The 72089-nt window shown below is 41.5% G+C and overlaps 1 pseudogene; it reads right to left on the reverse strand.

Moving 5' to 3' along the window:
• Nucleotides 1-20289: 20289 nt before the first annotated feature.
• On the reverse strand, nucleotides 20290-30033 carry LOC149154403 (calcium-transporting ATPase, endoplasmic reticulum-type pseudogene; annotated as a pseudogene).
• Between the last annotated feature and the right edge of the window lie 42056 nt (nucleotides 30034-72089).

The raw sequence follows: 72089 nt of genomic DNA on the forward strand, positions 1-72089 counted from the left end.
AAATCCGATACAGGATCCGGGATTGGTAGTCCAAAAAATCCACGTGCAATTATGGAATCTGTGCTTGGAGATGAAAAGTTTGAAGCAGGATAGGGCGCCATGGCTAGAGGCGCGCGAAGAAGTGTGGTGCATAAAATGCAAAGGCCAGAGCCATGACAAAGACCGTTGTCCAGTATTCCTGAACTACTTGGCGGGAGGGGGGCTAATGCCATTGAGACCAGAGGCACAAGCAGGGCCAAGTGCGGCTCCCGCTCTATGGTGCATGATCTATCAAATAGAAGGAAAGCACATGACAGATAACTGTCAGTTGTTGCAGAAGTATAGATAGACCCCCCAACAACTGTTTTGTAATTTTTGTAGATCGGTGGGCCACGACGAGCGTACTTGTCGGAGCTATGAGTTAATGATGGATCAAACCCCAGCCTATCAAATGCAGATAGAAACGCAAGCCCTTGACTTAGAGGTGGGAATGGCATAGGGTGGATTTCAAGGGCGAGGTCGAGGACGAGGGGGAATGGGGCTAGGAAGGGGCCACAGACAGTTAATTTGTTACAATTGCAGAGGACTAGGGAACTACGCTCACGATTGTACCAACCCAACGAGAATATCTTGTTCGTACTGTTCTCAGTTTGATCATGAAATGGTAGATTGTCCTACGTTGATTGCACAGATGCGCGAGAAAGGGGTACTACAACCTACTTCGACTCAGAATATCCAAATTATGAGGTTTGAACCCCGCGAAGAAGACCCCAATGTGAACATGATGCTTAGAAGTGGCACGACCACAGGGGAGGATATGGGGAAGCAGCCCGAGGGAGTTGCGTGGGTTCATAGGATGCCTACAAAGGAACCTAAGTTTGTCTTAGGACATGCAAAGGAGACGTTTATGGAAGCTAAGAAGAGCTTCACAGAGGCTTCTACTTCAAGTAGTAAGGATCAACCAGAGCCAGGAATGGATCCTTCTATGCTTACTATATTTTTAGAGACATGCATGAAATTGTTGCATGATAATAAGGCAGTTAAAGGACTACAAGAGTTGATAACTAGGTGCACAGGGTCAGGTGAACCGCACGTAGTTTGGAAACTAGGAAAGCATACATTGCGCACCGGGAGGGAAATGAGATTAACGGCACAGATTTGTGAATATGAAATGGATCAGGTAATCCTAGACCTAGGTTCAGACGTGAATGTGTTACCAAAGTAGATGTGGGAATCCATGGGCAGGCCCGCATTGCAGTGGTCCCCTATTCAATTGTGAATGGCGAACCAACAGAAAATTTTGCCTATGGGGAGATTGCAAGGGGTAACAGTGGATATCGAAGGCGCGAGCATGCAGATAGGCATTGAAGTGATAGAGATTGTTGATGATAGCAATCCTTATCCCACGTTGCTAGGAATAGACTGGGCCACTGATGTGAATGGAGTCATCATGGGAGCACGATAGTTCCTATACTTCGGATTCAGATGAAGAAATAGAACGCTGGTAGAATCGGTTGCATGAATTAACAACGTTGAATTGCAACATGATGATTTGATCACTGTGGTGCATGATGACCGAAGCAAGGGAACTGCCAACATATGATGGGGCAATAGGAGTGAATGAGTTCTTAGACAAATTTGAAAGTGCAGTACCGGAACAGCAGCAATACAGTGTGCTAGAGTGGGCGTTGCATGCGACACCTACATGATGGTGGAATACACATCAGAAGACTATGGGGAACTGGCGCAAATGTAGAAGATAGATGTGCTTACTGTTTGGAAGTCTCCGGTGTCGAACGCGAGTTGGGAAGCCAGGACGAAGCAGTTTAGATGCCCACCTATATCGATGGGTGTAGACGTGTGTTGTGCAAGCACATCATGGACTAAGGATAAAAAATCGGAACCCGACACGATAGTAGAAAAAGCGACAAAAGTTCCACATTGGAGCCTTCACAAAGTTATGTGGAATCATGAAAAAAATTTACCAGACGGGACACACTGATTGGAACCTGTGCGTGCCAGTGGTCCGATGGGCCTATAGGGCCATGTGTAGGAACCTGGGTGCAGAAATGGTTCCAAAGACGATGAGCAGAGTCAAGGTCGTAGCTTTGCGAAAGAATCCTCACGCAATCGCTCCCATAATTGCGACAACACACAAGGACCAAAGTGAAGAAATTATGTAGCTGTGCGGGGACGAATATATGCAGATTCAAGAAGCCATTTAGCGAGGGAACCTTGAGCTTTGCAAACTTGAAGAAGATCAGGTACAACTGAAGCAGAAAAAGCATATTAATGGACGAGGATATCAAAAAACTGGAAGCCAAAATCTTGCAAGCATTACGTGTCGAAAAAAGGATAAGGCCACGTATTGGAAACCCTACCACCACATTAGAAGATTGTTGTCAGGAGCTTTTGGCTATACTACCATGGTTGCGACTACACCTTAACTAGCAAAGCAACCAAGGAAGCACTCCACATAAGGAAGAATGCGAGGCGCTGATTGGCACAAGGGTAACTAAGGAAGGCCTGTGAACTGAGCCGAAAGGTGACTTGAAGCCTCACACCAGTAGTGCAACCACCTGACTATCCATAGGAATCATAGTTATAGCACTCCAAGCAGTTGAAAGAGAGCGTGGGACTATAAAAGAGTCTGTATGGGAACTGCGCAACCTGGAAGTTGTGCATAGGATTAGTATCATGCATAGATCCCATTCACGCACAAGGGATTGTGCTACTGCATGGATAGGTTGGAAAGTGACCATTGGTGTCTCCGTTCATGACAAGATGTCCAATGTAAGACAACGAGGAGTGGACGGCGGGTAATTAAGACATGGAGTCAGAACTAGATTTGAAGCAATTTGCGCCAATATAGCATTAATGAGCCAAAAAAGGGGGGACCAGTCGAATTTGAATTCCGGAAGGCCTATAAATCCCAGATGGTCATCCATCGAACAACCCTTGGCATCTTGAGAATTTAGTTATTGCGTATGGACTTTATGGCTTTAGAGGCTTTGAAATAAAGTTCAGTATTTGAAGCATTACCGAAAGAGACGCAGGACCTTCTGAGCAGAGCAATGTCGACCACCAAGGAAGCCACACCGAGCCCTATGTCACCGGTGGGGGATGCACCAAAAATTCCAAAATCGCCCTAGACATTGAGGCCCAAAAAGGATCCACAGGCAGCAGGACCAGTCCATATGTCTTCGCGAAATTCGTGGTTTAGAAAAATGTCGATGGAAGAAAAGGGCAAAACAGTTAATATTGAGAGCAATGATGAGGAGGATCCTCAGACCTTTGTATAAGATATTGAACCAGATGAAGAGATGGAGGAATACATCCAGCCAGCACTCACCACAGCAAAGCTACCCAAGTATGTCATTCCGTGGAAAGGGAAGGTAAAAGTACCTAAAGATTTGGATGTCATTAAAATCACACTTTGTTGAAAAGTGTGCAACAAGAAATGCTTGTTGAGAGTGCAACAAGATGATGGAGCTTAGTGAAAAGAGTCGCCTTCACTAAGTGGGCCCGCAGGCTATTTTTGGCGCAAGTCTATTTTTAGACTATGTCTATTTTTAGACATATGGATCATGTCTATGGATGATTGATCAAGTTGGGAAAAATAGATGGACTTCTATTTTTGATGAAAGTGTGAGTGATCACAGTGTGAGTGATTATAGTGTGAGTGATCACAGTGTGAGTGATCAAAGTCAAAAATAGAAAAGTCAAATATTATTATCTCACAATAATATTTGGACTATAAACTTAATCTTATTCTCTTGGAGCACTTCAGTTTGAGCTACGGAAGTGGCACATGCAGCTGTCAGAAGGAAATTCGTTTTTCTTATGAGTCAGTTGAGTTGTTGCATGCATGACTTCAGTTAGAACTCAAGTGAGTTGAGTTTAGTGGACTGGAGGTACAGTTGATGGAGTTGTGTTCAGTTTAGCTTTGTTAAACTGGTTGTATTTAGTCTAACTGATCAATAGACTAAAGATGAGTTGGGTGAATTAGTTATTAATTAATTCACAAGTTATTAACTCATAATGCAACTATAGAATACATCAGTTAACTCAGTTGCATGTCAGTGCATGTTCAGTTCAGCAGGGACAGGTGTTAGAGGATCAGATTGCTATCAGTTGTGACTATAGCTGTGCATGATGATTTGCACAATCAAGGGATTGAGTATGCCAATGAGTTTGCTCACGTATCTTCATGATATTATAGCTGTTGCTCACGTCCACAAAGAGTGAGTGACTATTTTGCAGTGTAAAATCGAGTTTGGGAAGCTATTCTCATCAGTTCTCGAGCAGGTTTGAGCAGTGGAGGCAGGCAAGCAGCGGGAGAGATTTGGAGATCAAATCTGAGCTGTATTGTGTGTAACAGGTGGAGATACTTGTGAGAAGTATTATGCTTTGTACTGTTACATGATTCAATCAATATAATATACAGATAGTGTGGGGTTTTTAGCGAGATGCTTTCCCCAGGATACATACTATGTTTATGAGTTTGATTGATGCTTCTATGTGTGCCTGTGGATGTTTCTGCTTCTGTAATTTGATGATCAACGTAGAGGAGATTATGTATTATACATGTTCCACTTAAATTGTATGATCAGGATAATCTCTGTTGAATATGTGTCATATTATTCAAAATTTCTACATGGTATCAGAGCTAGATAATTGTAGAAAAAGTTTCTACATGGTATCGGAGCTGCTTGATTTGTAGAAGAGATTTTTACAGGATATCAAGCGAGGATTGATCATCAGATCTACTATTCAGGAAGTGTTTACATTCTATTTCTCTAGGCAGAGCCTGTAATCGGGCCAGGTAGCCTCTGGATTCATCCTTCCTTTGGAAGGTGAAATATCCGGTGAAAGCCTATACAGTCAATCTCTGTACGAGAAATATTTTGTACTCACGAATTCTAGATCGGAAGCAGTTGAGTTTTGTGCTGGTGGAATTCGAATTTAATTCCAAAGCAAGAGATAAAACTCAGAAACATTCAGTTCGAGAATGGAGATAGTATGCCCCAGTATCTCACGAGGTTCACTCAGTGTCGAGATGAGCTGGGAAGTGTGGGGGTTACTGTTGATGATGAGGATGGTGAGTCTAGGACTCCTTGACCTTCCTAAGAGTTGGCATAGCTACCAGGACTCGGTGAATGGAAGGGAGAAACTGCCAAATTGGGTACGACTATGGTTGGATTTGATGCAGGAGGAGATTAGACGGAGCACCAAAGACAGTTCTTCATCTATGCATGATGAGGAGAACTGTGCCTTAGCGAGTAAGGCAAAGAAGGGGAAGGAGAAGGTTGCTCTTTTCGAATCTTGTTCTTCCAGTGATGGGAAGAATGTTGACAAATCGAAGGTGAGATGCTTTCGTTGTCATGAGGAGGGTTCACGAGTCAAGAACCTGTATGCTCTTGAGGTTCAAGATGCATGCAAAGCCTTGAGAAGTGAGGCAATTGATGGAGACTTGGTGGTTGAGAGGGAGCGTATATTACCTCTCAACATGCAGAGCCAGAAGAAGTCTCAGACAATTGTGGAGGAGCCACGATTGGTGCAGCAGCTTCAGGAGGTTGTGGAGCAGCCACAACAAGGGAAGCTGAAAGGAGATCGAGTAGAGACATCTACTCATCCAGAGACCTCCAGTAGGGGGAAACTTCAAGCCAGGTGGGCTGAGGGATCGCATGCAGCCATACCTCCAGGTAGGAGGTGGGGTGATGTGGATTGATCATCCCAAGGAGGAGGGGCAAGATCCTTGAGGTACCCAACCTCTTGGATGAGACCTTGCTACGGGAGCCCCGATGTGTAGTAGCAGGAACTGACTGATTGGGTAGAGACAGATGCGGATGGAGCGGCAGAGAGAGCGACAGTGCAGGGAATCCCAGGACAGCGCATAGCTAGCAGGCTGTAGCAATGCGAGAGGCACAAGTGTTTTGCACAGTGTTAGGTGGCACAGAGAGGTGTGCAATGGTGCGAGATGCATGGAGATGTTGCAGTAGCGCAGATGTCAGAGAGGGAGCACTTGTCAGCAGCAGGTAGAGCTTCAGCATCAGAGGATGTTTCTATCCCAACAGGGAGGTCAGTTTGGAGGTGCAGTGCGGATGCAATGCTGGGAGATAGAACCAGCAGCAACACAGATGCAGTCAGAGATCAAGGTGACAGAGGCTAGAGCAGTCAGATACTGAAGAGCACAGAGATGCAGAGTTTCAGTTGACAGAGGCAATAGCAGTCAGAGACTTTGATGACAGAGCAAGTGGACCGGCCAAATGTGTTGCATGGAGAACATTCCAGAGTTACAGGATCGGGTTTGAGAGGAAGCCTTTCTTGTTGAGAGGGAGTGTTGAAAAGTGTGCAACAAGAAATGCTTGTTGAGAGTGCAACAAGATGATGGAGCTTAGTGAAAAGAGTCGCCTTCACTAAGTGGGCCCGCAGGCTATTTTTGGCGCAAGTCTATTTTTAGACATATGGATCATGTCTATGGATGATTGATCAAGTTGGGAAAAATAGATGGACTTCTATTTTTGATGAAAGTGTGAGTGATCACAGTGTGAGTGATTACAGTGTGAGTGATCACAGTGTGAGTGATCAAAGTCAAAAATAGAAAAGTCAAATATTATTATCTCACAATAATATTTGGACTATAAACTTAATCTTATTCTCTTGGAGCACTTCAGTTTGAGCTACGGAAGTGGCACATGCAGTTGTCAGAAGGAAATTCGTTTTTCTTATGAGTCAGTTGAGTTGTTGCATGCATGACTTCAGTTATAACTCAAGTGAGTTGAGTTTAGTGGACTGGAGGTACAGTTGATGGAGTTGTGTTCAGTTTAGCTTTGTTAAACTGGTTGTATTTAGTCTAACTGATCAATAGACTAAAGATGAGTTGGGTGAATTAGTTATTAATTAATTCACAAGTTATTAACTCATAATGCAACTATAGAATACATCAGTTAACTCAGTTGCATGTCAGTGCATGTTCAGTTCAGCAGGGACAGGTGTTAGAGGATCAGATTGCTATCAGTTGTGACTATAGCTGTGCATGATGATTTGCACAATCAAGGGATTGAGTATGCCAATGAGTTTGCTCACGTATCTTCATGATATTATAGCTGTTGCTCACGTCCACAAAGAGTGAGTGACTATTTTGCAGTGTAAAATCGAGTTTGGGAAGCTATTCTCATCAGTTCTCGAGCAGGTTTGAGCAGTGGAGGCAGGCAAGCAGCGGGAGAGATTTGGAGATCAAATCTGAGCTGTATTGTGTGTAACAGGTGGAGATACTTGTGAGAAGTATTATGCTTTGTATTGTTACATGATTCAATCAATATAATATACAGATAGTGTGGGGTTTTTAGCGAGATGCTTTCCCCGGGATACATACTGTGTTTATGAGTTTGATTGATGCTTCTATGTGTGCCTGTGGATGTTTCTGCTTCTGTAATTTGATGATCAACGTAGAGGAGATTATGTATTATACATGTTCCGCTTAAATTGTATGATCAGGATAATCTCTGTTGAATATGTGTCATATTATTCAAAATTTCTACACACTTAACAACTTGTTCCTCCCCATGAGAGTTCTGTTTGAAGGTTCGACTGTGGGCCACGTACCCGCTATGAAGTTTGAAGACTGGGACCTCGCGGATAGTGAGAATTTCATTTGGAAACTAGCTAGCTGATGGAACAAAGCATGGAGGGGGTAGTTACAACACTGCAGCCATTTCTGAGAGGAGGTGAGGCTACTCCACCTCCTATCGATTTCACACTTTCATCGGGCCCCAATCATGATATTTGTCATCAAGAAACTACTTTTCCTGGTGTACGATGGGTACTTGTGGCTAGAGGAGCCCATTCCCATCATGGTAGAGCTCATTCATAGGATTTCTCGACTTCCCTATACGGGAAGGGACCCCGTGGAAATAGCTGGCACAAGTGGAGACTTGGCGATTGCGAAGGCCATGAAAAAGAAATATAAGTTGGAGAAAAAGTAGAGGGGTTACATTATTACTAGTATTCAGGAAAGAGGGGTTAGCGTCACTACCCAATTGTTGGCAGGAAAGGTGATGATAAAATGTCGTGGCAATGAGGTAATACTAATGGTCATCGCGCTGGCCGAGCAATGCGCAAAAGGGGTACGGTTCAACTGGGCATAGTTCCTCTATGAGGAGTTCCTTACGAACTGCAGGGAGGCCCAAGAGAAGGGTAAGACCTTCCACTACGGATGGTTTCTCTTATCCATCCTGTTAGTTATAGGAGAATTTCCTGAGGATAGTCAGTTTCCTCCCCTTAACCATGACTGGCGAGAGGCAGCAAAATATGCGTCGCTATGGGCGATGAAGGATGCCACGCAAATCCGAGAAACCAAGATCTTCTAGGTACTGATGGAGGAAAGCGTATGACTGTGGATCAACAAAAAGGCCGCGCCTATCCACCTCCACATACGACAGTTTGAGGAGCTTTGCAGACTTTAAAGCAGATATGCACAATGTGTATATCAGGGCGCAAAAGGATCCGGAGCAGAAGTGGACCACAGTCCCCTTCATCGCAATAGATGACACTATTTTCGCAGTGCTCGACACATGGCCACTGGAATGGCGCGCACCAGATTTGGTGGTGCGCGATGAGACGAAGGTTCAAAGACAGAAGGCTATCGCCAAGCTGCTAGCATAATAGAAGTGGAACGAATAGCTGGCTAAAGAAGTACAGGCATCCCGGGAGGCAACGAAGGCCACCATGGAAAAGGCAGCAGTAGTAGGGGCCGCTATGACACAGGAAGAAAGAGGCCTGAACTTGACCACAGGGCATGGGACAGATGATACAATGGAAGGAAAAGACCAAAGCACCACCTCTACACAATTGAAATGACTGCGTGGGACAGAACGAACAGGGCCACAGAAGAAGACCAAGGCTTCCAAGTTGGATGGGGAGCTTATTACACTAATCGAGGGTGACCTATATGACATCGGCGACATAGTTCGCAAAGTCACCAGGGAGGCACTCCAGGAGGCAATGACAGAGTAGTAGAATGTGTTGGGGGCGTTGATGGTGCAACTCCAAGAACTTCAGGTGCTGGCCCCACAGCAGGGAACAGTAGTTGTCTATGGGGCTAAGGGTACATCAACAACCCAGCAATTGCTGCAGGTCAAAATGGCAAATACTGTTGCACTGAAAAAAGGAGCACTGACAATGGATAATACAGAGGATAGAGCTATGGTAGGCCAGCTCAAGGGACTTGGCCTAAACTTGGCTGCCCTTTCGCGAGAGATATTATACCAGTTGCACGATGAAGCGATGACAGAGCTCTGCGCTAGGAAAGGATGCCCAATACAAATTCTCAGTGAAGAATGAATCAACATCGAGCAGTTGAGCCTCCAACGCGATGAAGCGGTAGCACAGACTCAGTAGTTGGATCAAATCATTGAGGAATAATGTCACCGTGTCCCTGAGCTAGAGATCGCAGTAGACTTACCAGTAGGTATACGGATCCACAAACTAGCCAGTTGATTCCGCGAGGAAAAGGAGGAAGCAACAAGGATCCAGCTGGACCTCAACCTGTAGATTGTGGAGCTGAGGCTGAAGGCATAGCCCTCTACACCACCGGAAGTCAAAAAGTAGTGGCACCACGCCATTCAATCTAGGTTGGAAGTAATAGAGTGTGCCATACAGGATTGCACAGGCTTGTTAGATCAGTCACTCTTCACCCTCACTTCATTATAGGAAGACCCAATGCTAAAACAGTTAGAGACAAAAGCGCAGGAGTTGCAGTAGGCCTATGACAATGTCCGAGGGACCATGCATATGGTTGTACTTACTTAGCAACTAAGATGAGGGAGGCCCGGGCTCTAAAGGAACAAGTGGATGTCGCGCATCAGAAAGAAGCAGTGCTTAAAGAATGCATCCAACCTTGGCTCGAGGAAGAATTCACGGTCACCACCAAGATCAAGGGAAAGATGACATAGATGTAGGGCGTATATAAACTTAGGTAAGAAATGCACCTAACAACGAAGCGTTGGAGATACACACACAACAGGTATAGCGGATAGCGGATAGAGGAAGAATGTGTTACGGATGTAAGCGAAGCGCAGAGGTTGCTGGATGAATTTCACGCAAAGATCACCGCACCAGGCGAGTGACTCGAGATGAGTCATGATGATTGTGTTAGGGGCCTGTAGGGCAGCAGATCCCACTGTAGCAGATTTTTGGGGCTTGTAGCCTGAATTTTGGTCAAAAGTAATGTAAGACCCCACGAAATGTGGACGTGGAGTGCAAGAGTATAGGGTTGTCCGCCCTAAAATATTGCAATTTAATATAGAATGTGTCGGCCTACCCATGGTCTGCGGACCATTCGAATGTATAAATAGAGCGAGGCTCTTAGTGTAGAAGTGAGTTTTTCAGTCTTGATCTGAAGTAATATGGTTTTGGGATAAGGATTTCGTTCTGAGTCTATAAGTCTGAGTCTTGGGTTGTAGTAGTAAGGAGAGGCTCTGTAGCTGTGTGTGCAGAGGCCTGGTAGAGTCCTCAACTGTGTGTGTGGATCCCTGTAGCTGAGTACTAAGGGTGGAGTTGGGATTGTAACTGAACAGATGTTTAATAAAAGATAAGTGGATTCTGAGATATTGTGCATCTGCTCGTACATTTGTGTGTTTATGCTTCTATTATATTCTTATGCATCTCTTTACAATTTATGATTTTACGCATTTGTTATGAATGTTGAATGATTGATGAGAATATTAGGCCCACAAAATTAAGTTAATATCTATAATAATAACACGGTAAGGATAAAGGATCTAGATAGCACCTCTTCATGCTCTTTACAGAGCTATGCGAAGGTCAAACAGTTGCGCAGAGCAGTGCAAGTGCGCAGGATCGGTTTGCGAACCTCCTAGACATCATCAAGACATCCCTAGGGTGCAGAAACTTGGTTCCAGCACACTCCCATACTACCTTAGGTGAGACCTCAGTCCGCGCTCTACGGACTGTTACCGAAAGGGCCGGTAGTTTCAAGATTTGTTTGGCTAAATCACTTCTGAACTTGGGTCAGGCCCCAACAAGCCAACAACTACTAGTGGATTAACTGATCACATGCATGCCATATGGTTACAATAACTGCCAGCTCTGAGGGTTAGCTTGGCGGAGTGCTAAAAAATGGCGGTCATGCCAAAATTAACTTCAGTTAAGTGTAGTTAACCAAAATTAGTGGAGGATCTCTAGGAGAAACTGCCTAAAGGCACTCCAGGAGCATTTTTCGACCTAAGAGAGTGAAACAAGAGGCCAACTAGGCTAACTAAAGCCTTCTAAAGCCAATGGAATAGTCTATAAAAGCTAAAGAAGCCATATTCAAGGAGATTTTTATCCAAGGAGATTTTGGAGCTCAAGGCCACCAGGGGTTGGAAGCAGTTTTAGGAGCTACTAGTACTCATTCTCAGCAAACCAACAGCCATTCCTGATTGTGATGAGCCTTCTGAATCCATTTCAACGGTTTATAGAAGCATCTAGATACTTCCAAAGGCCGATATTCTATAGGGAATTTACAGGAAACCCAGTGCCAACCGCAGAGGAAGGCCTAGATCGGGGATGCAGTGCTCATTTTGAGCAAATGTGTTGGCTATGTGGGGCCTCACCTAGGTTCAGCAATGAGTTTAGCCAAGAAAATCTTGATACTACTGGCCCTTTTGACAATAGTCTATTGAGCGTGGACTGAATTCTCACCCGAAGTAGTATGGGAGGGTGCTAGAACCAGGTTTTTGCACCCTAGGGATGTCTTGATGAGGGTTTGGAGGTTCGCGATCCTAATCTATGCGTTGTGCTGCTCCACGCAGCTTCCTATTCTTCGTAACCCACGTGCACCTTTGTATTGTTCCGATCTAATCCGTTCCTTATTATTATATTAGTGCTTAGCTTAGTTTTTGTGGACCCAATATTCTTATTACTTGTTCAACATTCAGATTAGTGCACGTACTTGAAAACATTATAAATGCATAAAGAATAACCAAAACATAGAAATACAGATCTACAAGCAGATGCACAATATTCTGAGTCAATCTTATCTTTATTAATACTCAAGTTCAGTTACAAAGCCAACTGCGCCCTAAACACTCAGCTGCATGGGTCCGCACACTCAGTTACAGACTCTACTAGGCCTTTACGCACTCAGCTGCAGAGCCTCTACCTACCACTATGACCCAATACACTTCAGATTTCACTTATATCTTCTAACCATGCCTTTGCATCTATGTCATACTTCTCAAAACTAAGAATGAATTTACACTTAGAGCCTCGCTCTATTTATATAATCCCATGGTCCATGGACCATGGGTAGGCCGACATACCATACATTAAATTATATTATTTTAGGGAAGAAAACACTAGACTCTCATGCTCCGCGCTCGCATTTTGCGGGGTCTTTACATTACACTTTACCAAAATTCAGGCTTCAAGCCCCAAAAACCCTCTATGGGGGGATCTGCTACCCAACAGGCCCCCAACACAATCATCGTGACTTGTCTTTAGTCACTCTACTAGTGCGACGATCTTTGCACAAAATCCATGCAGCAAGTCTCGTGCAACTTGGGTGTCTGCAACACACTGTTTTGCTACCTGTTCTAATTGTTGCACACGTATCTCTGAACTTTCGTGAGTAGGGTCACATTCCTATCCAACTATATACAATTCCCACATCTTTGCCAGCTTCCCTTCAATGGTAGTCGTGACTGTGAACGCTTCATCAATCCATGGCTAGATGTGTGATTTAAGCAGAGCTTCTTTTTGGTGTGCAGCATCTATTCGGTCCTTCAGTGCCCTTGCATACTGTATTCAAGCGAGTCGTTGAGTAAGGGCAACCATCTGCATGGTGCCCCAGACATTTTCATACTCCTACTGCAACTCGCGCGCCTCTGTCTCTAGGCGTTGTAGGTTTGGGTCTTCCTGCAGGTGTGTAAGTATGGTTAGTGCTTGTTCCAACATCCCAGTGCACCCCTGTGTCGCCTGGCCAATTCATTCCAACCACATCTAGATAGAGCAGGCACGCTGCTCTCTGACTTCTAGGGGTGTGGAGGGCTACACCTTTAATCGCAACTGGACGATTTGCAGGTTCATCTCCAATGGAACCTTTGTCGTTTCCTCCTAGGCCTCGTGGACTCCGACCGCCAATCTATGGACCTGTTCTGCTGCTGGTAGCTCTGCCGGTATGGCTAACTCTAGAACGCTCCTACATGCATCCTCTATGTCCTACTCCAATCCGCTAGCCTCGGCCATCAACTCATCCCTCTGGATGCTGAGATGGTCCATGTTGATTTTTTGCTCATGCAGGACCTAGATCATTCAGCCTTCCTAAGCGAGGAGTTCGGCGATGACCCCATCCTACAGTTGGTACAGTATTTTGCGCAGTAGGGTAGCCAAGTTCAAACAGATGCCTTTCATGCTACTCATCACAGCCCAGTCATCCTTGCTCACTGTGGCTAACATGCCTTCGGGCAAGATGAAGGTGTTACCCATACGGTTGCGCAGCGGCTGTTTGGCCTCATTGGTTTCTACTGCGACATGCTGGGCCAGGGTTCCTGTTTCGGGGTTTTGTACCTATAAACCTTGTAGCTACGTGTTGAGTGCCCCCAAAATAGTGCTCTGCTCCATCCGCAATCCCTGGAGCACATCCTTCGTGACTTCCCGAATCGTTTTGCTGATATCCAATAAATCACATTCTATGAGCGTGATCAGGTCGATGGACATCTTTGTGGCTTTCCCTTTTTTCCCAGGGGTTGCTTTCTCTGGGTTGTGTGGCTGCTTGTGCTGTGTTGATGTCGTATTGGGATCTGCGCAGTCCTCCTCCCTGTCCACTTTCCTATTATGTTGCTCTGAGGACATTTCCTAGCCTTCCTTGACCTCTCTGGTGGGCGTGGTTGTGGTTTCTCTCGTATGTGCTTCTACTGCTACATCGGTCGCCTTCTACCATGTGGCTGCTTCTTGTTCTTGGCGTGTCCTCTCATCCAATTGTGCGAGGCACAACTTGGTGTCCTTCTTTCGTTGCTACACTACAATCTTCTCCATTTCTGCCAAGCCTGGGGCACGCAATCTTCACCTTAGATTTTTATTCTCTTCTTATTTTCATTTTTTTTCTTTTTTTTTTCTACCCTACCCTACTTGAAAAACAAAATTGTTCTCAAGTATAAGAATACTTCCAATGGAACCATGTGCACATCGAGATTAGAGACAAGATGATGTGAAGGCTTGAAATGCATGCTTTGATAGGTATCCAGATCTCAGAGACCAAATGATCTGACCTTGAAGGCATCAAACATAGCTGAGGAAGAGAGTACTGCTGCAACTTAGTGACTGTCTGAAACCATATCTCAATATAGCTCTGATATCCTTGGTTCTTTTGCTGATCTGGATCATGTTTCATGTCACCTTCTAACATGACTTTCTCATCTTCCTCTTTTTGCTGATCTTTCTCTTGAGTACATGGAGGATTTGATGGTAACCATGAGGGAACTCTCTTGATCTCTGATTCTGAACTCTTCTCTTCATCAAGTGCAGCCCATGGTTCTTTGATCTCCTCTTTTGAATCTTCTTTTTCCTTTGGTCCTTCAATGTTGTCAATATAATATCTGCTTTGCAACACTCTTCTTGAGTTATGGTGAAGATCGTTGAGCTCAAGAGGAGTCATTTGGACATGTTGTGCCTCAGCTTTGTAATTGGGTTGAGCTACTCCATTGTATGGTTTTGGAAATGGCGGTACAGGTAGCTGAGTGGGGGTGTATATTTGAGATGGGTGTGGATGGGGTTGTGGTTGGGTAGGAATTTGGGGTTGCCTTGGTGAAGCAGGAGGTGATGGTTGTGGATGAGCAGGTGGTGGAGGAAAATAAGCGGGAGGAGTGTTGTATTGGGGCCTCCACCCCTGATGAGGTGCATTCCACTGAGGCTTTGGCTGAGCATAAGAGTGAAACGAATGAGCAGCTGGTTGGGCATAATATGGATCTCTGAAGGAACAAGGAGGAGGTGTGAACCAGGAAGGATGAGCAGGGGGACCCCAAGAAGGCATGAAAGTGGCTTGATAGGGGTCATAATAGGTCTCGGATGCCCCTTGCAGTTCCTGCTGGTAAGATCTAGGTCCATGCGGCCTCCTTTGGTTCATATAATATAGTGATTCAGTGGCTCCTTTGGCTCTCTGATATGCAGCTTTAATTCTGGGTAAGGAAGGGCACTGATCTATAGGATGGTATTCTTCACAGACAAAACACACTTCTATGGAGTACAATGGACATTTGTTCCTAGGATGCTTTCTAGTGCACCTAGGACAAAAAATGGCCAAAGCCCTCTTGGCTTCTTCTTGCTTCTTTTGGATCCGCAAGGTATCCAGTTGCATGGCAAGAAACTGCCTCATATCACTCTTGAACTCTTCGATCTGATTTTCAAATTCGTCTTTCGACAAGGTGCTGCTCCCAAAATTTCTGCTTGTAGCCATTCGCTCCAGAGGAATGGTTTCTTCTTCTTCTTCCCTTGAGGTTCTTCAAATATGTCTTGTTGTCCACCTAAGGGTTCTTTAATCACAACCATCGAAGAAGAGAGAATGTTGGCTGTGTGAAGTAGTGGGGGTGTTGTGCAATCATTTTTCTAACTTATCTCTACTCCTACAAGGCATGAAATGAAATCTTTTTGGTTGATTTTTGCTTTTTTCTACTTCTACTTGCAAAACTGAAATAGATTGAACTGCAACTAACTATCTTGCGAAAATAAAAATGCAGAATTGAAATGAAAGCAGGAAAGGACTAATCTATTTTGCTCAAATGAAATTGCAGGAATGAAATGCTAGTCTACGCTTGCGGAATTGAAATGCTAATCTATGCTTGCATAAATGAAATTGTGGAATTGAAATCAGGGAAAATTTTAAGAACCCCCCCTAAATTTATAAATATAATAAATGGGCGAATCTCCATGGTATATAGAAAAAGTGGAAGGCGATTTTATCAATAATATAATATGTATATATAATTTTTTGGCGAATCTCTCACCAGGCATGGCGAATATTTTACTCAATTATAAAATCTTGTAAGATCTTGGCGAGTCTTTCACTAAATAATAAAACTTTGTAAAGTCCTAGTGAATCTTATCATAGGCTACATGCTCGTTTAATTCCCCCATTTAAATAGGCTACATTCCAAGTGAATACCATGGGTCAATACCATGTTCCATTTTGGTGAATACCATGGGTCAATACCATGTGCCATTTTTATTTTTATTAATTCTAATATTAGGGTTAATAATGGTTTTTTGCATGGTATTAATAACAATCTAGTCCATGGTATTTGTCCCATAGTATTTTGGCCATAGGTTTCACCTAAATATAACCCATTTTTTCATTCTTAGTAAATATAAGGTGACTTATGGAGTAAATATAATAAAATGTTTTATTTGTTTACCATACCTCTCGTTTATTTATATTTTTTATTAATTTACCATACCTCTTTTACAAATATGGTATTTGGCCCATAGGGTTCACTTAAATAAAACCTCTTTCTTGAGCCTTCATAAATAGAACGAGGGTTATGGACTAAATATAAAAAGAGATTTTATTTATTTACCATACATCTAGTTTATTTATATTTTTATTTGTTTACCATGCCTTTTGAGTAAGTATAAAAAGATGTTTTATTTATTTACCATACCTCCACTTTACTTATATTTTTATTTGTTTACACCCTTACATGTATATAAGGTGACTTATGGAGTAAATATAAAAAATGTTTTATTTATTTACCATACCTCTCATTTATTTATATTTTTATTAATTTACCATACCTCTTTTATAAATATGGTAGTTGGCCCATAGGATTCACTTAAATAAAACCTATTCTTGAAAATGGGCGAATGGATTCACTTAAATAAAACATGTTCTTGAAAATGGGTGAATGGAAGGTTGTAAGTCCTAATTTCAAGGGCTAAATTTACCTTTTTTACCCTCTCCCTTAAAATAAGGTGGGCTATTTGAGGTGATTTGTAAAAATGTACTATGATACAAAATATTCGCCCACTAAAAATTTAAAACCCCTTAATTTCGCCAAAGGGCGAACATTCACCCCTAAAATTATCCTTGATTGAAATGCTAATCTATGAAAGCGGGAAATGCTAATCTACTTTTGCAGAAACGAAATTGCATAATGGAAATGAAATAAACTACTTAGCAGAAGATTGTAGTAGAAAATAGAAGAAAAGCGGCAATCACCAATACTCTGACGCTTCCTCGGCAACGGCGCCAAAAAGATGGTGGGCTCCAGTATTGTAGCAATAATGCTAAAACTCCTGGAACTCCCTTCTTTAATTTTATCAACCCGGTAGTTCATAACAAACTTGGAAGCGACGGCGCTGTATGCACAAGTACTAGCTCTTGCCGCAGCTGTCACTTGGTCAGCTGGCACAAGTCCACTAGGAGCTTAAGCCAACTTCTATGAGCTCTTAGAAGAAGCTTTTTAATTGATGGATGAAAGCTAACTCGAAGGAAGCTAATCTAGTTGCAAAAAGAAACTGAAATCCAAAAAGAAACGCAAACCCTAGCAAACCCTAATTCTACCAGCTAGTCCTACTGACGCAAAGGAGAGCATGCAAACTACTGAAAGAGATGCCATTACTTTTGTGAAGGTAAAATACATGTATCTAGACTACCTCTATCTGAAGAAAACATCTTTTTGTATTTTTGATTAAGTTGTTGGAATTATCATGCATGTGCTTTTAACTATTTTTGACTGTGCAGAGGTGGATCAAGGAGGAGAAATGCTTGGAAGAGGTCGGGAAGGTTCAGAGAGGGTCTAAGGAGTCCCCAACACCCTTCCAGAGAGTTTCATAGTGTTTGGCTATCAAGAAACCTCATTCGTGAGCTTCTACAGGAAGTCTGCAGGGGTTCTACAGGATGTTTAGGATTTCTACAGGATGTTCTGTAATTTTTCTACAGGATGTTCAGAAATGGGGTTTTGAAGCATGGATGGAGGAAAAAAGGTGGAGGAATGAGTATGGAGGTGAAATAGGGGTGTAGGGGAGTTCAAGACTTGGAGAATGGAGTTGAGGAGTGGCGTAGATGGTGAGATCTGTTCAAGGAGGGATGAAACGATGTTGCACAAGAATATGAGAATCATGGCAAAGTAAGCGGATGAGGAAAATGTAAGGTAAGGGTTCTAAGTGAAGGGTGAAGCAGGTAGGTTGGATGGAGTATGGGCAGGTAAGGAAGGATAACAGGTACTCTGCAAGTGGTTTTTCAAACTAAACAAACAAACACTTATAAAACCTATGACCTAGTTACTTCACTCTAATCTGACCTAACAGCAAAAGGAAATGAACAGAAGTTTATTCGAAATGAAATACATGAAATAACTATGCAACTAAGCAATCATAAACTGAAGCATGCAATCAAAACTGATATCAAGTTCGACAACTAAAAATCCAACACTACTAATTGCATGGTGAAGCAAAAAGACAGTGTTTTTGTTGGCAACAAAGTCACATTGGTCCCAGCTCATGATTCCACTGAGGGGGAGGTGAGATCCAAAGTACTTGGTAGCCTTTTTCTGAATATATTTCCTGTGATTAACTAATCAAGTAAATCTGAACATGAAGAACCTTTTTAATCATCAAGAGCAACTTAAATAACAACACAACATTTAATTCTAAATAGCAGATTTTATTCTAAGAATGCAGCAAAGACACATGAAAGTAAACAAAGGAGGTATTGGGAGCTTGAGATGGGCCCAACCCCAAGAGCTATAGCCTCCTAAGAGAGATTTAGAGCTGGTGCAAAGCTGGATTCATCTTTATTGAGCAAGAAAAGAAATGTTACATTCCAAAAACTGTCCACAAGGAGAACTTGAAAATGTGCTGAAAGCAAAGCTAATCTACTGCCTAAAAATCGAAATACAAACTAGCTTACTTCTGCCTACAAAATGACTAACCATTGGCTACAAAATGACTAACCACTAGCTACAAAATGACTAACCACTAGCTAACCAAAATGAGGCCCTAAGCCTTCTTATTTATACAAATTGAGGACCCCAACAGTCGTCCTAAACTTTAGGGACTCGGCTGCCCAAGACTTGTAGTTAACAACAGTCCTACTTGACTTGCTTGGCTGCCCTTGTGCTGATTGATTTGGTGGCCCTTGAACTCCGAGCTGATGGTGGAGAATTCGAGGTAAGGGCCCATAAATTAAGGGAACACCTTCCTAAAAATACTCTCCACGAATTTGGCTGCCAAGTGCTCATTTCAACCATTGACTTTGTCTCCAAATTGACCAAAAAGTCTACACAAAGCACACATTAGACTTATTGGCATAATGACTAACCCAATTCACTCTATTAGCATAAATATAATCAAAAACATGCAATAAACTAATGAGAATGGTGGATTAAGTCGAATTAGTAGGTTGAATGAGCCCAAATAATTATCCATTTTTGGGGCTCATCATCACCCCCCTACTGAAAGTGTTGCTCATCCTCTGAGCAACAAATCTATCTCCTCATCTTTGATGACCTTGGTGGCCTCCCTGTCATGCCAAGCTTCTGAAGTGATGTCCTCTTCTCTGTCATGAAACCATGCTTCTTTGTTCTTCCCACTGCCTGTGCTCCTTTTCCTAGAGAAGTTTCATCTTTGGTATGATTGTGAAAGTATATTCAATCTGATGGTGGCAATGGTGGTGAAAGGAGATGAAATTAGTGGAGGATGGAAGAAAATAGTGGTTGCATGCCTCCTCATCAAACTTCAAGCTTCAAATCCCTCTCCATACTTGATTCTGGCCAGCCCAAAGGCTTCTACAGGATGTTTCTGGTAAAAATACAGAACTTCCTGTAGAAAGTCCTGTAGCTTCCTGTAGAAGGTTGAACCATGACCAGATTGTGTCCGAACCTTGAAAAAAAATGAGTGTTCATGGAGGGGATGGATGTGCTTAGGGTGGCTAGCACAGGTGCTGCCTCCCTAGCTAAAATCTCGGCCAATTTCTCCTTCTGCTGCCCTTTCTCTAAACTTCCTGTAGAAAGTCCCAAACAACGCAAAGCCTTTGAACTCATTTGATGAAACTTCCTCAAGAGTAATTCCCTTGATGCATCATCTAATTCAACAACTGATCCATCTGCAAGTTGTTGAAAAGCACTCCTTTCAAGCAAATTTTCCATGGCGCCCTTTACTAGCAGACGATTTTGTCCCATTGGTTCCATGACAATAACACCCATGGATTTTCGATCACAATCAAACTCCAATAAAGCCCGCCTCTTTGATCTTTGTATCCACCAATCACAATTGCCCAATTTCACTGTGCCACTGTTGAGAATGGCACTTGTATCACCTGCCATTGGGTCTGGAACTCCCATTTTTTTTAACCAATAACTTCAAGGCTGCCTCAGTGGGAATACCAGTGGCATGGAACTGGTGACCTTGACAAGATATCCCTGCATCATTACAAACTGCAGCAACTTCTGCCAGAGTTTCTAAATTTTCCCCCATATTATGTGCAAGCCAATCCAATATTTTTCCATCCTCAGGATTATATGTTGTTCCTTCAACAGTAAACTCTCTAAGTGAACCAGCACTGTGCCCCATGGCTATAAACTCACTGACATACATCTGATTGGTTGTAAGAGTACCTGTCTTATCAGAGCAAATCATTGTGGTGCAACCCAAAGTCTCCACGCTCGGTGACTTACGCACAATAGCATTCTTTTGTGCGATCTTACGAGTGCCAAGAGCCAAACATGTAGTAATCACAGCAGGAAATCCCTCTGGTATAGCAGCAACTGCCAAAGCAACAACAATCTTAAAGTAGTACGTACATTTCTCAAAGGAAAACCTGATATTTTTTGGCCACCCATCTATGACTTCCCATGAAAGAAAATATTTATAGTTCATGATCCAGACAAGAATACAAATGGCACCAATCACTGTTGTCAGTCTTTCACCAAATTCATCTAACTTTCTTTTCAAAGGGGTATCATGACATTCCATTGAAGCTTCCTGAATTTGTGCCTAAATTTTACCTATTTCTGTAAACATGCTAGTGCTCACAACTATGCATGTGCAGCAGCCATTGGTAACTATAGTTCCTGCAAACACCACACATTCTTTTGACTACAACTCACAGTCACACAAGGTGGCTGGATATGTTCTTTTGACCACAGGCATGCTCTCTCTGGTCAGGAAGCTCTGCTCCATCCTAAAGGTGGATGTCTTGAGGGACACAATTCTCATGTCTGCAGGAACCTTGTCTCCCACCTTCAGTTCCACTATATCTCCTGGAACAAGTTCTCTGGAGGGAAGATCTACAACATAATGTCCATCTCTCAAGACCTTTGCATGATCAGATTGCATTTCTTTGAGTGCTTCCAAAGCCTTCTCAGAATTATTCTCCTGCCATACTCCAACAATGGCATTGAGGATGATAATCAGGAGAATGACCAGGGGCTCTACATAGGCTGTTATGCCCTCCTTAGAAGACACATTATCTCGAAAGTAAGCGAGAAGAAATGAAATGACAGCTGCCAGGAGAAGTATTTTAACAACTGTATCATCAAATTGCTCCACTGCCAGCTTCCAAAAAGGTGTACCATTTTTCTTCTGGAGCTCATTCCATCCATATATTTGACGACGTTTTTCCACTTCATGAGAATTTAAACCATTCTCTAAGCTCACATCATATTCTTCTAAGCATTCTTCAACAATTTTTTGACCAAGCAAGGAATATCTTGTCCTCCATGGACTATGAAATAGATGATCAGATTCTAAATTCAAACAAATTGCTTCACCATTAATAGATCTATAATGCGTTTGAAAAACCCCAAAATCAATACTTTCAAGAACCCTGGTAACCTTGGACACGAGCTTTAACTACTTTTCTCATTTCAAGCTTGAATTTTGACAAAAATCTCGGGTTTTCCTTCTGCAGAGCTGTTTTCTGCGTTTCCTATAGACGACTTCCTATAGAAACGCCTGTAGAGTGCCCCTGCACCTCTAAGCGAGTCCGATACGCTAGAGAATTCTGAACCAGGCCACAAAGCTCAATGGAGGTCGATGGGTTAATCATTTTGTGGAATCAGAGGATGCATACTTCAGTTGAAAATGTTGCAAGTGCAAGTTAACAGCAGTCTGTGAGTTTCAGCTGAGCGTTCATTAATTGCTGCGTGATTTGTGGTGAAGGAGTGAGGTGGCCAGGTGTACGTGGCCACATGCAGACGGCAGTGCTATAATGAGCTGCATGTCCTCTTCTTGTCAATCAGTTGCACTGGAGTTAAAGCCTCTACCACTGTCTGTTTTTTTTTATTTTCAATTTTCACGTGAGTGACTTACCCATGCATGCTGCGTGATTTTTGCCTAGATGAGTGCAATCGGATATGGCTAGCTTCCTGGCTGAATCCCCCCATCTCATTCGTTCATGCATTGCTTAGATTAGATTCATGCAATAGAGGAACAAGGTTTAGTCACGTACCTGAAGTCAGATGGTTGTTGTGAGGTGCTTTTTGCTGCTGCATGCTCATATTCTGCTACTGCATGCCTGGATCCTTTGGTTGCATGAGGGCTTGGCTGATGATTTTTAGTTGTTTTCCTTGTGCAGGTGTCCTCTGGCTGGATGCATGCTGCAGGAGTTCATTTCCACGTTCAGATCTGCACCTTCAAGTTGCTGCTGCTGAATTTTCACAAGACCAGAACTTGTTTTCGCCATTGCTCCCAAATGATAGATCGGATCAATCTGAAAATTGCTGAGCATGTTCCTATCATCATGATGCACCTCCCATAGCAAAATTTCGATCAGAAGATGCACAGGTTTCGAGAAAAATGGAAAATGGTTGAAGATTTCAGAGATCAATTTCTCGGAAACCGTGCATCAGAATCGGCTGAAACTGCTTGGGTAGGTTACTATCACCCATATGCATATCCCCATGAAACAGGTTTTGAAACGGATGCATGGATATGGCGAAAATGCAAAAATGGCTGATGGTGATGGAGGCTGATTTCTTGGAAACCGTGCACCGGAATGGCCTGAAACCGCTCGAGCATGTTGCCACCATCCCTATACAATTCCCTGTAAAACGGTTTTTCAAATGGATGCATGGTTTTCAAGTTAAGGCAAAAACAAATTCTGTTCTAGGTATTTTTGCTTTAAGGCATTTTGCAGTTTTGTTGCATGGTATGAAAAATGAATTTGGGCTGTGATGCAGGTATGGAGATGATGGAGGAGGAGTTTTAAGATTGCAGGAGGACTTTTGAACCCTTGAGGAAGCTACCATGTTCGCCAAACCGCCTTTTTGAAATCCATTTCTAGCTTCCTATAATTTCTACAGGAACTTCCTGTAGAAGCACAATGAAGAAGCACAACGAGGTGGAAAAGATGATGGAAAAGGGTGAGGAATGGGAACATGGATGCTTGCAGGCATAACCAATGGATTCCAAGCTTTAGATCCCCTTCCAAAATCGAATCTGGCTCGCTTGAAGGTTCTATAGGATGTTTCCTGTAGAAATATAGAACTTCCTCTAGAAGGCACAAAAACTCCTTTGTCTTTGTTTTGAGTGATCCTCCTGACCTGCAATGTCATTGCTGCAACCTGAAATTATTCAATGGAAATTAGATTTATTTTTATTTTTCTTTTTCTCTTTTTTTTTTTTTGAAAAACAACTAGGGCGCCTCATGGAGGTTTTCACCCTAATTGCCTGCCCTGGGCACCTCCAAGGGAGGTTTTCACCCAGAGATCTTATTCTCTTTTCTCTTTTTTCCCAACCCATTGACCGCCTCATGGAGGTTTTCAATCAATGAGCCAATCTAAGGCGCCTCCGAGGAGGTTTTCACCCTAGATTTTTATTCTCTTCTTATTTTCATTTTTTTTCTTTCTTTTTTTTCTACCCTACCCTACTTGAAAAACAAAATTGTTCTCAAGTATAAGAATACTTCCAATGGAACCATGTGCACATCGAGATTAGAGACAAGATGATGTGAAGGCTCGAAATGCATGCTTTGATAGGTATCCAGATCTCAGAGACCAAATGATCTGACCTTGAAGCGATCAAACATAGCTGAGGAAGAGAGTACTGCTGCAACTTAGTGACTGTCTGAAACCATATCTCAATATAGCTCTGATATCCTTGGTTCTTTTGCTGATCTGGATCATGTTTCATGTCACCTTCTAACATGACTTTCTCATCTTCCTCTTTTTGCTGATCTTTCTCTTGAGTACATGGAGGATTTGATGGTAACCATGAGGGAACTCTCTTGATCTCTGATTCTGAACTCTTCTCTTCATCAAGTGCAGCCCATGGTTCTTTGATCTCCTCTTTTGAATCTTCTTTTGCCTTTGGTCCTTCAATGTTGTCAATATAATCTCTGCTTTGCAACACTCTTCTTGAGCTATGGTGAAGATCGTTGAGCTCAAGAGGAGTCATTTGGACATGTTGTGCCTCAGCTTTGTAATTGGGTTGAGCTACTCCATTGTATGGTTTTGGAAATGGCGGTACAGGTAGCTGAGTGGGGGTGTATATTTGAGATGGATGTGGATGGGGTTGTGGTTGGGTAGGAATTTGGGGTTGCCTTAGTGAAGCAGGAGGCGATGGTTGCGGATGAGCAGGTGGTGGAGGAAAATAAGCGGGAGGAGTGTTGTATTGGGGCCTCCACCCCTGATGAGGTGCATTCCACTGAGGCTTTGGCTGAGCATAAGAGTGAAACGAATGAGCAGCTGGTTGGGCATAATATGGATCTGTGAAGGAACAAGGAGGAGGTGTGAACCAGGAAGGATGAGTAGGGGGACCCCAAGAAGGCATGAAAGTGGCTTGATAGGGGTCATAATAGGTCTCAGATGCCCCTTGCAGTTCCTGCTGGTAAGATCTAGGTCCATGCGGCCTCCTTTGGTTCATATAATAGAGTGATTCAGTGGCTCCTTTGGCTCTCTGATATGCAGCTTTAATTCTGGGTAAGGAAGGGCACTGATCTGTAGGATGGTATTCTTCACAGACAAAACACACTTCTATGGAGTACAATGGACATTTGTTCCTAGGATGCTTTCTAGTGCACCTAGGACAAAAAATGGCCAAAGCCCTCTTGGCTTCTTCTTGCTTCTTTTGGACCCGCAAGGTATCCAGTTGCATGGCAAGAAACTGCCTCATATCACTCTTGAAATCTTCGATTTGATTTTCAAATTCGTCTTTGGACAAGGTGCTGCTCCCAACATTTCTGCTTGTAGCCATTCACTCCAGAGGAATGGTTTCTTCTTCTTCTTCCCTTGAGGTTCTTCAAATATGTCTTGCTGTCCACCTAAGGGTTCTTTAATCACAGCCATCGAAGAAGAGAGAATGTTGGTTGTGTGAAGTAGTGGGGGTGTTGTGCAATCATTTTTCTAACTTATCTCTACTCCTACAAGGCATGAAATGAAATCTTTTTGGTTGATTTTTGCTTTTTTCTACTTCTACTTGCAAAACTGAAATAGATTGAACTGCAACTAACTATCTTGCGAAAATGAAAATGCGGAATTGAAATGAAAGCAAGAAAGGACTAATCTATTTTGCTCAAATGAAATTGCAGGAATGAAATGCTAGTCTACGCTTGCGGAATTGAAATGCTAATCTACGCTTGCATAAATGAAATTGCGGAATTGAAATCAGGGAAAATTTTAAGAACCCCCCCTAAATTTATAAATATAATAAATGGGCGAATCTCCATGGTATATAGAAAAAGTGGAAGGCAATTTTATCAATAATATAATATGTATATATAATTTTTTGGCGAATCTCTCACCAGGCATGGCGAATATTTTACTCAATTATAAAATCTTGTAAGATCTTGGCGAGTCTTTCACTAAATAATAAAACTTTGTAAAGTCCTAGTGAATCTTAGCATAGGCTACATGCTCGTTTAATTCCCCCATTTAAATAGGCTACATTCCAAGTGAATACCATGGGTCAATACCATGTTCCATTTTGGTGAATACCATGGGTCAATACCATGTGCCATTTTTATTTTTATTAATTCTAATATTAGGGTTAATAATGGTTTTTTGCATGGTATTAATAACAATCTAGTCCATGGTATTTGTCCCATAGTATTTTGGCCATAGGTTTCACCTAAATATAACCCATTTTTTCATTCTTCGTAAATATAAGGTGACTTATGGAGTAAATATAAAAAAATGTTTTATTTGTTTACCATACCTCTCGTTTATTTATATTTTTTATTAATTTACCATACCTCTTTTACAAATATGGTATTTGGCCCATAGGATTCACTTAAATAAAACCTCTTTCTTGAGCCTTCATAAATAGAATGAGGGTTATGGACTAAATATAAAAAGAGGTTTTATTTATATACCATACATTTAGTTTATTTATATTTTTATTTATTTACCATGCCTTTTGAGTAAGTATATGTTTTATTTATTTACCATACCTCCACTTTACTTATATTTTTATTTGTTTACACCCTTACATGTATATAAGGTGACTTATGGAGTAAATATAAAAAATGTTTTATTTATTTACCATACCTCTCATTTATTTATATTTTTATTAATTTACCATACCTCTTTTATAAATATGGTATTTGGCCCATAGGATTCACTTAAATAAAACCTATTCTTGAAAATGGGCGAATGGATTCACTTAAATAAAACATGTTCTTGAAAATGGGCGAATGGAAGGTTGTAAGTCCTAATTTCAAGGGCTAAATTTACCTTTTTTACCCTCTCCCTTAAAATAAGGTGGGCTATTTGAGGTGATTTCTAAAAAAGTACTATGATACAAAATATTCGCCCACTAAAAATTTAAAACCCCTTAATTTCGCCAAAGGGCGAACATTCGCCCCTAAAATTATCCTTGATTGAAATGCTAATCTATGAAAGCGCGAAATGCTAATCTACTTTTGCAGAAACGAAATTGCATAATGGAAATGAAATAAATTACTTAGTAGAAGATTGTAGTAGAAAATAGAAGAAAAGCGGCAATCACCAATACTCTGACGCTTCCCCGGCAACGGCACCAAAAAGATGGTGGGCTCCAGTATTGTAGCAATAATGCTACAACTCCTGGAACTCCATTCTTTAATTTTATCAACCCGGTAGTTCGTAACAAACTTGGAAGCGACAGTGCTGTATGCACAAGTACTAGCTCTTGCCGCAGTTGTCACTTGGTCAGCTGGCACAAGTCCACTAGGAGCTTAAGCCAACTTCTATGAGCTCTTAGAAGAAGCTTTTTAATTGATGGATGAAAGCTAACTCGAAGGAAGCTAATCTAGTTGCAAAAAGAAACTGAAAACCAAAAAGAAACGCAAACCCTAGCAAACCTTAATTCTACCAGCTAGTCCTACTGACGCAAAGGAGAGCATGCAAACTACTGAAAGAGATGCCATTACTTTTGTGAAGGTAAAATACATGTATCTAGACTACCTCTATCTGAAGAAAACATCTTTTTGTATTTTTTATTAAGTTGTTGGAATTATCATGCATGTGCTTTTAACTATTTTTGACTGTGCAGAGGTGGATCAAGGAGGCGAAATGCTTGGAAGAGGTCGGGAAGGTTCAGAGAGGGTCTAAGGAGTCCCCAACACCCTTCCAGAGAGTTTCATAGTATTTGGATATCAAGAAACCTCATTCGTGAGCTTCTACAGGAAGTCTGCAGGGGTTCTACAGGATGTTTAGGATTTCTACAGGATGTTCTGTAATTTTTCTACAGGATGTTTAGAAATGGGGTTTTGAAGCATGGATGGAGGAAAAAAGGTGGAGGAATGAGTATGGAGGTGAAATAGGGGTGTAGGGGAGTTCAAGACTTGGAGGATGGAGTTGAGGAGTGGCGTAGATGGTGAGATCTGTTCAAGGAGGGATGAAACGATGTTGCACAAGAATATGAGAATCATGGCAAAAGTAAGCAGATGAGGAAAATGTAAGGTAAGGGTTCTAAGTGAAGGGTGAAGCAGGTAGGTTGGATGGAGTATGGGCAGGTAAGGAAGGATAACAGGTACTCTGCAAGTGGTTTTTCAAACTAAACAAACAAACACTTATAAAACCGATGACCTAGTTACTTCACTCTAATCTGACCTAACAGCAAAAGGAAATGAACAGAAGTTTATTCGAAATGAAATACATGAAATAACTATGCAACTAAGCAATCATAAACTGAAGCATGCAATCAAAACTAATATCAAGTTCGACAACTAAAAATCCAACACTACTAATTGCATGGTGAAGCAAAAAGACAGTGTTTTTGTTGGCAGCAAAGTCACATTGGTCCCAGCTCATGATTCCACTGAGGGGGAGGTGAGATCCAAAGTACTTGGTAGCCTTTTTTGAATATATTCCCTGTGATTAACTAATCAAGTAAATCTGAACATGAAGAACCTTTTTAATCATCAAGAGCAACTTAAATAACAATACAACATTTAAATCTAAATAGCAGATTTTATTCTAAGAATGCAGCAAAGACACATGAAAGTAAACAAAGGAGGTATTGGGCGCTTGAGATGGGCCCAACCCCAAGAGCTATAGCCTCCTAAGAGAGATTTAGAGCTGGTGCAAAGCTGGATTCATCTTTACTGAGCAAGAAAAGAAATGTTACATTCCAAAAATTGTCCACAAGGAGAACTTGAAAATGTGCTGAAAGCAAAGCTAATCTACTGCCTAAAAATCGAAATACAAACTAGCTTACTTCTGCCTACAAAATGACTAACCATTGGCTACAAAATGACTAACCACTAGCTACAAAATGACTAACCACTAGCTAACCAAAATGAGGCCCTAAGCCTTCTTATTTATACAAATTGAGGACCCCAACAGTCCTCCTAAACTTTAGGGACTCGGCTGCCCAAGACTTGTAGTTAACAGCAGTCCTACTTGACTTGCTTGGCTGCCCTTGTGCTGATTGATTTGGTGGCCCTTGAACTCCGAGCTGATGGTGGAGAATTCGAGGTAAGGGACCATAAATGAAGGGAACACCTTCCTAAAAATACTCTCCACGAATTTGGCTGCCAAGTGCTCATTTCAACCATTGACTTTGTCTCCAAATTGACCAAAAAGGCTACACAAATCACACATTAGACTTGTTGGCATAATGACTAACCCAATTCACTCTATTAGCATAAATATAATCAAAAACATGCAATAAACTAATGAGAATGGTGGATTAAGTCGAATTAGTAGGTGAATGAGCCCAAATAATTATCCATTTTTGGGGCTCATCACCCTACTCCTAGGCCTCCCTATAGTTCATCGAAAATTCGTTGCATAGGAACTGCACCCAGTTGAACTGGACCCCCTCTACGCATTGCTCTGCCAATGCAATCACAGATGCTAGTACTTTGTCGGTGTAGAATTTCCTCATTAGCTTTTCGGCAATCATTTGGGTGGCTATGCACACCCCTTGGTATTTAATACCAGCTATTTCATATCCCCACTTTCTCTTTTCTAGTTTATACTTGGACTTCATAGCCTCTGCGAGGCCCAAGTTGCTGCTTTTTCCTGCTATGGCCGCGGGGCCATTTCCTTTGACCGGCAGTCGAGAAATTCAGTGAATTAGATCATCCGTGATGGGAATCGGCTCCTCCAGCCAGAGATACCCATCATGCACTAGGCACAATAGCTTCTTGATGACAAAAATGGTGACGGGCGCGTGGTTGTAGTGGGGTATCCATTGCAGATGGAGTAACCCAGCCTTTTCCACACCGCGCAACCATTTCTGCTTTATTAACATTTTCGCGGTCAACTGTGGGAACTTCTTGCTGTCCGCGAGGTCCCAATATTTGAACTTCATAGTCGGTACTCGTCCCAACAGCAGACCTTCAAACCTTATATCATCGGGGAGGAGGGGTCTAGAGCGCACTCTTTGTGGCCTCTAGGTCCTTCGGTACCTTGGCTTTCCTCTTCCACGAGGGATGTATGGAGGTAACTTCGTCACAGAATGCTTTTGGGAGACATCCTCCACCTCATCGTCTTGCACCTCAATTTGCACAATCAGGGCCTGCAAGTCTTCCTCCTCCTCCATTATTTCAATGGTGATGACTTTTCCCTTCTCCACCATTGATAGTTTGCCAAACCGTGGGTTTCTTTGGGATACATAGACTGGCCCCATTGTTTGCTTATCTTTTTGTGCCACGGAATGTGTGGTAATTTTGGAACTTCTGGCGCAGCTGCCACCTCTCCAGGCTCCTCATGGGCCATATGGGGCTCCGCGGTAACTTTGGCAAATCACACTCTTGTTCTAGCAGCTGTCATTGTGTCTACACTTGAGGATGGTAAGAGTACATGGTGCTCAATGCTATGTACTTGCTAAATTCTCAAACAACCAAGTGTTTACTTGGAGCTGGCCCTGGGGGTCTTATAGCATCCTTTGAATTTGAATTCGAACCTTCCCCCTACTACTAGATCATTAATGCCTTCTTGGCGGCAGATCGTCCCAAATCTCATTCTTGATTCGTGTCTTAATTGTCTACCACCCGCTCCTTTTTTCCTTAAATTAGACCTCTTATCATGAACAGTGACACCAACGGTCACCTTCTAGCCTACCCGCGTAGTAGCACAACCCATTATGCACAGCCGTGACCCTTGTGACATCCCGATCCTACACGCAACCTCTGTCTTGTGCATCTCCCATACAGGCTCTTTTTAGTCCCGCGCTCTCTTTCAACTATTTGGAGCGCTGAGACTATGCTTCCTACGGATAGTCATGTGGTCACACCACTGGTGCAAGGCTTCAATTTTCCTGCTAGCCTGGGCCATAGGAACCCCTCAATTACCCTTGCATCTGTCAGTGCGTCGTGTTCTTCTTTGTATGGTGCGCTCCTTTGCTTACTTTGTCTAGTAAGGTGTGGTCATAGCCATGTTAGTAAGGTCACAATTTCTTCTAATGCAATAGTATGGCTAGCTAGACCTTGTCCCATCATGCTTATTTTTTCATCACAGCATGCTTGCACAACTTTGGTTTCCAGTTTGCTGATTTCTTCGTCCAATGTCATGCTTTTCTTTCTCAGCCATACCCAATCTTCATCAAGTTCACGAAGTTTCAAGTGCCCTCGCCAAATGGCTTCGTGTAACTGCATAATTCCTTTACCCGGGTCCTTGTGTACTGTCCTAACTGTGGGAGCTATCATATCGGGATTCTTCTCTCCTCTTATGGTTTCGTCTCTTCTCGTCAGTGTTGGGGTAATTTCCGCGCTCTGGTTTTTGCTTATGGCCCTATAGGCCCATCGAATTGCTAGCATGCACAAGTCCCACTCAGTTCATCTCATGTGGTGAAATCTGTTCATGATTCTTCATAGATTTTTGAATGCTCCATCATGGAATACTTGTGGTGTGCATCTCCACATATGGTTCTGATTTTCTATCCTTAGTCTTAGATGTGCTTTCTCAGCACATGTCTCTACCCATCGACATAGGTGGGTGCACAAGCTGCTTTGTCTTGTCTGCCTAGCTCTCATTCAATGCTGGGGACTTCCAAACCATAAGTGCATCTGTCATCCACATTCATGCCAATTTCCAATGGTCTTCTGATGTGTACTCCACCATCATGCAGGTCTTACACACAGCACCCATTCCAGCACACCGTACCGTTGTTATTTTGGTATTGTGCTTTCAAATTTGTCCAGGAATTCATCCACCGCTATCACTGCATCATATGTTGGCAGTTCCCTTGCCTCTGTTGTCACACAGCGCAGTGATCTAATAATCATGCTGCAATTCACCGTTGTTACTTCGTGAAGCTGGTTCTGCCATCATTCTACTTCTAGGTCTGAATTCGAAGTACAGGAGTTGTCGCACTCTCGTGAGATTCTCCCATCTGTAGTCAGGTTCACCCAATCCTGGTCTTGTGCTATTATATGGTAAATACAATCCATCTCATCGTCGCGCACAAGTTCAGTGTAGAGCACTCCTTCGGCTGGATCTAGTGAAACTACTACGCGTAGGGACTTTTTCTCGAAAATCATCTTCTGCTTCTTTAGGTTGATGACTCCATTCATATCAGTGGCCCAGTCTATTCCTAGCAATGCGGGATAAGGATTGTTTTCATCAACAATCCCTATTACTTCAAAGTCCATCTCCATGCTCGCACCTTCGATATCAACTGTTACCCCTTGCAACCTCCCCATGCGCAAAACCTTCTGTTCGTTTGCCATTCATAATTGAATAGGGCACCACTATAACATGGGCCTACCCATGCGTTCCCATGTCTAATTTGGTAACACATTCACGTCCAAACCCAGGTGTAGGATTACCTGATCCATTTCATATTCACCATTCTACATCGTCAATATCATTTCCCTCCCGGTGCGCAATGCATGCTTTCCCAGTTTCCAGACTACACGCAGTTCCGCTGACCGTACGCACCTAGTGATCAACTCATGTAGTCCTTTAACTGCCTTATTTTTGCGCAGTAGTTTCATGCATGTCTCCAAAAAGGTAGGAAGCATAGAAGGATCAATCCCTGGCTCTGGTTGATCCTTACTACTTGAAGTGGAGGCCTCCGCAAAGCTCTTCTTAGCTTCCATGAACATCTCCTTTGCGCGTTCTAAATCAAACTCAAGTTGCTTTGTAGGAGCCTTGCGAACCCATGTATCTTCCTCTAGCTATTTCCCCTTATACTCCCCTATGGTCACACCACCTCTGAGCACCATATTCACATTTGGGTCTTCTTTGCGTGGTTCAGACCTCATCATTTGAATATTTTTAGTCAGAGGAGGTTAGAGTACCCCTTTCTCGCGCATCTGTGCGATCAACGTAGGACAATATACTATTTCATGATCAAACTGAGGATAGTATGAACAGGATACTCTCATTGGGTTGGTAAAATCGCGGGTGTAGTGCCCTGGTCCTCTGCAATTGTAACAAATTAACTATCCGCTGCCCCTTCCTGGCCCCATTCCTCCTCGTCCTCACCCTCGCCCCTGAAATCCCCCGTGTGCCATCCCTACCGCTGGGTTGAGGGCTCGCGTTTCTATCTGCATCCGATAGGCTGGGGTCCGATCCATCATCAACTCGTAGCTGTGACAAGTACGCTCGTCATGGCCTACTGACCTGCAGAGATTACAAAACAACTGCTGGGGAGTCTGTGTATACTTCTGCAACAAGTGACAATTATCCATCGTGTGCTTTCCTCTTATCTGATAGATCACGCACCATAATGTGGGTGTCGCACTCAACATTGCCTGTGCCTCTAGTCTCAATGGCATTGGCCCCCTCCAGCCAAGTAGTTTGTGAATACTAGACAATGATCCTTGTCATGGCCCCGGCCCTTGCATTTTATGCACCACACTTCCTCGCATGACTCAAGCTTCGGTTCCCTATCCTGCTTCAAGCTCTACGTTTCCAAGTAGAGATTCTGTAGTTGCGTTGGATTTGTTGAACTCCCAGCCCCGAATCCTGTATCAGTGTCTGATGCAACCTCATCGCCATTTCCAATGCTTTGGCCTGGGTAGAAAGTTTCTGCTGTGACAGCGCCGTCCTCAGGCGCGGTGTTAGAGATGCCACAAACCATGCGTGATGCTATGCATCCGTGAGCATCATATTAGCCTCACGGATCATACTCTTCAACCAATGATCCAAATCCCAGGGGGTCTCTCCTGGAAGAATCGCGATCTCTTTAAACCTGATGATTGACTGTGTCTCTGATTTTAGCCGGCTAAATTCTCTTTTCAGCGCATTCTAGATCTTTGTTATTCTTGCATTTGGGTGATCATTAGAGTGCTTGATATACCATGTCAATGCGCGATCCTACAGAGCACTCACAAATGTAGCTTTCTTAATGTTGTCGTCCGTGACCCCTTGTGCTTCCCACATAGCTCTTACCACAAACCAGAACTGGACCAGATCCTCATTCCCTACTCCTCTGAATACGGGTAGCTTGATCATGCTTGCCATTCTGAAGTACGAGTTTGGTGGAGGTGGAGTGGGTGGAGATGGAGGTGAAGGAGGTGAAACAAGTGATGGTGTAAGTGGGGATGGTAACTACGGAATGCGCTGCCTTATCAAACTAGCTGCACTTCTCTGAGAGACCCGAGCAAGCTCTTCCTCGCTCTCTTGCGAAGGTGAAATTAAGGGACTATTTCCTAATTCCCCGCTACCTTCGTAGATCTTTCCGCTCCACATCGTTCCAAACATTAATTTATTCACATAACTTTATTTTCACATAATAACATCTTAATCCAGGTATTCAAATATTTAATGTACTTACCTCACGATCCCTTAAGAAAATGTCGTTCTGCTTCATTGTAGCTTATGATCGTGTCTAACGCAAATTCATTGAAAAATCCCCCTATTATTGGGTCGAGCCAATGGTCCACAACTCGCGCGATCTTATCTTCTAATGCCTCTAGTTTGTGCACTAATTATGGAGTCCACACTATTGGTTGGTCAAGCTTACACCTTCCCTGGCTGTCGGCTAACCTCGCGATCCACTCATACAATTTAGAAGGAAAAGATGCGAAGAAGATCTCATGGATTATCATATACACATAGCAATCCATCCACATTTTCTCAGATACCTAAAAAGTTCTATTTCTTGTGTCATGAACTCATGAAGCTTCTTATCCAACCACTCTTCAATTTCCTTCTTTGTTGGGTTCCAGTGGCACGACATCAGACATCCCTTAGGGAGATCCTGGTCCCAGAAATAGAACCATTTGTTAGCTACGTGGGGCCTGACCCAGGTTCATCAGTGAGTTTAGCCAAGCAAATCCCAACACAACTGGCCTTTCGGCAACAGTCTGCAGAGCGCGGACTGAGCTCTCACCCGAAGTAGTATGGGAGGGTGTTGGAACTAAGTTTCCGCACCCTAGGGATGTCTTGATGAGGGTTCTGGAGGTTTTTGATCCTAATCTTCACGCTGCGCTGCTCCGCACCGCTTTCTATTCTTCGCAACCCACATGCACCTTCATATTGTTCCAATCCAATCCGATCCTTACTATTATATTAATGCTTAGCTTAGTTTGTGCGGACACAATATTCTTATTACTTGTTCAACTTTCAGATTAGCGCGTGTACTTGAAAACAATATAAATGCATAAGGAATAACCAGAACATAGAAATACAAATCTACAATTAGATGCACAATATTCTGAGTCAATATTATCTTTATTAATACTCAATTTCAGTTACATACCTGACTAGGCCTCTGTGTACTCAGCTGCAGAGCCTCTACCTACCACTACGAACCAATACACTTCAAATTTCACTTCTATCTTCTAACCATGCCTTTGCAGCTATCTCATTCTTCTCAAAAATAAGACTAACTTTACACTTAGAACCTCGCTCTATTTATACAATCCCATGGTCCGCGGACCATGGGTAGGCCAACATACCATACATTAAATTATATTATTTTAGGGTAGACAACCCTAGACTCTCGCTCTCCACGCCCGCATTTCATGGGGTCTTTACCTTACACTTTACCAAAATTCGGGGTTCAATCCCCCAAAGCCCACTATGGGGGGATCCACTACCCAACAAAATGAATGGTTTATTGTTGATGTTTGATATGTGCTAGAGATAATAGAAGAGGTTTCAGAGACATTTGAAGAATTTTGAAGGAGTTAGTTCCATCAAAAAGCTTAGGGAAGCTTAGTGCAACGATTGAAGGAATCAAGTCTAAGGGAGATTAGATCTATTTGTAGAGTTATGATAGCCATGATAGGGATATATATGGTTTTCTAAGCCCATTGGTTCTGTTCAGTAAGCTTTGGAGTTGAGTGTGGAATTTGTAAAAGAAGTTTTGCCATAATCCCAAAGAGCCAATTCAAGATGAAAAAAGCTCAAGGAGACGTAGCCCATGATATTTAGGTGAACTCCTAGATTAAATTTGTTATTATGTGCTGATGTTTATTTGCTTCATTATATGGTTGTTATGTGTGTTTAATATCAGCATAAACAAATCGACTTAAATCACTTAAATAGTTAAAAATAAACAAATACATACACATGTTTCAAGTACTTAATTCCGCAATTGTCAACAAAAGCTAGATCATATATTTGTAAGATTTGGAGTCAGAGGTTCTCTAAGCATAAAAAGTTGTTAAACCCTCATTTCAGATTAGGTGGTATCAGATCAGGTTGCTTGATTGACATAGCAAAATATTTCTTGTTTGAACGGTATTTAAACAATACAAAGGATGCTACTGTTTGATTGCTTGTAAACTGACTATTGTTTGAGTTTGCAAAGGTGAAGGGAAAGCTACTGATAAGCTAAGTCTAGGAGAGGACAAGAAGGAAGAAGGGTTGAAGGCATTCTCCATGTTGGGTCCCTATAATACTAGTGATTACCCCATTACTATTGTAGTTATACCCCTTATTTATATTGTTGTGCCTCTATTACCCCCATATTATTATTTCTGTGCCCCATAGAATCCCTCTATTGTTATTTTTGTGGCTTTATATTATTATTGTTAGGTCGGCTGGATTATATTGTGACTCCTTAGACTCCTATATATAGAAAGGAGGTTTTGTCATTTGTATCATCCAAGAATTTTTCATTTATGTAATGTAAAGGAGGTTGCCCCCTCGAAGAGGCTGAATTCTAAGGCGTTGATCTATCTTTTCTATCTTTTCTTGAGCTGGTTTCATAACATTTGGTATCAGAGCTTTGGATTCTAGGGTTTCGCTGCTCCAAACAGGTCATCGTGGCATTTTCGCTATAAATTTTTTTCTGTGATGTTGAAGAAGTCACAAAAAAAACCCATTTGAGAAGAATTGACGCTGAACCTTGGGTCCGAATTTCAGAGCGTTTCGCGCGACATTTTCGGAGATATGATCTGAGGAAGTTGGTCTTTTTGCAGACTCCTGAATTACATTCAAAACAGGTGACCTGGGGAAAATCATCATAACTTTCTCTCTGAGGATCGGATTGAAATTTTGTAAAAAGGTACAGAAAGAGGACGGACTGTAGTTTGTTGTGGGTGTGTTTTAGATCCAAAGGTCGAAACAGTGACGCGCAGCACGTCGTACAAGTTAGCTCTACTGAACTAGTCTATAATCAAGTCACTGTGGGAGATTTCGCATAACTCTTCCTTGGAGAATCCAATTTGGGTCAGACTTGTGGCATTCGAAAGAGGACACAGAGAGCTACTACAGGTCACAAGTTCAGAACTAGATGACTGGAAAGTACAGAGATACATCAGAGGCAATATCGAGCTCCTACAAAGTGAAAAAAGGTGTGTAGATTTTTTTTAATTTTTGCTTAAGCTTGGTTTGAAAATTTATTTTGAAGGAATTCAAAGGGCATAGTAGAGCATTATTATCGGTAACTGATGCCCCGAGGAAAGAAAATGCAAAAACCTAGTAAGGAACCTGAAAGCTCTAGCATGACTCATGAAGAAGAGGAAGAAATGCTACATGATATATCAAAATTACAAGAACAAGTGCAACAAATGTCACGCTCACAAAAGTTAACAGATGCTAAGATAAATGGCGTGGAAGCTAAGATGAATGGCATGGAAGCTAAGATGGACAATTTGAAGATAGATTTGAACACAAATTTGAAGACGGGCATGGCAGATTTGAAGACAGATTTGACTAATTTTCTACAAGAAATACTTACTAATGGTGAAAAGGTAGTAAAGGAAACTCATGATGAGAACAAAAGAAATGTTAATCATGATTCCATAGACGCTAATGTTGGATCGAAGAATCAACACATTCCAAAAATCGATATGAGGAAGTTTGATGGCAAGGATCCCGCCACATGGATATTACAGATGGAGCAATTCTTCGATCTCAATAATGTGAAAAACACACAAAAGGTACGTATGGCAACTTTATATTTGAAACCAAATCAGTTTGTATGGTATCAATGGCTTTGTTCTCGTAAACAATTTATCACTTGGGCAATTTTTACGGAAGAATTGATAGCACATTATGAGTATACAAAAAGCAACATTTTTTTTAGCCAATTGATAAGTCTCAAACAAAAGGGTTCAATAATGGAGCACATTGAGGAGTTCCAAAAATTGAACATAAGGGTAAAAGATATTCTAGAGGAGCATAGGATTGATGTGTTCATAGGGTCTTTAAAGGATAATATCCAACATGATGTGCGCCTTTGGGAACCTGATTCATTAGAGAAGGCATTCAGGTTAGCAAGAAAAATGGAAAGCAAAATTATGGCAACTAGGAAGCATACCATTCACAACTATAAAGACGGAAGTGTTGTTGCCCATAGTCTTCCACAACCTACAAGGTTGACACCACAACAATTGGAAGAAAAAAGAGCAAAAGGGCTTTGTTACAATTGTGATAGCAAATACACAAAAGGTCATAAGTGTGCTGAGAAGAAATTATTCTACATAGATTGTGAAGAGGAAGAAGAAAAGGAGCAAGAAAGGTCAAAAGAAGAGAATATATTCCAGGAACAAAGCCTAGATGAAGAACAAATAAATCCGACCATATCTTGTAATGCATTGGCGGGAATTACCACTCCTCAAACCATCAAGATAGAAGGACAAATCAAGAAGAAAAAGGTAATAGTGTTGATTGATTCAGGAAGCACCCACAATTTTATTCATTGTAGGGTAGCAAAAGAATTGAATTGCTTCCTATATCCAGCACCAGAGTGTCAAGTGATGATTGCAAATGGAGGAACAATAAATTGTTCTGGAAAGTGCCATAATATCAAGCTATCCATGGGAGAATATGTATTGACTAGCCCAATGCTTTCCATTCCAATGGGAGGTGCTGATGTTGTACTAGGAGTCCAATGGCTACAATCCTTGGGTACAATAGCTTTTAATTTTCAAGAACTTTTCATGAAATTTTCTGTGGAAGGAAAGGAAGTTGAATTAAGGGGTATTGCAGGGAAACCAGGAAAGATAATCAGCTCTAATGGCATGACAAAGCTTCTAAAAAAGGAGCAAAGAGGTGTAATTGCACAATTATGTTCGCTAGATGTTTCCACATTGAAATCATCTATTTCTCCAGATCTCCAAAAAGTCCTGGACAATCATTCCAAGGTATTTGAGACTCCCAAAGGTCTCCCACCTATGCGTGATCATGATCATGCTATTCATCTGATTCCAGGAAGTGTTCCTCCAAACATCAGGCCGTACAAATATCCATATGTCCAAAAAAGTGAAATTGAACGTATGGTTGCAGAAATGCTAGAGGCTGGTATAATTCAACCAAGTCAAAGTTCTTTCTCAGCTCCAGTAGTATTGGTGCACAAGAAGGATGGATCATGGCGCATGTGTCCATATTATAGGGAGCTCAACAAGCTCACTATTAAAGATAAGTTTCCCATTCCTGTCATTGATGAATTACTGGATGAATTGCATGGATCAATTTACTTCACCAAGTTGGATCTTCGTTCGGGATATCATCAAATCAGAATGAAGATTGAAGACATTCCGAAAACGGCATTTAGAACTCATGAGGGTCATTATGAATTTTTGGTCATGCCTTTTGGCCTTACCAATGCACCTTCAACATTTCAAGGTTTGATGAATTCAATTTTCAAACCATTCCTTAGAAAATTTGTGTTGGTATTTTTTGATGATATACTAATCTACAGCAAGTCTTGGAAGGATCATGTTGAACATGTTGACAAAGTGCTACAACTATTGGAGGAGAAACAATTATATGAAAAAAGATCCAAATGTTTCTTTGGAGTCCAGGAGGTGGAATATTTGGGTCATATTGTATCTCATGAAGGAGTTAAGGTAGACCCTAGCAAAATTAAAGCCATTAAGGAATGGAAAATCCCCACATCCATAAAGCATCTGCGAGGATTTCTTGGGTTGACAGGGTATTATCGCAAGTTCGTTAAGAATTATGGGAGAATAGCAGCACCTCTAACAACATTATTGAAGAAAGATTCATTTTCATGGACTCCGGAAGCAACAAAGGCCTTTAAACATCTTAAAGAGGCAATGTGCCAAGCACCGGTCTTAGCTACACCGGACTTCACAAAAACCTTTATTGTGGAATGTGATGCTTCAGGAAATGGAATTGGTGTTGTTCTAATGCAAGATGAAAGACCCATTGCTTTTGAAAGTCGTCCAATCAAGGGAAAGTTTTTAAGCAAAGCTATTTATGAGAAGGAAATGTTGGCAATACTCCATGCACTTAAGAAATGGCGACCCTACCTAATGGGAAGACACTTCAAGGTAAAAACGGATCATGATAGCCTTAAATACTTTTTAGAACAAAGATTATCCTCTGAAGAGCAACAAAAGTGGGTCACAAAGATGTTGGGTTATGACTTTGAAATCATCTACAAAAAAGGGAAGCAAAATGTGGTGGCAGATGCACTCTCAAGAAAGGATGAGGATATGGAAGCATTGTTGTGTGCCATTTCTATTATCCAACCAGATTGGATAAATGAAGCAAAGGAGGAATGGAAGAATGACGAAGAAGTGTGGGCACTTATTCGAAAGCTACAACAAGATTCCAGTACTTCTGATACATTTAGCTGGCAAAATGATTCGTTATGGTACAAAGATCGCTTATACCTCTGTAAGAATTCCCAGCTAAAACAAAAGATTCTTATGGAATTTCACACTTCTCCCTTAGGAGGGCACTCAGGATTTTTAAAAACTTACCACAGGGTTAAGAAGGAATTTTTTTGGGATGGCCTTAAATCAGATATTCAAAAGTTTGTGGCAGAATGTTTGGTTTGCCAACAAAATAAAGTTGAAACAATTAAGACACCGGGTCTATTACAACCTTTATCCATTCCAAGCCAACGTTGGGAGGAGGTTTCAATGGATTTTATCACAGGTTTACCCAAGTCTGAGGGAAAGAGTGTCATCATGGTGGTAGTTGACAGACTTACCAAGTATGCACACTTTTGTGCATTATCACATCCATTTAAAGCCAGTACAGTTTCTACTGCATTTATGGAAACAGTTCAAAAGCTACATGGAAACCCAAAGATTATTGTAAGTGACAGAGATCCCATTTTCACTGGAAATTTTTGGACAGAATTATTTTCTTGTCTGGGTACTCAGTTAGCTCATAGCTCATCTTATCATCCTCAATCTGATGGGCAAACTGAGATAGTAAACAAATTTTTGGAAGGATATCTTTGTTGCTTTGTATCTGATAAACAGACACAATGGGTCAAATGGTTGCCTCTGGCTGAATGGTGGTATAACACTTCCTTCCATACAGCAACAAAAATGACCCCATTTATGGCACTTTATGGGTACCAACCACCATCAATCACATCATATTTAAGAGAAAATTCTAAGGTTCAAGCAGTGGAACATCACATCGAACATCAAGAACAAGTCCTCCAACTCTTAAAGGATAACCTCGTGTTGGCACAAAATAGAATGAAACAACAGGCAGATCAACATCGCAGTGAAAGAAGTTTTAATGTAGGTGATTGGGTATTCCTACGGCTAAAACCATATAATCAAATGTCCCTAAAGTAAGCTAAGAAGGATAATAAATTATCACCAAAGTATTATGGTCCGTACAAGGTGTTGGAAAAGATTGGTACTATGGCATACAAATTGGAGCTTCCTGCAGCTTCTCGATTGCACCCAGTTTTCCATGTTTCATGTTTAAAGAAGGTTATAGGCAACAAGCTCCCAGTTCAAACAATATTGCCAGAACTTGACGAGGAAGGAAAAATTATATTGGAACCGGAAGCAGTCACAGAAACAAGAACTCGACAGCTACGAAATCGATCAATTTCAGAGTATCTTATCAAGTGGAAGAACTTATCCGCTGAAGATTCCACATGGGAGGATGAGAATTTTATGCAGAAGTATCCAAAACTACTCAAGCGTTGAGGACAACACTTTTTTGAAGGAGAGGGGCATGTTGGGTCCCTATAATACTAGTGATTACCCCATTACTATTGTAGTTATACCCCTTATTTATATTGTTGTGCCTCTATTACCCCCATATTATTATTTTTGTGCCCCATAGAATCCCTCTATTGTTACTTTTGTGGCTTTATATTATTATTGTTAGGTCGGCTGGATTATATTGTGACTCCTTAGACTCCTATATATAGAAAGGAGGTTTTGTCATTTGTATCATCCAAGAATTGTTCATTTATGTAATGTAAAGGAGGTTGCCCCCTCGAAGAGGCTGAATTCTAAGGCGTTGATCTATCTTTTCTATCTTTTCTTGAGCTGGTTTCATAACATTCTCCTTACCCAAAGGATCTCAAGGAAACCCTTAAAGCACAAGAGGGTTTGTTTGCAAAAGGTTGGTTGAATAAGAATTTGATTCTACTGCCATTTAGTTCAGAAATTTGTTATTAGTTCTTTGAAAGCTTTGTGAATTTTGTTGAAGTTCTTTGTTCATTTTTACAATGAAAACTTCTACAAGTGAGTTTTCCAAATCCTCCTCTTTCACAGGATCGTTTGATGAAGACATGAAGCAATACTTGTTCATCATCATGGATATGGTGAGAGAAATAAGCACTGAACTTCGAAAGCAGTTGAATTCCATGAAGGAAGAGAAGTAGTTGCTTTATGACAAATTGCAGGAAATGGAGAGACAACTTCATATTGCAAATATGGATCTAGAAAGGATGCATGAGTTGGAGACATAGCTCCTTGTTGCCAAAGAAGCCTTAGTCAAGTATCAGCTTGAAGAAGAGGTGAACAATTCTAGTTTGTCTTCAGTTTCCTCTAAGAATGTTTATGTTGGTTCTTTTGAAAAACACACAAGAGGCATAGGGTCCAAGTTGATGTCAAAAATGGGCTATGAAGGAAAAGTATTGGGAAAACAAGCACAGGGCATTGTTGAGCCAATAATGGTTGAGGAAAGGCCTAAGTATTTGGGTCTTGGCTATGGAAAATCTTATGGAGAAAGTTCCAAAGCAGTCATGAAGGTAATTGAAATAGTTCCTAGAAAGAGTTTCATTTCAGGTTCCCTACCTCAAGTTTGTAAAGATTTCCTTCTTGGGGAATGCAATAGTTTGAAACATAATTTGTAGGAAGAATGTGTTCATAAGCATACACTTGAACGAGAAAGTTTTGAAAGCTCTAAAACCATTGAAGAGATTGATGGTGTTCCAAAGGGAGCCACTTCTTCATTTGATTCGCCTCCTCATGAAGGTAATAAAGGTGAAAGAGAAAGGTATAAACCTGATTTCAATAACACTTCTTTTGATTATGTTAAGCATGATAAATTTCCACATAACCATTGGAAAAGAATTGCATGTTCCTTTTGTGGTTTGGTTAACCATAGTGTTTCTAGATGTTGGAAGAGAATGGCCACATACAGGAAACTTTTGAAGGAAAGAAGGCAAAAAGCCAAAGGTCCATTGGACAAGGAAAATTATGATGTCAATAAGATGAACATGTGTTGAACTTATTTCCATAAGCAAGTACATATTGCTGAAAGGTGTTGGACTTTGAATCCAGCAATGCTTCCACAAAATTTGAAGAAAGTGGAAAAAGAGAATGGCAAGAATGGAAAGGAAGTTTCCATCATTGATGTGTGTGTTGGAAATAATACTGAGAGGGGGGGGTGAATCAGTATTATCAGATTAATAAAACTTTTTCAATGCTCAGAAACATATACGCTACTTCAGTTAAGTGAACCAGCGTGTACACGCTACTGTGTCTAAAGAAAGCAGCGTATAACTAGAAAACTTATAATTCAGTTAGTTTATCTTCAGTTAAGTGCATCAGGTCATTATTCACCATATTAAGAGTAAACAGATGCAGTATAACATAACAGATCATCACACAAAAGCCACACACATGAACACCATGATATAAGGTGGAAACCCAATGTGGGTGAAAACCACCTGCTGCAAGTCGTCTCTATCTTTCTTTAATAAGAACTTCAGTTTACAATCTTTTGTACTGGTGCAGCCTTATACCAGTACGCAGGCTACAACCTGCAGAAGGCTTCAACCTTCTCTCGTTCTCCAAACTTCCTTGGAAGGGAGCTCCAACCCCCTTTGCTCTTGTACTAGCTAAGATACTAGTACGTAGGTGCTGGCCTACAATCTTCTTTCCTTCAGGTACCACTTTTCATACATTTTCAGACTGCATAATCCTGAAGCACAACATTACAATCTGAATACCACAATTCATTCAACTTTCATAGAAGATTACAAAACAACCAACAATCACTGAACCACTGAAACCCTGTCAAACCCAGTCACCAGAACACAGAGCAGACTACAGAACTCTGCAATAACAGTCAGACCCAGCTGCAACCCAAAAATCAAGCTCAAAAAGATATACACTACTTCAATGAAGGCAACCCGCGTATACACGCGGTTTTACCGAAGACAACCTGCGTGCAGATCTAAAAAGAATTTTTCATAACTTGCAGCTGTACCAGATATCAGCTATACCCAGAACATAACATTGCGTCAGTATGCAGATCTAGAAATACGCATAATCAACCATATAAAGATAGTTCATTTCAAACCATTTGATCCCGATCACTCCTTAGATCTTGTTCTCCATCAACCGATGAGATCTCTCCTTAGCTCAGATCAAGCAATACATCATCAACCAATAACCTGCGTACTGGATCTAATACTTCATCAGATATTCAAGACTTTTCAGATACACTTGCCTAATGATTTCCTTCTCCTTATATAGCCTTAGGCCTTGTTCAATACCAAGAGCCAAAACCATAGAAATCCAATACCATCATCTTCAAAACTAGGGATCAACACATCCGTCGAGACACCAAGGTCCAAAACCATAGGCACAACTTCCAAGGAATAACCGCCGTGGACCAAAGATAATTTATCCACATGCACGCACTTTTACTGAAGCCAACCTGCGTGTACACGCGACTTGGTATATAGCGAACCTGCGTATACGCGACTTGGTATATAGTGAACCTGCTTGTATACGCGACTTGGTATATAGTGAACCAACGTGTATATATTTTTCTTCATACTTGTAGACTGATCATCAATTCCTTGCTGCTATCCTTCTGCACTATGATTTGTTATCAGTGTGATTTGCCATCAAGGACAACAATTGTCTCATAATGCCAACAATCTCCCCCTTTGGACTTGATGGCAACAACACCAAATCAAATCACTCTCCCCCTTTGTCATCAAGGGCAAAGGGTTGTGCTCCCCCTGAGTACATGCTGATATCTTTGCTTGGCTGTGCTGAAACATGCTTCCTCTGACTGTAGGCAAGATCTGCAAAAGATGTTCTTCAAAGGAGCCAAGACTTATAAACCATAAGGGACCTTCCTATTACCAAAAGACTCAATACATACATCCATACTCCCAACCAAGAGGGGATACATCAGAAACAACCAATTATATTACATCATTCATCCCAGGCATAGTGGGGAAACCAACATAGGCTGTTACATGACCTTGACACCATAAAAGAGATATCACAGAAGAGATACATGACATAGAGACAACAAATCTAGACCAAGACTTATGAAAGTCACAAGCAGCATCTGATACACATCTTTTAGATCAGCAACCAAGATTTCCTTCTGAGCTCCTTCTCCTGAAACCAACAACAGTTGTGTACTAGAACCAAAAGCATCTAAATGCCAACAATGCTTTATGAGACTTTAATCTGCTCCCCCTAAACCTGTGCCTGCTGCTCCCCCTGAACCTGTGCCTGAAGCTCCCCTTGAACCTGTGCCTGAAGAATTCTGGCATACCCATCTCAGACCTTCTCCGACCGAAGTCTGCCCTTGTTGTTCAGAACTCCATATACGCGACTTCTCTTGCAGAAAACAGCGTATGCATGCGGATATGCTTTCTGCAACACGCGTACACCATACACGCGACTTTCCCGGCATAAATCGGCGTATATACGCGGATATCCCTTACGTAACTTGCGTATACCAAATTTTCTGTAGAACAGACAAGCTTCAACAGCAGGATGAAGCATCAACTACTCCCAGCTTTTTTCTGAGATATTCAAAAGTTTCCCTGGGCAGTGGTTTCGTGAGAATATCAGCAACTTGTTCCTTAGAAGGAACATACTCCAACTTGACCTTCTACTCAAGCACTTGTTCCCGAAGAAAATGGTACTTGATTGGTATGTGCTTGGTCTTCGAGTGCATGACTGGATTCTTTGAAATGCTGATTGCACTTGTATTATCAAATAAGATAGAGACTGGTGAAGTGCAAGTGATTTGAAAATCCTGCAAGGTCTGCATCATCCAAAGAAGTTGTGTGCAACAAGATGCCGCAGCCACATATTCTGCTTCAGCTGTAGATAAGGCAATCGAACTCTGTTTCTTGCTGAACCAAGATACTAATCTGGAGCCCATAAAGAATGCACCACCACTTGTGCTCTTCCTGTCATCCACGCTTCCGGCCCAATCTGCATCTGTATAAGCATGAAGTGTGAGATCTGTATCTCTAGGATACCATAATCCATAATTTTGTGTCCCTTGAAGATATTTGAAGATTCTCTTCACTGCCTGAAGATGAGTCTCCTTTGGATTTGCTTGAAATCTCCCAACTATTCCGACTGCATGCATGATGTCTGGTCGGGTACCTGTCAAATAAAGCAAACTCCCAATCATGGATCTATAAGTTGGTTGATGAACTGCTGCTGATTCATCATTTGCACTGAGGCTGCATCCTGTAACCATGGGTGTACATACTGGCTTTGAATCTTCCATGCCATACTTCTTCAAGATCTGCTTGAGGTACTTGGTTTGAGACAAGAAGATGCCTCCTTCATTTTGTTGGATTTGCAATCCAAGAAAGTATGTCAATTCTCCAAGTAGTGACATTTCGAATTCTTTCTGCATAACCAAGGCAAAGTTTTGACTCATAGTCTCTTCATTGCTGCCAAAGATAATATCATCTACATAAACAACAAGTATTAGCAATTTGTTATTTTCAATTTTTATATAGAGATTGCTATCTGCTGATCCTTTTGAAAAGCCTTGTTGGTGAAGATATTTGTCCAATCGATAGTACCAAGCCCTTGGAGCTTGTTTGAGACCATAGAGAGCCTTTTTTAATTTGCATACAAGGTTTGGATCATTCCCAAGAATGAAACCATCTGGCTGCTCAATATATACTTCTTCTTCTAAGTCTCCATTCAGAAAGGCTGATTTCACGTCCATTTGAAATACCTTGAAGTTTTGAAAGCTTGAGAGAGCAAGGAACATTCGGATGGCCTCAAGTCTTGCTACAGGAGCAAAGGTCTCTTCAAAATCTATCCCTTCTTGCTGCGCATACCCTTTACAAACAAGTCTGGCCTTGTTTCTAATTACTTCTCCATTTTCATTCAATTTATTCTTGAAGACCCATTTTGTCCCTATGACATTCTTATCTTTTGGTCTAGGAACCAGTTCCAAAGTGTTGTTCTTTTCGATCTGCTCAAGTTCTTCATCCATTGCTTTGACCCAACATTCATCTTTGCATGCCTCTTTCACATTTTGTGGTTCAGTGGAAGAGAGTAATGCCAAATAGCTTGAAGCTTCTGCAATTCTTCTTCTTGTTTGTATTCCTGCTTCTTTCTGCCCCACAATCTGAGATTCTGGATGATTCTTTTGAACATATCTGGATGGAGTCTTCTCTTCTATTCTTGCCTGCTCCTCTGGTTCTTCTTGAGGTTCTTCTTCTTCATCATTCTGCCTTTGAGTGTAGCCTTCATCTTCTTCAATGTCTTCATGATGAACTTGCCTAGGAATATATCCCTTCTCATCAACCACTACATCAATGCTGTCAACAATTCTGCCAAGTCTTTTATTGTAGCACTTGTATGCTTTGCTATGTGGAGAATAACCAAGAAGAATGCCTTCATCTGCTCTTGGTTCAAGTTTGCCAAGTTGCTCATCAGTATTCTTAATATAACATTTGCTCCCAAATATTTTGAAGTGCTTCACCGAAGGAGTCTCACCACTCCAGAGCTCATGAGGTGTTTGAGTGCTGTTTACTCGGACATTTGTTTTGTTAAGAATAATAACCGCAGCATGTGCAGCTTCACCCCAGAAAGTTGCGGGAGTACCTGATTCATCAAGCATAGCACGAGCCATTTGTTGGATTGTTCTGTTCATTCTTTCCACCACCCCATTTTGCTGAGGAGTTCTAGCTGTAGAGAATTCTCTTCTTATCCCATGTTCTTCACAGAAATCGAAAAATTCGTTTGAGGTAAACTCCCCACCTCTGTCAGATCTGAGGCACTTAATTTTGTGTCCTGATTCATTTTCAACCAAGGCTTTGAAGGATTTGAATTTTTCGAATGCTTCATCTTTGTGCTTCATAAGCCCTAACCAGACAAACCTGGAGAAATCGTCAATGAATAATATTAGATATTCTTCTCCTCGAGGTGTCCTTTTCCTAAAAGGACCGCACACATCTGTATGGACTAGCTCAAGAGGTATGCTGGCTGATCCTTCCTTCTCTGGGAAGTTAGTTCTGGTTTGCTTCCCAAACTGACAAGATTTGCATATAGTGTTGTCTGGAATTTTGATATCTGGAAGACCACGAACTGCCTGATATTTGCATGCTTTCCTTATTTGTGAAAAGCTTAGATGCCCCAACCTTCGATGCCATAGCCAGTGTTCATCATCCTTGCTCAAATAGCATTGTTGTGGTCCTTCTTCAAATATGTATAGGTTATTTGGAGTCCTTCTTCCTTTGATCACTGTTTTACCTGTATCAAGATCACGAACACAACATCCATTTGATCTAAATATTACCTCTGTTCCTTGATCGCACATCTGACTGACACTCAGAAGATTATGCTTCAATCCATCAACATACAAAACATTTCTAGCTTTGACCTTCTCTTTCAATGGAGCCACACCTTTTCCTTTTATGGCTGCAGAGATATCATTTCCAAAAGAAACTTTCTTCCCCTTTTCTAATGCGGTATATGACTCAAGCTTTTCTTTGTCCCCTGTCATATGCTTCGAACATCCGCTGTCAATGTACCATAGACTTTCTTGACCTTCTGCATAAAAGGCTATCCCACATCTTTCTGGTTGTGGTTCCTTTATTCTCCATGTTCTGACATTTGAGTTTTGCTCCTTCTGAATTGTCTTCCGGAACCTGCTCCTGCATTCAGAGTCTTCATGACAAAAGTTATTACAAATAGAGCATTCAACTTCATTTTCAAGAACCGAAAAGTTGTTATAAGTCCTTTTCATGGTTTCAGTCATTCTCTCTTGCTTTTGAGCTTCTCTAGTCATGATTGTCTTGTATGCAACACATTGAGCTACTTTGTGACCGAAGTTATGGCAAGAAAAGCATTGGCCATTAAAGAAACTTCTGCGATAATCAGATCTATCATCCAACCGATTGTAGCTTCTATTTATTCTTGGAGCAAATTGGGAAGATTTTACCTGTGGCTGATTGTAGCTTCTGTTTGTCCTTAAGGCAGTTTGTCCCCAAATTTCTTGATGGTCTTTATTTGTTCTTGAGGTAAACTGTCCCTGATTCACCTGATTACTTTTATTTGGCCTTTGCTCGCTTTTCCTTGCTGCATCAAGATAACTTTTAGAGGTAGAGGCTTGAGATGTTTCTCCATTATATCCAAGACCTGTCTTGATCAGAGGAGATCGATGCACATTGATAATCTCATCCAAGGTTTCAGATCCTTTAACAAATTTAAGATTAATAGCTTTTGTTTTCTCAATCTCTTTTCTAAGACCAACAAATTCACCTTCTAGTTTTTCAAGATGTTTTTCCTTTTCATCAATTTGAAATTGTAGAGTATCAATGATCATATTCTTTTCTTCTATACATCTCTTGAGTCTAGTAATTTCATCATAAAGGTTATCCACATCTATAGCATCCATATAATCATCATCTTCAAATGCCATTAACAACTTATATTCATTACCTTGTTCATCTTCATCACTATTCGATAGACCATCGCTATCTTCATGAGTGTAGTAGCTTTTCTTATTTGCACTCCGTTTCTTGTTCCATCTAGCAGGTTCCTTTCCTTTATCCTTATAAGGACATTTTGCAGCATAATGACCTACTCTTCCACAGGCAAAGCATTTAAAAGGTAACTTACCTCTGAACCTTCCAGAACCCCTTTGAAGATTTCTGACAAAATTTGATTCTTCTTCCTCTTCTTCTGGGACGTGGCTTGCTTCATAATAATCTTCTTTGCCTGATGCCTTGAAAGCAGCTTCTCTTCTATCTGATGGACCTCCCTTTCTCATTTCATAAGCAGTTAGAATTCCATGTAGCTGAGACATAGTAAGAATTCGTAGATTTTCCTTTTCTTCTATTGCAGATACTTTAGATTCAAACTTGGGGGAAAATGATCTTAGAACCTTTTCAACCACTATAGCCTCTTTTATTTCTTCACCCAAATTTTTCATACAATTAACAATCTCATCTACCCGAAGAAAATAGTTAGCCACACTTTCATCATTATACATCTTGAGAGTCCCATACTGAATCCTGAGAGTTTGAAGTTTAGCACGCTTTACCTGTTCATCTCCTTCATAGCTCGTGACAATTTTGTCCCATATCTCTTTTGCGGATTTGTAGTGCATTACCTTCATGAATTCCATTTGGGATATACATCCTAATGGGGTACTGACTGCTTTCGCATTTGTTTCATACTTCTTTTTCTCAGCTGCATCTGTAGGAGTAGCTGAAGGAAAAGAGTAGCCTGTTTCTACGATGTCCCAAACTTCTGTACCAAGAGATTGAAGATAGGCAGTAACTCTTACCTTCCAATAATTGAAGTTTGTCCCATCAAAAACCGGTGGCCTGATTGATGCTTCTCTCTCGTAGTTGCTCATGATGAACGATCTACCTTCAAGCGATCAAGCTTCTCTGAAGAACCTGGCTCTGATACCAATTGTTGGAAATAATACTGAGAGGGGGGGGTGAATCAGTATTATCAGATTAATAAAACTTTTTCAATGCTCAGAAACATATACGCTACTTCAGTTAAGTGAACCAGCGTGTACACGCTACTGTGTCTAAAGAAAGCAGCGTATAACCAGAAAACTTATAATTCAGTTAGTTTATCTTCAGTTAAGTGCATCAGGTCATTATTCACCATATTAAGAGTAAACAGATGCAGTATAACAGAACAGATCATCACACAAAAGCCACACACATGAACACCATGATATAAGGTGGAAACCCAATGTGGGTGAAAACCACCTGCTGCAAGTCGTCTCTATCTTTCTTTAATAAGAACTTCAGTTTACAATCTTTTGTACTGGTGCAGCCTTATACCAGTACGCAGGCTACAACCTGCAGAAGGCTTCAACCTTCTCTCGTTCTCCAAACTTCCTTGGAAGGGAGCTCCAACCCCCTTTGCTCTTGTACTAGCTAAGATACTAGTACGTAGGTGCTGGCCTACAATCTTCTTTCCTTCAGGTACCACTTTTCATACATTTTCAGACTGGATATTCCTGAAGCACAACATTACAATCTGAATACCACAATTCATTCAACTTTCATAGCAGATTACAAAACAACCAACAATCACTGAACCACTGAAACCCTGTCAAACCCAGTCACCAGAACACAGAGCAGACTACAGAACTCTGCAATAACAGTCAGACCCAGCTGCAACCCAAAAATCAAGCTCAAAAAGATATACGCTACTTCAATGAAGGCAACCCGCGTATACACGCGGTTTTACCGAAGACAACCTGCGTGCAGATCTAAAAAGAATTTTTCATAACTTGCAGCTGTACCAGATATCAGTTATACCCAGAACATAACATTGCGTCAGTATGCAGATCTAGAAATACGCATAATCAACCATATAAAGATAGTTCATTTCAAACCATTTGATCCCGATCACTCCTTAGATCTTGTTCTCCATCAACCGATGAGATCTCTCCTTAGCTCAGATCAAGCAATACATCATCAACCAATAACCTGCGTACTGGATCTAATACTTCATCAGATATTCAAGACTTTTCAGATACACTTGCCTAATGATTTCCTTCTCCTTATATAGCCTTAGGCCTTGTTCAATACCAAGAGCCAAAACCATAGAAATCCAATACCATCATCTTCAAAACTAGGGATCAACACGTCCGTCGAGACACCAAGGTCCAAAACCATAGGCACAACTTCCAAGGAATAACCGCCGTGGACCAAAGATAAGTTTTCCACATGCACGCGCTTTTACTGAAGCCAACCTGCGTGTACACGCGACTTGGTATATAGCGAACCTGCGTATACGCGACTTGGTATATAGTGAACCTGCTTGTATACGCGACTTGGTATATAGTGAACCAGCGTGTATATATTTTTCTTCATACTTGTAGACTGATCATCAATTCCTTGCTGCTATCCTTCTGCACTATGATTTGTTATCAGTGTGATTTGCCATCAAGGACAACAATTGTCTCATAATGCCAACAGTGTGTCAGGATGATTCACATATTGATGTCAATTTGTAGTTAAAGTAAGCACCTTTGTTGTGGATTGGTAAGAAATGGCTAGAATCCTTATCCAATTAAGGTTGCATGTCTTTTGATTTGCCACATTTCTTTGCTAATGGAATGCAAGTTGCAGGATGGAAAAGTTGAGTATGTAGATTGTAAAAGGGAGATAATGATGAAGTGTTTCATCTTTGTAAAAGAATCATTAAAATTCTTTTTGTACATGCTTGACTTGAAGGGTAAAATGTTTGAAAAGGCATGTTTTTTGTCGGCTTGTGACTTAGTCGATCATTTGTACACAAGATGTAAAGACATGATGATGATTCACATGATGTGAAATTTGTTTCTTTTAATGGAGCAAGGATTTATGTCATCAAGCTATTTTCTTCTTCTGACATCGTCTGCTAAAGAAGATTTGTAGCAGCAAAGGTCGCCATGGACGTGGCTTGGAAGCAATGTTCAACTACCTTCTGTACATTCTGAATGAGTTCAGGGAAGACAGTTCTTAACCAGAGGACAAGTGCATCCAAGAAGGGAAGTGTCGACTACCTTTGAGTTTTGGTTCAAAGGCACTAGCCATGGAAGGAATGTTTATGGAAGCTGAAAGAAGAGGATTCTATACTCTCATCTACTGTTCAGATCAGTATATCATTCTTTTGGGGTCCAAAATATTTTGAATGGGGAGGAGTGATCAGATATTGATCCAGGACTTTAATGAAAGCTCAACTTTCAAAGTGTTCAAAAGAGTGTCGAACCTTAACGACTGGATAGATATCGTCTTCCTGATTCCGATACCGTGAACGGTTCGAAAAACCAACACCGTATGAAGGAGTTATCACAATTTGAAAAAGTCCAGTAAACTGCAATTTCCAAGAATAAATTGATTTTTGGGAAATATTAAAGAATGGATATCCCAAGGAATATTCCTTTTGGCTGACCAATTAGGTGCTGACATGTGGCAAGCCCGGAGGCCGCCATGTGGCCCTGGAATGGTATGGTAAAATTTTGTTGGGGTCCAATGGAATCGAACCCATGACCTCCGGAAAGCTAGCACAATGCGTTACAAACTCCACTCTACAACGTTTCTTAAAACATAATGGTTAAATGTTATATTTATGTTTTAACCATTGCAGATTCAGGGGTTAGGACCACCAGCGATCCCCATAACAGTTGTTCACATGCCATGGGTTAACCCTTTGCCAAGAAACTGTCAGCCTTAATGACCTTATCCCTAACCGCCAATGGATTAACCAGTCACATGCGCGCCAGATGGTCACAGTAACTACCAGGTCTGATGGCTAGTTTGGTGGAGTGCTAAAAAAGGGTGGTCATTCCAAAATTAACTTCAGTTAAGTGCACTTAAACAAAATTAGTCAAGGATCTCTAGGGGAAACTACCTAAAGGCACTCTAGGAGCAGTTTTCGACCTAAGAGAGTGAAACAAGAGGCTAGACAGGCTAATTGAAGCCTTCTAAAGCCAATGGAATAGTCCAGAGAAGCTGAAGAAGCCATCTTCAAGGAGAGTTTCATCCAAGGAGATTTTGGAGCTTAGGGCCACCAGGGTTTGTAGGAAGTTGTAGGAGCTACCAGTACTCATTCTCAGTGAACCAACAGTCATTCCTCACTGTAATGAGCCTTATGAATCCATTTCCAGGGTTTACAAAATAATCCAGAGACTTCTAAAGGCCGAGATGCTATAGGGAAGTTCTAGGCAACCCTGTGCCAACTGTGGAGGAACGCCTAGATCGGGGATGCAATGCTCATTTTGAGCAAATGAATAGTCTATTGTTGATGTTTGATATGTGCTGGAGATAGTAGAAGAGGTTTTAGAGATAGTTAAAGAATTATGAAGGAGTTAGTGCCATCAAGAAGCTCAGGGAAGCTCAGTGCACCGATTGAAGGAATCAAGTATAAGGGAGCTTAGATCTGTTTGCAGAGTGATGACAGCCATGACAAGGATATAGATGGTTTTCAAAGCCCATTGGTTCAGTTTAGTAACCTTTGGAGTTGAGTGTGGAGCTTTTAAAAGAAAATTTTCCATAATACCAAAGAGCCAAGTTAGGATGACAAAATCTCAAGGAGACGTAGCCGATGATATTCGGGTGAACTCCTAGATTAAATTTGTTGTTATGTGTTGATTTTTATTTGTTGCATTATATGGCTATTATGTGTATTTAATATCAGCATAAACAAATCAACTTAAAGCACTTAAACAGTTAAAAATAAACAAAGACATACAACTGTTTCAACTACTTAATTCCGCAATTGTCAACATAAGCTAGATCATATATTTGTAAGCTTTGGAATGGGAGGTTCTTGTAATCATAACAAGTTGTTAAACCCTAATTTTAGATCAAGATTCTTTTGAATCAAGCCTTCATGGGTTCTTACACTCTCTAGTTAGTGTGCATGTCATTATATACAGTGGTATTATGGCCGAGATAGATTATTCTTATCATCAATCCTTTTTACATTAGTAAAAGGAAATATCATTCATCACAGATATAATTTAACATATTAAGACTAACACATTGATAAGAACCAGTATTGCAGCAAGAATGCTACAACTCCTGGGCCTACCAACTTTACTTTACAACCCAGGGTTCGTACAAACATGGAGGTGATATTGTTGTATACACAAGTATATGTGATGGGTCCGCCCTTTGTCACTGCTAAGATGGCGATAGACCACTATGGTTTTTCAAACTAGACTTCTATTGATTCAGAAGAAGCTTGATTACCAATGAGGAAAAGGGAAGTCTTCACTAAAATAAATCTTGTCTACTGCAGTAAGGAAAAGACTGAAAAGAAAATGCTTAAACACACCATTCATCTAATCTAACTGCTGAGAGGCTTTTCTTCAAGAGACTGCTAATTTATCATATGTGCAATCATACTGTCCTAGGCATTCAATTTGAAACATCAAACATTCTACTGTTGTGCATGTAAATGAGAAAACTAACTCTTTTTTCTTTTTTGTCTTTTTTGTGTGAAAGTGTGAATACTATCTTCTTTTGGTGATGTGGCAGGTGGATTAGGGATCATGGCGGATGGTTAGATGGCTTGAGAGGTAGGTAGGGGTCCTTTTCTAGCTTCCTAGGGGATTTTTCTGCAATTCGGCCTCATAACAGGCCACTACAGGTAAACTTATAGGATGTCCTAATGCATCCTACAAATGTCCTAATGCTCCTACAACATCCCCTATATTCCTACAGGATACAACTGAGAGAAAGAGGATGGATTTGGGAGCTGATGTAAGGCTTAGGGAAGGTATATGATGGATGAAATGAGGCAAGGGAGTGCCTAGGACTCCTTCAGGTTGCAAAACTAGAGTTGTGAGATGGTTGGATTTGCTCAACAAGCTTGGAGAAGTACTCTTGTGGAATGATGAATTTAGTGAGGGATTTAGTGAAAGAAAGTGATAACCATGGATGCATGAGGTTAGGATGCAGTTGTTGATCATGAAACCACTCTACACTAATGAAACTCCTACACTACATCAATCATTGATATTTTTCCATAAATCATGTAAACGAGAAGGATTTCAATTAACTAAGGAAAACAGAATTTCATGAGCTAGTTGCCTATTTCATGCATGGGAAAACTTGCAGAATAATCTAAAACCTTGATGAGATCTGATGTAAGACTAAATATAACATAAATGACAATTAAATCCTATTCTTGAAAACTAGTAAAATGATGATCTGTGTAACAGAAAACCCTAAATTCCATGAGAAATCAAAATTCTGTCTTTTTAGGGCTGCATAGGAGTTCTTTCCTCCGTAAAGCCACAAGTGAGGCCAAATCCACTTACTGGTAGTTATTTGATATTACTTTATCTTCCTAAGATACTGCTGAAGTAATGCACAAATGGAAGCAAACTAATCAAATCCACAACTACTTGCAATCAATTAATGTTAAAGACAGTTCAATCATTAACCTATGAAATCAACTAGACATACAAATACAAGAAGAGGAGCCTTTACTTCTAGGGTTTGGACCTAAACCAAGAGCTTCAGCCCTTTGAGTCAACTCAATGCTGGATCAAGGAAATGCTCATTCTCATTATCAAATCAGAAAATTACATAACAATGTCTTCCACAAGTCTTGAACTCGAAAATGCCTAGTGTTTTTACATCCAAAATTTGAATCCTAATGAGGCTCTAGGCCTCCTTATTTATACAACTGAAGTATCCAACAACTTCCTTAAATCTAGGGAGGCTCAGCTCCCAAAATCAAGATGAAATTGCTCTTTAACTGTCACTGACTTAGTTGCCCTTTGATCTTCATGACTTGGCTACTTGTAACTCCAAGCTAGTGTGATTTGATGGAGGAATATTCGAATGAGTGAGTAAATGAGCAAGATCTATCTCCTACAATCTCTCCTCCTTTTATAATTCATTTTTTAGACCTTAGTTACCCAATGATGAGGCTCATCATCACCCCCTACTGAAAGTGTTGCTCATCCTAAGAAACTCAATCCCTATCCATGTCTTTCATTGCTCTCGTAACCTCCCTAACATCCCATGCTTCTGTTGTAGTTTCCTCTTCCTGAGCATAGAATCCTGCCTTCCTCTCTATCTCCTCCCACTGCTTTCTTTCTTCCTCTTCCTTCCTTCCTTCCAAAATTCCTAAGAGTAGTGGTGGATTGAGTCTCAAGCCAATCCAATTGATTTTGAGTCTTTGGAGAGCTTGCTTATACATGGGTGTTATGTTCAGTGGCTTTCTCATTATATGAGGAGAATGGTACTCTATGATTTTCAAGATGTAGGGAAAAGTGTTCCATATCCTTTGCCAAGCTTGCATGATATCATCCCCTAACAGCCTAAACATGTCCTTAAAGTGTGTGATTGCTTTCTCTTGTGTAGCAACGTACCTAGGTGAAAGTTGAGGGTCACTTGAAATCAAGTTATGGGTGCTGATGATAGCCATTGGATTTGATTTCTCAGCTCTTATCATGAGGGGTTATGTTTCTTCTCTTGCCACTAATTTCTTCATTTATATAGCCCTTTCTTCCTCATGATTCATCCATGGTACTGAAGTTGTCGATTGTAAGTCCCCTAGTTTTGAATTTGGATCCCACGCATTCAAATCAGTCAATGCCAAGTTGTGGAGGTAAAATTCAGACATTTTATCTCTATATTCCAAGGTGATTTGATCACTGAGATCAATGAATTTTCTATAATCTTGGAAGAGCATAGTGCCTCTCTATGCTAATTTTTGATTTGGAACTACAGGCACTATTCCTTAAGATACAATGCATAGGACCTTGTTGGCATCTTACACTAGATTGCCTTTAAGGATAGACTAGCCATGAATGCCAATTGGTTCTCTCTCTCTTGTAGCTATTCCCTTAACCATGCATTATCTTCCTCCAACTGAGCTTTCATCATTACCTCTTTGTCCCTTAGGCTGCTCAGTTCTCTTCCCATCTCCTTTACTTTGTCTTCCGTGTGACCTATGTCCTCCACTCCTTTAGATTTTGCAATTTGCATCCACCTTGTGTTCTTGCTCTTGCTTTCTCAAGGTCAAAGAATAAGGGGATGGAAAATTTATGTGGAACGATCCTACCCCTTTCAATGAACCTGTAGTAGAAGTCAAGGTTTGGTTTAGGACTAGGTTCCCTCAGTTATAGATCCTCCTTCTTTGTTTCTTGCTGCAATATCCCTTCTTTGTCCAAATTCTGAGTTTCCTATAGGTTTAGCAGAGTTTCCTGTAGGATGGCCTCTACTTCCTGTAGGTCCTTCTGTGTCTCCTGTAGGAGACATTTTCCTTTGGATGAGGTAGATCTGGTGACAGGCCTCCTAACATAAGTGATAGGAGACTTGGGAGAGGCTTGTCCTGATGATCCTTCTCCTTGATTTTTCACAAGAGGAGCTATCATTTCCCACTATTTTGGTGAGTCTTCAATGACAATAGGAACCTTGGTAGGTGTTTGAGGTTTTCCTTACCTGTTCGTTGTACTTTTTCTTGTCCTAAAGTACAATAGACTTTGTCTTTGTCTCTTCCCTTTTTGCTTGATAGGGTTACTAATGGCAATGAGGGCAATTGCTTCCTCTTTCTCACTGGGTTCTGGAGAAACCCTGGGTCATTCCCCCCCTTCTTTACCTTTCATTGTAGACCTTTGTTCTTTCTTGTCTTTTGCATCCCCTTTTCAATTCTCCTTCTCACTCTTATCTTTCTCCTCTTCTTCTCCCTCTAGTTCCTCACTTTGTTCATCAGTTTCTTCCTTTGCATCTTCTTATGTCCCTTCACCACTTTCCTTCTCCTTTTCTTCCTCTTCTTCCTCCTCTATTTCCTCTTCATCCTTCTTTGTTTCTTCTTCATCCCTCTCTATTTATTCTTCATCCCTTTCACTAGAAGTGGGGATTTTTTCATATTCAAGGGCTTTTATGTCTTCCTATGTCTGCATGTCTTTGAATGTTGCCCATGTGATAGGGAGTCTTAGGCTTTGGAGGGCATCTTATATGATAAGTCTAATTAACCTATGATGGGATAGTTGTTGATGGTTTCATCATTGCTCCTTAATGATCATATTTATCACTAATTGAAGAAGAAAGTAGGGCATTCTTAGTCATTTTTTAGGAGGTGTGTCTTCTCCAAACCTCAGCTCTTGGAGAAGCCTAAAATGGTACCCATATACCACACTGTATCTACCTTCACATGATATATACTTCATGGGGTTGTAACTAATTTCATTCCAACGATATGGCAGGCTTTCTCTTCTGATCCCATTTTTGTCTTCCATTGCCTCCTCTCCTTCCAAAAAGAATTTCTTCTTTGCAATTTGGTTGCTACCCTTATCTTCCTTTCTCCAAGGAAACCTTAAAGGAAGTGTGGTAATTCTTCCTATGATTTCAGGTGTGAGTTCTACAGAGAGGCCTTTCACCACAACAGTGGCATGGGTGCTAGTCAGTGGTATAAGGGAGAGAGCAATATCTCTGGCCACTTCATCATCATATCCCCTCAATTTTTCAAAGAAACCTATCCAATCGTGCCTTGTGAATATCTCTAGTACAGGAGGGTGCTGATGAATTCTCACTGTGTTTGTGTGTTCCCTCTTATTAAATCCCCCTGTCATTTTTCTCTAATGGATGTGGAGGGTTGTATATGTCTGATACCAAATTATAATGGATGGGGAATTTTAAAAGAAAATTCTGTGTTTAATTCCCCTAGACTGCAATATTTTCAACAAAATATAAGGCTTTTCTATATATATTTTTATTTGGAAAAGGTTGAAAGCTATAACTCCTACCTCCTTGTCACTGCCTGATGAAGCCAACCTTTGGTTTTTCCTCTTTAAAAATTCTCACGGCCAATCCTGTAGGTGACTGTTCTGTATCCTCTAGGATCTCCTATAGGATCCTATAGGTTTTCCTGTAGGATCTTGTAAGTTCTCCTACACTGGAAAAAACCACTCACTATCTTTCCTGTAGACTACTTCAGGGGCCAAGAGAAAATTTTCTTTGATGTAGCCTTGAGATTGTGAATGCCTCTATGCATGGGAATCAATGTCTTATTTCTTCATATGGGTGATTTGAGTGGGATGGTGTGCTGGAAAACGAGGTACAAGTATCCATTTTTGGACCATTGGTCCCACTACCATATCATCATTCTCCTTACCTCGTAATCAACTCTCACTTCGAGCATCCATAACTTAACCACTTTCAACCTCATCTCTCCTTTCTCCTGACTTGACTGCTACCATATGTGTAATGAACTAACTGTATTCTCCTCATTGACTAAATGAAGGCGGCCAAGTTAACTGGCCACCTTTTTCTTATAAAACCAACTCTTTCATAATTCTACATGTTTGATCATATTATGCTAAAGAGAGAGTTGAAGTGAGAGACATACTTGTGGTGAGTTGCGTTGATGCTACTTCGTTAAAGAGTGAAGTCCTTGTTGTGTATTTTCGGCATGTGTTTTTCTTTTCTTTTTATTGTCCTCCTTTGATGTGAAAGTACTGGATGGTGATGTTGATGATCCTATTGTTGCTGCTAAGCTTTGGAGGAGCTTCTTTGACCCCTGGATCTCCAAGCTGAAGCTGAATGAAACCTATGAATTTTTTTTTTTGTGGGATAGGTTGCTACAGGATGTCCTGTAGCTACCTCTCCCTTAAATTTTTTAATCAATCCTTCACTTGTGGAGCATGAGGATGGTTAGCATCAGAAGAGAAGGGGTCTAGGGATTGGTGAATGGGAGGTATAGCTTTTAGGTGTTGTATCCTTGTTATCTGGCTTTATCTTCTTTTATGTGTTTTTTTCTTTTCTAAAAACTATCATAATTTTTTTTTGAAACTGACTTTATTGTATGGATGTAGGGCTGATCATGGTGGAGAGAGACATGGTGATGATATGGAGAAGTAGACACTTATTTTTTTTACATAAGAAGGTCATCCCTTTACTCTAGGGTTAATTTCCTTGGGATTCCCAAGCCACTGTAATTCCTACAGGATCATCCTATAGGTTTTCAAGGAATCCTGTACGTTTACATGGAATCCTATAAAAAAAACAAAACCCTTGTAAACTGAGCTAGATGAGTTCAAAAATGGAGGGAATGATGGAATGAAGGAATGAAAACATGAACTATATAGGTCCTTTGGATCCTTTCTTATTTCTTTGATACTCCTCCTCATGTTTTAAGTCCCTTCCCACAATCTCCAATCCTCTCCTTGAATGAATAGCCTCCTAGTCTTTTTTCTGCAGCATAAGCCTACTTGCAATAGTCCTCCCCAATCCTCAGGCTTGTGCTAGATTTATAGGCCAAGGAGGGGAAATTTTGGATCCATTTTCAAAGGGATGAGATCCGCTAATGGTGGGATAGGAGTTCCAAAAAGAGAGGGCATCACTGCATGATGGGAGGGATTAGGGCTTCATAGGCATCCATTTTGATCCAAATTTAAACAGAAATGGAACAAATTACAAATATAACCATAAATACAGAGATGGAGCAGAAATAACACTTCCTTTCATTAATATCAAATAATGAAATATGCTTACAAATAGAATGGAAATGAGAATAGATCAGGCGATGGTAGCTTATCTCTGAGAAGAGATGTGGAAGCTAGATGCCTCTCAAATGAGTTACAATGAGGCTCAGGGGAATTTTAATTATTGAACAATAAGAGAAAACCCTAAACAACCAAAACCCTAACCCGAAGAGATGTAACACCAAGAGTTTATGGACCCCGTAGGGGTTAGTTGGGCAACCAACTTCCTGGGATCATAACTTGGCCATATTATCTCTATTTGACACACATGATACCTCAATGGAAATATCTCCCCGAGGACTACAACTAAAAACATGATTCCAATAAAATCGCGTAGAGGAAGATTTCCAAAAAAAATGTCGTTTAGGGCCTCAAAACGGCTCCGGAAGTTAAGGACCCCAAAACACTACCAAAAATAGTAAATTGTGCTACAATTAAGGAAACTCAAAAACTAAAAGAAACAATAGTGGGGTTCCAAATGGAATAGGTGGGTGGCCACCAATATTCATCTAGATCATTCCTCCCCCCTCAGGAAGCAATGGTCTCCATTGCGTGGAGTTCCTCGATAAGATGAGCAAACTTCTCCTAAACTTGGTCCCTAGTGAGCCATTTTCCTTGGTGCAGGAGTTACTCGGCTTTGAGAACTTGATACAGTTGGATCTTTTGCTAGCGAGTGTTCTTGATCTGCATTTCCATAATTCGATCAGTTGCAGCTTGTTCCATGTATTCTGGATTACCTCTGTTGGTGTGAGATGTTCTGCAATGTCGGATGTGTCCAATAATGGTGGAAAGTATGGCCGAAGGTGATCCACATTAAACACTAGGTGCAGGCCATGGAATGGGGGAATTTTGAGCTCAAAAGCATTATCTCCCACAGCCTTGGTGATGGTGTATGGCCCATATCAAAATGGGAGAATCTTGCAGTGGGGCCCAACTAGGTTCCCCTTCTGGAAATGTAGCCAAACTTTGTCGCCCACATGGAACTTGTGTGGCACCCGATGTTGATCATGCCACTGCTTGTACTTAGCATTGGCTTTGTCCAATATGTCGTGGAACTATTGGTGGATGTGTTGAATGTACTCAATGAAGTTATTTTCCTTGTCGACTTTGGACTGGACATGAGCCGAATCTGCCTGAGTCACTGCAAATGGTATTGCCACATCAATGGGACATATTGGCTAGAATCCCAAGCCCACCTGAAAAGGGTTATGGCCAGTCGAGCTGTCGAGAGCGTAGTTGTAGCTGTGCTAGACATAGGGGAGGCTCTCATCCCATGGGCATGGATGCTTTGAGTTGTACATGTGCAGAATGTGTACAATCGTCATGTTGAAAACCTCTGTCTGGCCATTAGTTTGGGGATGGAAAGTTGTGGACTTAGTGAGCTTGGTGTCTAGCATCGACCAGAGAGTAGACCAAAATGTACTAAGGAACCTTTTGTCCCGATCTGAGATGATAGACTATGTCATCCAAAAATGTATCCACACTCGTTCAAAGAATCGTTTAGCAGTGGCTTCTGCTATGATACTCTTCTTGTAGGCCGCCATAATGGCCATCTTCGAGAATCTGTCAACGACGACAAAAACACAGTCACTGTCATGCCTAGTTGAAGGAAGGCCTGACATGTAATCCAGGGAGATGGACTCCCAAGGTCAACTAGGGGTAGGCAACGGAGTATAGAGACCTTGCTTCTTGATGGTCAGTTTGGTAATGGTGTAGGCAGTGCAGGATCTAATGTACTTCCCAACATCCTCTCAAAGATTTAGCCAAAATAAATACTTTTGCGGTACTACCACCATTTTCTTGACCCCCAAATTCCCAGTGGCCTAATCGTAGTACACTTCCCAAATCATCTTCGCACGCTCACTTGAAGGAAAACAAAGGTCTCCCAGGTGGTATAACATAGCATCCTGGAGGTGAAAATATGGAACTTGCTGACCCTCCAAAAGTGTATGATATGTGTGGTTGAATTCTAGGTCACTTTTGTAGAGAAGTGGCCAATCAGAAGTCTCGTGCCCACAAGATTTGAGAACGGTGGTTAACGCCATGATCGGTGGTTGACTGAGGCAATACGCAACATTATTTGTGTTGCCTTTCTTGTACTTGATATTCAAATGGAACTATTGCAGGTACATGGACCACTTCTAATGACGATCATTCTACATATTCCCTTGTGTTTGTATGAACTGTAGGGGTTGGTGGTCTGTGTGGATGACCAGTTCCTTCCCCAAAATGTAATGATTCCATTGTCGGAAGGCTTGCACAATGGAATAGATCTCTTTGTCATAAGTGGGATACTTCCTGACTATGTCTGAAAGTGTCTCACTGTAATATGCCACTGGATGCCCATGTTGAGTAAGGACTTCCCAATAGCATAGTTAGAGGCATCTATCTCGATCTCAAATGGTTGTTGCAAATATTGTAATTTGATCACTAGTGCAGAGCAAAGGTGATGTTTCAACTCTGTGAATGCCTTCTATTGAGATACAGACCAAAATAATTTTTCTTTCACTCCTCCTTTGGTGACTTCACTCAAGGGCCAAGTGATATGAGAGAACCCTAACACAAACCTGTAGTAGAAATTGTCAAGAACCAGAAAGTTGTGGAGCTCTGTTAGAGTGGTTGGGGCTGGACAATCCTGAATGAATTGGATCTTGGATAAATTCACAAGCACCTCCCTTTCATCAATAATGTATCCCAGATATTGAACCCGGGTCATGCAAAAAGTGCATTTCTCCAAATTGGCACACAGCTTGTGTTTCCATAGTGTTTGGAGAACCTACGGGATGTGGTGGAGGTGCTCTTCCCAACTCTGGCTGAAGATCAGGATGTCATCCAAGTATACCACTAAAAATGAGTTAGTGAATGGTCGGTAAGCCCAATCGCTTCACGACCTCTGCTGCAATGAGGTTATTTTGTCTCCCCCTGTCGATAATGAACTATAGTGGGGAACTCTTTACCCACATTTGGGAGTGGAAGATATTCTCCTCCTCCTTAGATCTTCGGGTTCCTCCTTCTGGTTATTGGTGGTCGTGATGGTGGCGTTGGGCTCCACATCAATAATATGATTCCCTTTGCCATTCCCTTTGTCAGGTTCTGATTCTGATTCGGAACATGCATCTAATTCTGAAGCCTTCAACTCAGCCACCAGTGAATTCTTGGCCCAACACTCACTTGTGTTGTGGGTGGAGCTCTTATGGAACTCACACCACTTTCCGATGTCCTTCTTCGGCTTCAAAGTGTTGTCCTTTTCTTGTGGCCTTAGCAGGTTGTCCTAGGTCATCCCACCTTGGATTTTTCCTTTGTTCTATGGTTTGGGGGTACCTTTCCCTTACTTTGGGTTCAGAAATCCAAAGTCTTGCTTCTTCTGTTTAAACTTATGCTCAATCTTGACAACGTATCAATACGCTGTGCTGAGCAAGGAGATGTCTAGGAACTCCATCTTGTCTTGGATGTATCTATGTAGGTAGTCATGGTACTTGAGTACCAAATGTTTCTTAGAATCCTTGATACCCAACTTCTTGCGAAGGGTATGAAAAAATTTGGTAAACTCTGGCACATCTTGGTCCCTTCCTTGCCGCAGCGTGGTCCACTTTATGTATTTGTCCTCGTAGCTCCTGACATGGTAGTACTACTCCTTGATGGCATCCTAGAATGAATTCAAAGTGGGAGTGGCTAAAAAAAATGAGGTCATACTATCATCCTTCTACTCATAATAGGTTTCCCACCAGTCCTTGACATGGGGGGGTAGATTTGAGAAGAGCAAAAGTAATTTTTTCTTAGCTGGAAAAATCATGAATAGAAAAATATCCTTCTATTAGATTCAACCATTTATCTATGGTGTCTACATTTATTTGGCCCTCAAATATGGGAATTTCAAATTTTACTTGTACCTTGAAAGGTGTGGAGCCTCCAAAGTGGCTATTGGATGTGGATGCACTATCAGTGGGCAACTGTTGAAGGATCTGGGAAAAGTTATCCATCATCATGTTCCTTTGTTTCTCGAGGGCCTCCTCGAGCAATATTTTCGTAGGATCTCCTGCTCCCTCATATTTATTTTCTACCCCCATGGGAGGCCATCAGGATTTATGAGGTTGTTCTTACAAAGGTTCGACCAGTTCGAGCCCTAACTCCTTATATCCTGACCTCGTTAGGGACATGCAAAGAAAAATAGAGAAAGAGCAAACCGCTCTGATACCACTGATCTGAATTTAAATAGGAAGGAAACAAATTACAACTATCACTATAAATACATAGATGCAGCAGAAATAACACTTCCTTTCATTAATATCAAATAATGAAATATTCTTACAAACAGAATGGAAATGAGACTAGTGGTGGGCTCCAGTATTGCAGAAATAATGTTGCAACTCCTGGGACTCCCTTCTTTACTTTTATCAACATGATAGTTCGTAACAAACTTGGAAGCGACGGTGATGTATGCACAAGTACTAGCTCTTGCCGCAGTTGTCACTTGGTCTGTTGGCACAAGTCCGCTAGGGGCTTAAGCCAAATTTTATGAGCTCTTAGAAGAAGCTTTTTAACTGATGGACGAAAGCTAACTCAAAGGAAGCTAATCTACTTGTAGAAAGAAACTAAAAGCCAAAAAGTAACGCAAACCCTAGCAAACCCTAATTCTACCAGCTAGTCCTACTGATGCAAAGGAGAGAATGCAAACTACTGGAAGGGATGTCATTACCTCTATGAAGGTAAAATACATGTGTCTAGACTACCTCTACCTGAAGAAAACATCCTTTTTTTATTTTTGAATAAGTTATTAGAATTATCATGCATGTGCTTTTAACTGGCTTTTTACTGTGCAGGGGTGGATCAAGGAGAAGAAATGCTTGGAAAAGGTTGGGAAGGTTCAAAGAGGGTCTAAGGAGTCCCTAACACCCTTCCGGGGAGTTTCACAAAGTTTTTCTATCAAGAAACCTCATTTGTGAGCTTCTACAGGAAGTCTACAGGGGTTCTACAGGATGTTCATAGATTTCTATAGGATGTTTAGAAATTTCTATAGGATGTTTAAAAAGTGGATTTTAGAGGATGGGTGAGTGAGGGAAGATGCATGAATGGATAGGGAGGTAGGATAGGGGCCTGGAGTCACCCAAGGACTGGTGGATGGAGTGGTGAGAGGGTGTAGAATGCTGACTTGGCTTAAAGAAGGCTAAGACAATGATGGAGCAAGAAGGTAGGGTTACGTGGGCAAAAGGACATGTGTGAGACAAGGAACCTAGCTAGGAGATGGAACAACTAGCTCTAATGAAGCTTAGGGCGATGAGAGAGTGGTAGAGATGCCCTGCACAGTGTACATTTAACCGAATCAACAAAGTCTTACAAATAATCAAAGTCCTAGCTAATCTAATCTAACTGTCAATGAAACGAATGAACAACAGCTTTATTTGGAAAGAAAACCATGTACATCAATCATGCAAAGAAACATTTCAGAGATCTGAACCCATAACTAACTTCTGCAAATGAAAACAATACACTAAGGATTGCATGGTCAAGCAAACTAGTGTTTTTGTTGGGGCAGCACTGTTTCTTCAATCCCAGCCCTTGATCCAATAAGGATGAGGTGAAACTAAGAGTGTTGTTGACCCTTTTCTTGGAGCTTTTTTCCTGTTATTATCCTACCAATCTATTTTAAACATCTGAAGCAATTCTATTCATAAACAGTGACCTATTTAACCAACACAACTAAATCTGCCCAACAGAAATACGTTTCAAATGCATAAAAGGAAAACAACGATGCATAAGGGAAAGGTAACAGTACAAAAAGGAAGCCCTAGGCTCTCAGGTTGGGCCCAACCCTGAGAGCTATGGCTCCTATAGAAAACTCAGAGTTGATATAAAATCGGACTGCTTCTCATTATCAAAAAATAGTTATAAGTCAAGAGTTATGCCAAAATGGCTACAAGAGAACAAAGTAAAGCTAACAGCACTGTAGTGCAAAATATGCAATGGTTTCAAAAGTCCCTTACGAAGGCTGAGGCCTTAACATTTATACACCACGAGGGCCCTAGCTGGCCTCCTAAATCTATGGGACTTGGCTGTCCAAACTGTGAGTAGACAGCCCCTTCCAAAATCTGCTTGGCTGCCTTCTAGATCCGGTTTTGGTGGCCTTTGGAGCTCGGAGTTGGGGATGAAGATCCCGAGGAAGGGCTATTTAATGCCATAGACAATCCCCCTACGAATCCTCACCTCAAGCTTGGCTGTCTTCTAGCCCATGATTGCTCGATTTTGCTCCAACATGTGTCAAAAAACTTGAAATGAGCACGTGTTAGCCACCTAGGAAGAGTGACTACCCTTATTCGTACAAATGACATAAACATACTGAAAAATAATGCATAAGCTATGAAAAATGAAGGATTGAACAAGGACTGAACAAGGATAATTAGGCCAAATGAGCCCAACAAGTTACCAAATTTGGGGCTCATCATCACCCCCCTGCTAAAAGGGTTGCTCATCCTCTGAGCAACTAGTCCATCTCCTTGTCTTTCATTGCTTTAATTGCCACCCTCACATCCCAGGCTTCTGAAGTAGTATCCTCCTCACTGTCATGGAATCTGTCCTTCCTTTCCACCTCTTCCCACTGCTTATGCTCTTCTTCTTCTGTGCCTCCTTCTAACAATCCCAAAAGCAATGGTGGACTTAGCTTGAGGCCTATCCAGCTTCCCTAGAGGTTCTGCATAGACTTCTTGTAGAGAGGCACTCGTGCCAAGGCCTCCCTCATTCTAGTTGGAGTGTGATATTCCCTAATTTTGAGGCTGTGGGACAATGTGTTCCACCTACGGGTGCAAGCATGAACACAATTGTCCCCTAATAATCACTCCATATCCTCGAAGTGTGCTATGGCCTGAGCCTACTGATCCATGTACTCTAATAAAGCCCAAGAGTTTGTTGTTAGGTGCTGGTGAGTGGATATCAATGTTGTGGGGTCCCCTGGCTCTGCTCTAATCAGTAGTAGTTCATGTAGTTCTCGGTCCATGACATTTCTAACCTCTGCCGCTCTCTTTTCTTTGTGGTTTAACCATGAGGTCATTGCCATCAGCTACATGTCCCCTACTGCTATGTTGGGGTCCCACGAGGTTATTTTTGGAAGGGATAAACTATGAAGGTAAAACTCTGAAAGCTTAGCCTTATCTTCCGATGAACTGCTGTTACATAAATCCATGAACTGCTGGGGGTTTTGGATTTGGGAGATACCCCTTTGTGCCAATGTGTTGATTTGGAATTGCAGCCACTGATCCCTTAGGTATAGGCCATAGGATTTGGCCGGCTGCCTACATCGTAGAGCTTCCATTGCCCAACTAGCCATGCAAGCCAGTTGTGCCTCCTTTTCTTGCATCTGCTTTTTTAGAGATTGCATCTCTATGCCTGCCTGCAATTCCCTTTCCTATAGTTGTCGGTTTAGATCCTCAAGATCAGCTTGCATTCCTTCTTTTTCTTGAGGTTCTGTTGTGGTGTCCTTGGCTGTTGTGTCCTGTTCTTTCCTCTGTCCCTGTAGGTGTAGCTGCTGTCTAAGAAGCTAATTCTCTTCTCTTAACTTGGCCTGTTGGGAGCTTTCCACATGCCGTACTCTTGCCAACTCCCTTTGTGTTTCCTTGATCCTTTCCTCTAGAGGCCCTATATCTGCTACCCCCTTGGATTTAGCGATCCTCATCCAAGTGTGGGTTCATACTCTTTCTTCCTCTAGTGCTAGAAACAGTGGCACTGTGAATTTTTGAGGAATAATTTTGTCGGCCTCCAGAAAGTTATAATAAGAGCCAAGGCTGGGCTGGGGGCTTGGTTCCATGATGACATCGGTCTTCTCCTCCTCCTGTGGTGACTTGGCTACTCTTTCCTCCATCTGCTCAGTTTCCTTCAGCCTAGCCAATGTTTCCTGTAGAGAGGCTTCCGAGTTCAATTTCTCCATCCTTTCCCTCCATGAGGATGTTTTCGGGCTCCCCCACTCATAAGTAATGGATACCTTGGAGGGGGACCTATCTCTTGGTGTGGTAGGGTAATCCACAATTGTGATTGGATCTTTTGATGGAGGCTGGGGTCTGCCAGTCTTAATTCTCACACTCCTTCTTGCTTTAAAATATAGAGGAGTCTCCCTCTTTCGTTTTTCCTTTGGCTTGGGAGAGGTACCTAGGGTGTCCAGCACAGCTGCTGCCTCCCTAGCTAGAATTTCAGCCGATTTCTCCTTTTGCTATCCATTTTCTGGACTTCCTGTAGAAAGTCCTGTAGTGGCTGGTTTTTGGCTTCCTGTAGAAGCCATTTTTAAACTTCCTGTAGAAATATCCTTCTGGTTTCCTGTAGAAGCAGATGGCACCGTTTTAGCCTGCTTTGCTGAGGGTGCTTTTTCCTTTAGCTTGGCTGAGGCTGCCTTAGGGGTGTCATCACTGGCTTGGACTTTCTCAGTCCTTTCTACCCTGCTCTGTAGTCTTTTCTCCCTGGGTGTTGGTGTAATTTTACCACCCCCTATTTTGGCAGCTTGGCCTTTTTCTTGTGTTCATTTCCGTTCTTTCTTTGGTGTTTTTCCCAGGGTTTCTTGTCCTTTAGCTTTCTTCTCTTCCTGAGTGTGCTCCTTCTCCTTGCTGCTAGAGGAAGTGAGCTCCTCGACCAAAATTCGGATGTCATCATCCTTAGACATATTCCGAAAAATTTCCTAGGAGAGAGGGACAGTGTAAGTGTGGAGTGCATCTTCCACGAGGAGCTTGATAAGCCCATGATGGGCTAGCTGGTCTGGTGTCCCCTCTGTCATTTTGGTGGCACACTCAATCATGGATTGCAGGAGGAAGTAAGGAATGCTCAATTTTTTTTCTGAGGGTAGGTCCATTTGATGCCTGAGTTCTGTGAGCAACTGGAAATGATAGCCATACACGATGCTAAATCACCCCTCACACGTAATATACTTCATAATTTGGAGGCTGACTTCACTCCAGAATGGTTGTAGGCTAGTTCTTCGAACTCCATTCTTGTCCTCTAAAAATTGTTCCTCTGGAAAGAAGAACTCTTTTTTAGCTTTCTGACCCAATTTTCTCTCCTCCTTATCCCAGGGTACCCCCATCGGTAGATCAGTTACTCTACTAATGAGCTGTGGGGTGAGTCTGAGGGTCAATCCTTTGAAGTTGACAATGGCCAATGTCTTTGACTTCAGCTTCAAGGACCTTAGGAATTCTTCTGTAATTTCGTCATCGTGACCTTGAAGCTTGTCACAGAATGACATCCAGTGTGCATGGGAAAATAAGTCCACCACCTCAGGGGTTTCCTGTAATTTCTTGGAGTTCGAAGGTTCTTTTCTAATGAACCCTCCTAGCATGGTAAAAAAACTCTATTTTTGTTGTTCTAAACTTGCCTGCTTGTGTACAGGAGGAGGACTTCGGGATTTCTCTACACAGAGCATAGAGCTACGTCTCCGTTATGCACACAGTCGTATAAAGTTCACAATTTTTCACCGATGAGCCTTGACAGTGTCTCAATTTTTCTACAGGAGGGATTTTAATTCAAGACCCTGGAGAAAATCTCGCATGCAGACTACGAAGACAATTTCATGTAGCGATAAGAAAATGGCTTTTGAATTCATAGACAGACTTGCATTCACATTTTCCCTACCCCCTCAACACGTCGAATTCACCACCTTTTGAATTATTTGCATGGGAAAGTTATGTTCAGGCCTACCTCACTGAGAATTTCCACCCTCGACGTGAACAGTCCAAGCTTCTTCGTAATGCCGGGCTCCCTATAGCGCAGCTTCCTGTAGAAATCGTGCACGGCTTCTGGAGGACGTTATGGTAGTTCTGGACGACTCTGAGCAATAGCAGGACGTTGGAACAGACCAAGGACTTGGGCTAACAACTTGCAGAGGAGGAGGACGCGTTGTGAGTGTAAATGACTACAGTGTATCATAAGTTATTCAACCGGCCGATTTTGAATTGCTGCAGAATTCATGGCGCGGGGGTGAGCTGTCCCGGTTGATCCATTGGCCGACGTCACAACCATCATTCCTTGGCATGTCCCTGACCGCCAAATTCTTCCCTCTATATTCACCACCGCCATTCCTGTAATACTGCCTCTTCTCCCTGACTGGACACTTCCCGCGTGTCAATTGCCCGTCTTTTCGACATAACCAAGCCCATTCGGATCCTAAGAGGTCGTCTGACTAGTTGTAGTGGCTAGTTGAATGGCTACCAGACTTGTTCAATCCATCCATTCTCACAGTCATGCACATTTAGAGTATATCTTATGTAATTTGACGAAATAAGGTTAGGCACTTACCTGTGCAGCCATGGACGTGGTTTTTTCAGGTTTCAGGATGAGGAATGCTGGATCTGCTTGCTGCTACTTCATGCACGGGTGCTGGAGCTCCCTTTCATTGGTTGTTGCTGGCTACGAGACCTTGAGACCCAATTTCCTGGTGGTGAATGTTGCATGCACTCGCTTCATGAGATGCTGGTGTCTCCATGGTATGTGCTCCAGCCAGATCAGCTGCTACAGGATTCCTGTAGGACATCCTGTAGCCGTTTCTCCTCCTGGGGTGCATGCTGAAATAAATGAGTCACGTTCACAGGTGCAGGGTCCTGAGGTCGCCTTGACAGGTAAAGTGTGCGAGCCTCTGCATGCTTTATTTCCCACTTAAAAAAAAAAAAAAAAATCTAAGAAAACAGGGTTATGGTATGACTGTGCAGGTATATTCGACCAGATGGCAGCAATGGTGGTGAAAGGAGGTGAAACAAGTGGAGGATGGAATAAAAGAGTGGTTGCATGCCTCCTCAATGGACTTCAAGCTTCAAATCCTTCTCCAAAATCGATCTTGGCCTTCCCAAAGGCTCTACAGGATGTTTCCTGTAGAAATACAGAACTTCCTGTAGAAAGTCCTATAGCTTCCGGTAGAAGGCTAAACCATGACCA

The sequence above is a fragment of the Pinus tabuliformis genome, chromosome 9, assembly GCF_031772625.1.
Source record: "Pinus tabuliformis cultivar Carrire ecotype Pingquan chromosome 9, CPIR1, whole genome shotgun sequence".
NCBI classification, from domain to species: Eukaryota; Viridiplantae; Streptophyta; class Pinopsida; order Pinales; family Pinaceae; genus Pinus; species Pinus tabuliformis.